At 30.9% G+C, this 72,089-nt stretch overlaps 2 protein-coding genes across 7 annotated transcripts in view; one reads left to right on the plus strand and one right to left on the minus strand.

Annotated features, from left to right (window-relative positions):
• The first annotated feature begins 6,640 nt into the window (after positions 1-6,640).
• Positions 6,641-46,558, plus strand: LOC132745112 (mucin-3B-like). Of its 5 annotated transcripts, none has more exons than XM_060733940.1 (10): positions 6,641-6,758; positions 18,616-18,931; positions 19,423-19,577; positions 20,549-20,905; positions 21,117-21,590; positions 22,243-22,358; positions 23,227-23,388; positions 24,299-24,469; positions 25,168-25,311; positions 26,651-27,128. In XM_060733940.1, the coding sequence occupies exons 2-10, from the start codon at positions 18,654-18,656 to the stop codon at positions 26,834-26,836; spliced, it is 2,043 nt and encodes a 680-aa protein (XP_060589923.1). In that variant the 5' UTR covers positions 6,641-6,758; positions 18,616-18,653; the 3' UTR covers positions 26,837-27,128. The 5 variants fall into 5 exon arrangements, with proteins under 5 accessions (XP_060589923.1, XP_060589919.1, XP_060589921.1 ...); XM_060733938.1 differs by lacking the exon at positions 6,641-6,758 and adding an exon at positions 11,646-11,794; XM_060733939.1 differs by lacking the exon at positions 6,641-6,758 and adding an exon at positions 15,993-16,140 and having other exon boundaries at positions 26,651-27,129.
• Positions 46,559-62,361: 15,803 nt separating this feature from the next.
• LOC132745114 (uncharacterized) overlaps positions 62,362-72,089 on the minus strand; it is a 13,436-nt gene continuing 3,708 nt past the window's right edge. The window contains exons 1-3 of one of the 2 annotated variants that reach the window (XM_060733941.1): positions 71,206-71,474; positions 64,493-64,735; positions 62,362-63,440 (exon numbers count right to left, since the gene is read on the minus strand). In XM_060733941.1, the coding sequence (XP_060589924.1) occupies positions 63,077-63,440; positions 64,493-64,695 (567 nt within the window). In that variant the 5' untranslated portion in view covers positions 64,696-64,735; positions 71,206-71,474 and the 3' untranslated portion in view covers positions 62,362-63,076. Of the gene's footprint in view, positions 63,441-64,492; positions 64,736-71,205; positions 71,475-72,089 lie in introns of those variants that run through there. The other variant, XM_060733942.1, reaches the window with a different exon arrangement.

The raw sequence follows: 72,089 nt of genomic DNA on the forward strand, positions 1-72,089 counted from the left end.
AAAACATTTATTTAAGCTTTCATTACGTTCAAACATATAATTTATGTTTATTTCTTTCTCAAAATTAGCATAGCGCTACAATTTGATATGTGTCCCTGACTAATGCAAATTAAAAGAAATTATATGCAACAATTTTTATCCTACCTAGAAATCTTAAACTATATTTTTTTAAATAATACATTTGATTGTACTGTTTGTATTCTGAATGTTGTCATCTTATCGAAATACGGCTATGTCAAGCTGTATTGTAAATTGAACTTTATATTGTTACCTACTTCCTTCTTCATTTCAATTTGTGTACATACTTTTGCAATTTGAAATAATACGAGGGTTGTTCGGGAAGTTCTGAGAATTGTTTTATAGCATACGTTGTAGTCGGGTTATCGTAAATATAAATATATACGCATTTATTTCAATATATACTGTACAGTATTTGAAAATATCATCATCATACACACAGAAACTAAAACATAATAAAAATAGTAAATAACCATATAACAAACGCCTGGAGCACGCCGACGTCATTTGCAACGTGATGCGACGTTAAAGTCCATCGATCGTCGCACCTTTTCAACGTAGTCACCTGTAATTTCGATGCATTTCCTGTGTCGGCTGATCAAGTTATTGTATGTTTCCATGTACCAGCTATCGGTAAAGGACGAGCATATAGCTTGCGTATGCTTAACAAGATCGTCAGCTGAGTCAAAGCGTTTTCCACGCAGCTGTGATTTGAGCTCCGAGAACACACGGAAGTCCATCGACCATCGTTCGAGTTTCTTCCTTCTTTAAAACGTGCATGCCATTTATACACTGTAGCCGGACTGCATTTCTTGAATTTTCCTTTAGAATTGATCATTTTCATTGTTTCTGTTGAAGACTTTTCCAGCGCAACACAAAATTTCACGATGATTCGCAATTCAACGTCACCTATCGACGTCATGTTGTTTACTCAGTGGCTCTGGGCAACAACTTTAAAACAATGTTGATCCGTTGAGAATTTAAATAACGTTATGATATTTTCAGGAAATGACGTCATGACGTTCCGCTGCTGACCAGCGTTTTCGCGCATTTTTTACGTTATCAATATTACGAAATATTATTAGTGTAGCGCGTTATACCTTTCTTTAGAGTCGGACTGCTCCGGTGCAGCGTTATAGTGTTGCAATGGTTACTGCTATTTCCGGCTAATGTTGTCTGATTCTATTCAATTTTAAGGAATAGTTCCGTGATATGCTAATCTTAGTATGTGCAAAATATAACGTCTTAGAAACAAAAAATATAAGAGATATTTCAAAATTCCCAGAAATTCCCGAACAACCCTCGTACACATGCTCATTTTATGTACAATATGTTAACTTGATCAAATATGAATGTGTTTGTATAATTATTTTGCTGTCTTTGATCTCGAAATGACATTGACATTGACGGTTATTTCAATGTGCAAAAAATGTTATAAAGTTCACTTGTACATAATTTCTACCACTATCATCACATCATCAATATTACCACCATCATCGATAATATCCCTGTGACCCCTGTCAAATTGTTTTTAAAAGGATAAGGTAATAATTCAGAAATGGTTTTGTTGTATACATACAAAAGTTTAAGGATGTGACTGATACAACGAATACTTTTTAGAATTTATTTATCTATTTATCATTTTCTGTCAGTTAAAGAAAATAACAGTTAACATTGTCTAAACAAACAAAAAATTTACATTTAACAACTTACGTTTACCATTAAGAATATCACATTGACACCCCTTATCTTATTTATCACATTGACAATAGTATAACGCTGACTGACATTTGGCGCGTCTTAACGCCATGTTTGTACAACTCAAATGACGTCACGTCAAAATGTATGCATAGTTGATTAGTGCACATGTACCAAACTGTCCAATATGAAAATAATATTTATTTATATTTGGATCCAATGCGGGAATATATTGGACGGTCACGAGGTACAAATGCAGATTGTCGAATGGTTAGATTTATTAGATATATAATAATACGAGTTATATCAATGTTATTTTTACATATATTTATATTAAAAGGAAGGTGAAACAGAATAATTAATACTATTATATAATCTATAAATAGCTTTGAAATGCCTTTCCCTGATTGGCTAACAAGCAACTTTTTGTAAAAAATAACAGGTCAATATCACAGTATATTCACTGTTTTTTACCTAAAAATAGATTTTCAGAGTATAGTCACCGGTTTTTCTTCTAAAAATAGATTTTCTGGAAATCCCTTAAAGACGCGAGACTTTTACGTGACGTCACGCCAAAATTGTTGTTATTATTCTGAAAAAAACTTTGTGTGGGTGTACATAAGAGTCAAATTAGTCTATTTTAGTTACCTTTTTTCATTTATAAGAACAATAGGGATTAGCATGCCAATGGAAAGGGCCAAATTATGGAAACAGTAGACAAGCTGAAAAATAATGATTTCCGTCGTATGCAATGGCAGATGTGATAAGCCATATATAAAAGCTATTTATGAATTATATAATAAAACAGATATCTACTTTTTAGCTGTTGAATATGATGTGATATGTACTGAAAAATTAATATTGACCTCGGCTATCGCCTCGGTCAATATTATTTTTTTCAGTACATATCACAACATATTCAACAGCTAAAAAGTCCATATTTGTATACTATTAATTGTTATATAGCTAGGTAAAGATATTAGATAGAACAATAAATAAATGGTAAGCCGGAAAGTTTTTTTTTATATTTTGTCAGATTCAATGTGCATATATTTAATTCATTGATGTTTGATAAAATGTTGATTGTTATTGCTTGATAGATATGATTGCAATTCTAATAGAAAAAAAAAACATTTCTAGTCTCATTGTTATTTAAATTTCTCATCCTCCAATCGTTGTTTATAATATTCTCATTTGTTGTTTTATTATGCCATTTTGTTAAACATATTAATTTTCTGTTTTATTTTTTATGTTATCTGTCTGATGACCATATGGTCATGGATTTTTTTAATACACTTAAAAAAAGAACTTGAAACTTGATTGTTTAAGTTTGAATATATAGATTATTAGTGGGGAAAAATCTTATTATATTGAAATAGCACTGTTTTCTATATGATCTTACAATGGGTGTATTTTCATGTTGAATTAATTTCTTTCAATAAGAATTATAATATGGATCGACGCGAGTGTATGACTCTTTTATTATATTTTACCAAATAAGCTTTTAAAATATGCCAAAATAAAATTATACACAAACAGTCCATGTAAATGTGTACATATATCAATTGTTTATGCAGTTCAAAATTAAACAGTGCAACTCGCTGAATGTTTATACTTTTATTTTAATTGTGTATGTCTTTTACATTATGTTACATTTACAATACATTTATCGTTTGGTATAAATCTTTTCTCTGAGAAATATATTAAAATTGATATAAAATGTTGTTAATAATGTTTATTACATGCTTTTCGATGCTTTATAGAAATATGTCAGTGAATTAAAATTGATAATTTCACTGTTTTGAATTTAAGCCCCTTACGTTGTTTCAGTGAAATACCAGCGTACACAGAACTGGAAACCAACTTAAAAACGTGACGTCGTAAATGACGTCACGTTGTATAATTATTTGGCGCATTATTCATTAAGTATTAGGTAAAAATGTCCTCTTTAAACTTCATTTGCATATAATGAAAAGAAAATTTATTTAGTTTAGTGTAAGATCGAACACCAAAAGTTCACATTTCACTCGTGGCTGCGCCACTCGTGAAATATACCTTTTGGTGCTCACTCAGTGAAATATTTTCCGATCTTACACTGAACTTAACAAATATACTCTATGAATTTATAAACTATCATGCAGTTGGACAGCAATTAACGTAACGTCACAACTGACGTAATACAAAATGAACACGATAATTCGATGAATATTAACTCTAATGACATTTATTTGATTGATTGAACTGGATTGAAGTTCTACCAGTAGGAAGTACATTGTAATATATATAACAGAATCGTGAAGCCGGTCATTTGTAAAAGGGGTCAATATCGTAAAACGTAAATAATTGTAAATAAAATCTTTATAAAGCCGTTCACTATTGTATTGCAAAAAATATGATAGTTTACTTCCTTTTTTAGTACATTCAAACTTTAATTAGAGTTTCGCTTTTTTCTTATTTTTAACTTTTGTTTAAGTTCGAATATTTCTAAATCTTCTGAAAACCATCTCATATAAGTACAAAGAATTTTACTCGACATTTTAGAACTGATGAGGTACTAAAATTGCAAAATATTGAATTAGCGACATTTGAACTATGCTAATAAAACCTGTTTTTATGTTAATCTATGTCACAGAAAAAACGAGCCAATACCAGTGAATTCACTGCCTTAAATAATTAATATTACATGTATATGATTTGAAAATACAAAATTGAAAAATGAAGAATTCTATTCTTTTATTTATTCACAATTCAAAATAATTACATAAAAGCGATTATTGTTAAAGTAATGAATTTTAATCATTAAGAGATGGTAAATACTTAAATATTTAGTATTTTATGTGGGTTAAGTAACTTTGATATCCATTTTATCATTAAAAGATATAGAGGATATTTGTTTGTTTGTGTGTAAGATGAACTTTTATTTCATCGAGTGGGCTTTAAAAACAGTATTCTCACGAGTGGCGTAGCCACGAGTGAGAATACTGTTTTTAAAGTTCACGAGATGAAATAAAATTACATCTTACACAACAAACAAACAAATTTTCTTTTTATTTTATGCTTAAAAACAAGTTAAAACGAAATTTCCATAATATTAACGTTAACATTAAAATCTGTTTTCCCCATTGTGAGCCCCATTTAGTCGGAATTTCTCATTAAAAACAAGAAGTCTTGAGCTGAAAAATAAGTCCGACACTCGACGTTAAATGACGGTAATATTATTCATTTTATTAAAAAAATATGAATGATCGCTTGTTTTAATAATAAAAACAAACAATTCTTGCAGGAGAAAAAGCTCAACCATCCATCCATATACCTGTTACTTACTGCGAATTTATATTAGACCTGGCTTTGTAAAATGTAAGCGGTAGCCATTTTTTAAAGTTGTGTATTTCACGGAAGGAAAATAATTGTGTTTGATTCAGAGGAATATCATTTGGATTTGTTAGTCATACACCATTTTAAAAGAAAGAAAACTTATTTGAGGATTGCAACAGACAAAAAATAAGTGTTGACAGATGTGAAAACATTCAAAAAAAGCAGCCATGAAAAGGGAAAACTTGGAAGTTGACTCAAGAACGCTGGGTTGTTTTAACTTGTTCTTCGAGTGATGGCTGTCATTGCTTTTCAATTTTTCATAAAGCATACGGCAGTTATTGCTCGTAGGATACTTTAATATGCCCAAATGTCATCAAGAGCAGTTTTGCATGTGGAAGGAATGTATTTTTCAGACTGTAAAAATGAAAACAAAAAAATTTAGAGACGAAATTTGGTGATTGGAATTTGATTAAATATAAGTAAGTTTTCTTCTTTTTATTACTTTTGACATTTAAGTTATTTATCAATTTCAGCTTTGCTTTTTCTTTAAACAGCCTGACATTGTCAGAATTGTCAGCAAAAATAAAATTGAGGTACCACATGGGGAAAATCTTAAAAAAGTAGTTTCGTCATTGAAAAGTGTGAAATTATATTTTGATCATTTTCACTGTGAAATTATCAAATATAATTTTCACGGATAAATCAGTAATCCACTGAAAAGCATAAAATAAATTGTAAGTATTTAATATCTAATGATTCATGTTGGTTAAGTTACCATTTTTCACATTTCAAATTGACAACATTGGTCTGTCTTTAAGTGAATTTGCTTTATATTTGAAAACACAATATTCTATATTATATCAGGTACACTTGAAAATGTCAACCTTTAACATGGTCAATTTTTATAAAACGGACTTGAGTCAAGCACTTTTAAGTGTTGTGAATTGAGTACCGCTTAAGCCGGTGCTAGGGACATGAGAGATGTTGCACTTTTTCATTATCCCTAATGTACAGAGTCAATTAAACCGAGTCTGCAAATTTTATGTAACTTTGTTGTTTTCAATGCTTCTGAGGGATCATTTTTACAGATTCTTATACGTAACAACAGCAGGTGTCAAATACAATGTGGCAGCCGTAAAAAGTTGCCTGTAGTTTACTTCAGTGTTGTTATATTATTCAGGTCCTTTGGGGTCACGGATTCCAGCACTTTTAAGTGTTAAGAGTTGCGTGACGTTGCACGTTTTCAATATCCCTCATGTACAGACCAATCAAACCGAGTCTGCAACTTTTATGCAATCTTGCTGTTTTCAATGCTACCTAGGGATCACTTTTTCCAGATAATTATACAACTGCCACCCATGGAATTGCCTATTATTAATCTGAGATGAAAACAATGTGTCTGCCTTAGTCGAGCCAAGTGCGGCTCTACAATAGTGTCAATGTCAGCTAATTTTTGGAACAGCGGGGTAAGGTTTTATACATTTTCCTTGACACAAAGTTTGTTTCAAGTGTTAATATTTGGAATAAAAAAATGCAAGCAAAAGAATTATTCTTTGACTTCCTGTTTCATAATGTAAAATCACTCAGATCTACTAAAAGTACATTCGCACTCATACTATAGTTATTTACATTCTTTACAATGGATTGTAATGGAAAGTTTTAAAAATGTTTAAGGGTTACCAAATATTTGAAACAATACTTCTAGCTGGATTTTTTCAAAACTTATGGTAAGTTTAATTAGTAGGCATATTTATTCTCGTGAACTTCAAAAACAGCATTCTCAATCGTGGTTATTCCACTCGTGAGAATACTATTTTTAGTACTCACCTCACCTTACATAAAAACAAACAATATTCCTATATTACGTTAATTACCTGTCTTAACAAACGACTGTGCAAAGGATCTGCATGTACTATTTTCAGAATGTCATATAGTTTGACTGTAAAGAAATGCAATTTCTGCTTTTAAACTTGCGAGGAGAAGCATAGATATTTTTATGTAAAATACAAAATGTCCTCAAATACTAGAGTAATGTAAAGGAAGTTGACTTTTTAATTTACAAATTTAATTTCTAAATTCACTATGTTATCTTGACATACTTTGTTCGATGCCAAGTTAAATATCAGCACAAAAAGTGCATGAATAGTCATTTAAAAGTGGAAATTTCCCTCTCGTCAGGTAGTTCAGCGTAACGAAAGATAAGGAGGGATTATTGGATTACAACCTTGTTTATATTGAAGTTAGAAACAAAGGACAATGCATTGACAATTATTTCGGAATGTGTATCGGTAACATTTGTTGAAACCAAAAATTCTAGTTTCTCTTCGGTTAACTGTTGGCTGCCCTAGTTATGTTTTTTTTTTTTTGACTTGATGTTGTTTGGCTGCGTTCCGCAAACATCGCTCCTGCGTTATCCTTTGCAAAATCATGGACGCCCTGTGCTAGTTCTTTTAATGATATATAATTATATTGTCATAAATGTCAGTGACTTGTGTCGAATGAAAATAACAAGTTTCATACGACGAATTACATCCCTGACCGAATACTAATTGATTAACAACCTTTTCACAAGCAGCAACTTTGAAACTGAAAATTTTACTCCCGAAAAATTTAGGCAAGCATTGGAATAAAAGAGTAAAACCTTTTTGAAAGGGAACGGTTTTTAAAAGCTTTTGAAAAATTCATTAAATTTATAATATCTTCGGGTGATAAGTTTTATTTTTTAACATTGAATTGTCCAAATAATAAACCAAACAAAATAATAGGTGTATATTTTGCATCTAATTAAATGTTCATAACAGTCTGAAAATAAACCCTAATTCCCGATAGTCAGTAATTTTGTTGTTCATGATCTCTACTCATTTTCTTCACATGAACCTACCTATTCAAGTAAATATTAAGATTTTAGTATCATGGTAGTACTGATAATTTTTGTCTTTTTTAAACTTGAGTGGGATGTAAATAAGGTAAATATATATAATGATGCAATGTTAATTGACACTACAAAGTTAAACAATATTGTTTCAAACATTTGTTCTTCTAATATTACAATGATGAAGGTATAAACAATTTTGGAAACACACTGTACAACAATGCATATTCAATTTTTGGCGTGAGTAAGTATGTAGGTATTATAAGGGATAACAAAAGTTTAACCCGTGGTAAAGTGTGAATTGTCTGCAGGCAAAGGTGACTAAATTATGCAAAAAATCAATACCGTTTGTCTAAGACACATGAAAATTATTGTGTAGTTATTGGTAGGCGACATACTTATAGAAAACTTTAGCGTAAAGCTTAACAATAGTATGTAAGTAAACAAAACGAGGAGTTGCATTCAGCATCAAAAAGTAATAACAATGGGATATTGTAAAAAATACCTTATCTCCTTTCTTGTGTAAATTATTTAACTGTATATACAACGAGGAAATTTATCCTGAATCTTGGATTAAAGGTTTACTGGTTCCTGTCAATTAAAAGGGGGATACCGATTATGTAGAGATATAATGTTAACTAGTATTTTTTTCTACAATATTTTCTCAATTGCATGATAATCGGGTACCTCATCTTTTTGGGGTATAATGACATACAAAAACTACGAAAACAAAGTACTTTGATTGCATTTTTGGTTTACAGTCTTTAAGTGATACGATTATTCAGCGTGAAAGAAATATAGTGTACTGTACATTTGTTGTTTTTAAAAATGCTTTTGACATTGTTTATTGAAATGGTATCTGGTATAAATTGTTAAGCTATAATATCAACATGTTGAAAAATGTGTACAAGATATGTGTCCGTTCTAATGGTAAATTGGCTGATTATTTTGACGGTTACAATGGAGTTAAGCAGGGTCTTTATATTGTTAATAAATGATATGGAAAAAAATGTTTATGATAGAAAATGCTGATTTAATATACTTAAAGGATTTCCAAGTTTACGTGTTATTTTTGCTGATGACATATTGTTATTTCCTACTCTGTAAAAGGTTTGCAAACTTTAATAAACAAACTACATGCTTATTGTTTAAAAGGGAATATATCTGTGAATAGAAATAAATCATATGTTATGATCTATTAATTAGGTAATATACAATAACATATTGATGAATATTTAGGTAACAAACGTTTAAACATTGTTATCTAAGTGTAACTTGTCTGCTAATGCTAAATTTCTCAGTTCTCGAAAAGCTTTGTGTGAACAAGCTTTAAAATCTTTGTTTACAATAAATTCTTAATTTGAGGTTGTGCCTCTTGGTATTTGTGAAAAACTCAAGTTATTTGACTCAATGATACTTCCAATAAAGAATTATGGTTATGAGATTCGGGGATGTCACATATCGGCAGATATGAAAAAGGTTTATGTTAAGTTTTTGAAACAAATTTTTAATGTGAAGTACCAAACAACAAATGAAACTGTCTGTGGGGAGTTTGATAAAGTGCATCTGTATATCTTAAGAAAAGAAAGAATTCTTAAAGTACTGGTGTAAGATTGTCAGGTCTCCGGATACATTAATTCACAAATGCTTTATGAATGACTTGGTGAAATGTGCGTTATCCCATAGTGTTGAATCACTGTTAGATGAGTTGGATTTCAGTTATTTATGGAATAAAATGTTTTAGGATATACTTGTTACTGGCCTTCAATTAAGTAAAGCAATATAATTCCTAGATGTTTTTGGCACTTTAGACAATTTGCCTTAATTTACTGCTTATAAAGTTATACAAAAAGTTCTGATATTGAAAAATATTTGTTTTGTTTTAAGGTAAATAAGCATAGAAAAGCACTAACTAGACTGTGGTGCTCTGCTCATAAACTTGCAATCGGAGTTGGTCGTTATCGAAACATTGATAGGGCTGATAGGAAATGTATCTTTTGTCACATGAATGCTATAGAGGATGAGTATCATTTCGTATTTGTCTGTCCGTTGTATCGTTTCACAGGAAATGAATGTCTCCCAAAATATTATTGTCATTGGCCATTTGAAGTTATGTAAACTTGCTAAATATATTTTCTTGTCTGATAATAAACGTACTACTGTTAAGGGTCAGTAGTAATGTCATAGATGTATGAAACATTGTTGATGTAGTTACAGCATTTACAGTTTAAGTTATTTTTGCTGCATATACACAATTATTACTGCAATCTTTATAAGATATGCAAATTAGTATAAGGGAGGTTACTCCTACAATATGAAGCATAAATTTAAAAAGAAACCTGAATAGTCACCCCGCGGTTATAGCATTTGTTTTATAATATACATTTCATTGTAACAATTAGGAAATAGTTATCATTTTTGAAACTATACAGTTTTACTTTCTTGAAGTAAAATAGCTTTATTTATATAAACCGGTATTTTAATACACCCTCTTACGAAGGTGGCTGAATTGGATAATTTAAAGTTACAAATTATAACGAATATCCAAATGTATTTATATTTCTTAGGTTAAGTTTTCCTTTTATCGACTTATCGGGAGCCGGTGTGTACAGATAATTGTGGACATACTTTCTTCTACATATTAAATGACAACTGTTTATGTATGTTTTTATACTGACATGCTCTTCTCAAATGCTGTAACCGCCGCCATCATGTTAAAGTCGACGAACATGTAATTGTTCAAACGATGAATAAATAAATTGAACTGAATTGAATTTATATTTATATATATTTTATATTTAACCTGTCTACTTGTTTTCTAGATCTGCTCAAAGAAAGTGAATATTTGAAATGAAAATAAAATGTAGGAACAATAAATGATTTGCGTAAAAGGAATGAACGATACAAATGAAAAACATAATGACCCTAAACATGATTGTTTTGTATCTAAAAAAAATATTTTAATTTCTATAACCTCGTCCGAACCAGTAATCAAGGACATACCGCTTATCTATCTGTTTAGTGGTATCAAATTATGTATTATTATTTTATGTGTATTTATTTATTGTACAAAGTAAAATAATCAGGTAAAGGGTGAACCCTCGGAAGCAATAATCACTATGAAATAACTTGAGAATTGGAGTTTATCACTGAATAGATTTGTTAGTAATTATAGATTATTTTATGATGATATTCAAACTGTGTCCTTACTTGACACCGCATTTATCAATACATAATTTTCTGTAAGATAAGAGCCTGTTGTAGTTTTACTTTAAAGTATGTCTAGTTCCAAAGACTATTTTGTTAATAAACGGCCTGTTTTGTACTGGAATGAAATTATGGATTAGGACCTGCTCAAAAAATATCCACCAACATTAGCAGCCTGGTCGGACTCTATGGGCTGTCTGGGCTCTATACAGTGGTAAAGGCTTATCACTTTCGGTTCCAGCGAATTAAGACCCAACAACTATCAAACTAGAATAAATACATGTTTCATAGTTCGTTGTTAACAGGAATGCAGCAAATGTGTTTATAGAGCTATGTATATGTTAATCTAGCTCTGTAAGACGGAACACTGCGCCCGAACAATTTCTTTTGTTTTCACCCATACAATATTCCAAATTTAAAAATAAATATTTCTGACTTTGAGGAAACGAAATGTTTTTTTCCAAATCAAAAGCCCCTTAACTTTTTCTGTTTTTTAAATAACTTTGCATGGAATGAGTAGGCGGTAAAAACTTTTAAGGCCAGAAGAAAGGAATTTCACTTTTCACTGCCACTTTGGTACTCTGCATGTGCGTATTAAGAAACTTTTACTGTGTAATTTTCCTAACTTCGATATGAAAAAATTCAAAATGACTTGGACGATCATTTTTAGTTTTCTCTTTTTCGGTAAGTGATATCCATTGTTTCTTACAGCCTATCCAACTAAGTGTCAACGTGTGCCTTATTTTATTTTTCTCAAGCATTAGTTTTCAATTTAGCTTTTTTTACAGCACCAGATAAACAATGCACAATTACTTCTTATGCCAAATCTTATGCAAAAAAATGGATACTTATTAAATTCGTAATTATACTAAAATAACCTAATTTCCGAAAGTCAGTAATTTTGTTGTTCATGATCTCTACTCATTTTTTTCACATGTACCTAACTCCTATTTAAGTAAATATTAAGATTTTAGTATTATATTAGTACTGATAATTGTTGTTGTTTTTTTTGTTTTGTTTTGTTTGTTTTGTTTTTGTTTTTTTTAAATTGAGTGGGATGTAAATAAGGTAAATATATGTAACAATGCAATGTAAATTAATACTACAAAGTTAAACGCTATATTTTTTAAAATATTGTTCTTCTAATATTACAATTGATAAAGGTAATAACGATTTAGGTAACAAACGTTCAAACATTGTTAGTAAATTTTGTTATCTAAGTGTAGCATTGTCTGCTAATGCTAAATTTTTCAGTTCTCAAAAAGCTTTGTGTGAACAAGCTTTAAAATCTTTGTTTACATTAAATTCTTTATTGAAGTTGTGCCTCTTGGTATTAGTGAAAAACTCAAGTTATTTGACTATTTCCAATAAAGAATTATGGTTGTGAGATTTGGGGATGTCACAAATCCGCAGATATGAAAAAGGTTTATATTAAGTTTGATCTTACACTGGGTGTCCTTTCATGTTGAATTAATTTCTTTCAATAAGAATTATGATATGGAACGACGCGAATGTATAATTCTTTTATAATTATATTTTGCTGTTTAAGATTTTAAACTATGCCAATATAAATGTGTATATAAAAGTCCATGTAAATGTTAACATATGCAGTTCAAAATTAAACAGGGCAACTCGCTGAATGTTTATACTTTCATTTTAATTGTGTATCTCTTTTTACATCATGTTACATTTACAATACATCTATCGTTTGATGTAAATCGTTTCTCTATGAAATATATTAAATATAAAATGTTGGTAATTCTGCGTATTCATAAAATATCATGCAGCTGGTCAACAATCAACGTAAACTTATGACGTCACGTCACAAGTGACGTAATACAAAATGAACACGATTATTCCATGAATATTAAGTGTAATGGCATTTATTTGATTGATTGAACGGGATTGAAGTTGTACCAGTGAGAATAGCATTGTAAGAGAAAAAGTGAGATAACAGATCAATCACACGCTTATATATATTTTAAAAATCAACTGAATTGTGAAGCCGGTCAATTGTAAAAGGGGTCAATATCGTAAAAATGTAAATAATTGTAAATAAAATCTTTACAATGTATTGAAATAGAAAAAGTGAAAGTTTACTTCCTTTTTTAGTACATTCAAACTTTAATACGCGTTTCGCTTTATTTCTAATTTTAATTTTTGTTTAAGCTCGCGTATTTCTAAATCTGTGCAGACTTAATTCCGAAAACCAAAATCTCTAAGTACTAAAATTACAGAATAGAATGTATTCGATTTTTCTCGTCAATTTAGAACTGATGAGGTACTGAAAAATATTGAATTAGCGACATTTGAACTATGCTAATAAAACCTCCTATTAATTTATAACCCAGTCACAAAAAAATACTAGCCAAATCCTGTGAATTCGCTGCCTGAAATATAAACATTATACGAATTTAAAATACAAAATTGAAAATGAAGCAATTCTATTCTTTTATTTATTCTCAATTCAAAAAGATAACATGGAAGCGATTAAAGTTAAAGTAATAATTTTTAACCATTAAGAGATGGTAAATACTTAATTTAATATTTTATGTTTGTTGAGTAACTTTGTTATCCTTTTTACCATTAAAAGAGATAGTAAGTATTTAAATATATAATAGTGTTGGTTTAGAAACCATTTTTCACATTTCAAATTGACAACATTGGTCTTTCTTTAAGTCAAATTCGCGTACTAACATGGTTGAAAATTTGATAACTCAATATTCTTTATTATATCAGGTACACTTGAAAATGTCAACCTTAAACATAATCTAGTTCTTAAACGGACTTGAGTCAACTACTTTTAAGTGTTCAGAATTGAGAACCTTAACTACGTAACTCAATCAAACCGAGTCTGCAATTTTTATGTAACTTTTCTGTTTTCAATGTTTCCGATGGATCACTTTTCCAGATAATTGTACAACTACCACCTGTGGAATCGCTTATTATCAATCTTAGATATTTTAAGATGAAAACTTTGCAATTTGTCAGAGGTATTCGAGCCCAGCGCGGCTCTAAAATAGTGGTACTGTCAGATAACTGTTGGTTCCAGCGGGATATGGTTCAAGACATTACACTTGATACGAAGCTTGTTTCAAGTGTTGATATCTTAGATAAAAAAAAGAATTATTCTTTGACTTCCTGTTTAATAATGTAAAATCATTCAGATCTAAAAGTACATTCGCACTTATACTAGTCATTTACATTCTTTATAATAGATACAAATGGAAAGTTTTTAAAATGTTTAAGGGTAACTAAATATTGAAAACAAAACAATAAGATAAGTAACTAGAAATTTCGAGTTACTCACCCGAAATTTCGACTTACTAACTCGAAATTTCGACTTATTAACATTACTTGAATGGCCAAATTTATGAGTTACCAAGAGTTTAGAAAATAAGGAGTGCGGTTGAACGATGGATATGGAGAAACGGGTGCCTGGACAAACTATTAAAGTTAAACATAAACTTAGTAGTGGCATGTACACGCCCGACCTAAAAAAACACAAGGCATCTTTTAATGAGTACGTTCAGGCGTTCTTCAGACGTTGTATTCGGCCATATCTTTTCTCTAATCATATTCTTCTCATCCATGTGAATAAAACGATCCTATACTTCACGTGTGGGACTTCTGAGGAAAGTATCGCGGATTGGCCAAAATAGGGGTGCTGGCTTTGTCAAATTTGTTGGACTGACTGACTATATTTCTTGTAAAATCGGATACTTTTATATTATTCCAAACATGTATATATATAACAACAAGTTCCACTTTTATCAACTTTTATCAGCACAATATGAATCAAAGTCTTAGTAAATAATGAATAATGTTACAAAACATTATAAGTATAAAGAAACGTGCAGACTAACTGGCGTATACATTACATTTAAAACTTATCTAACATATGAATGTTGCACAGTTTACAATAGGGTGGGTTTTGGACTTGTTGTATCTCCACATGATGGTTGTATGTGTGCTTTAGAAAAAGAAACATCCGATTAACACGGAAAGTGGAAATGTGGAAAGTGTGATTTTACAACCCCCCCCCCTCCACAAAAAAGCGAAGGATATGTTCAGTATGTGTGGACAGTTTGACCCTATTAAATTGTTCCGTTACATACATAAATGCTCTGTCAATATGCAACAGCTACACATGAAAGAAAGAATTTTGAATTCAATCCTTGCTTTCATCGGTAACCAATGAAAGTCGTGCAATATAAGTTGAAATGTCGAGTAAATAAGTAGAAATTTCGAGTTAGTAAGTCGAAATTTCGAGTTACAAAGTCGAAATCTCGAGTTAATAAGTCGAAATTTCGAGATAACTAACTCGAAATTTAATTTCGAGATAAGTAAGTCGAAATTTCGAGTCAGTAATTTTGTTGTTCATGATCTCTACTCATTTTCTTCACATGTACCTACCTATTCAAGCGAATAATAAGGCTTAAGATAAATAACGACCTGTTTTGTACTGGAATGAAATAATATATTAGGAGCTGCTTAAAAAATATCTACCAACATGAACAGCCTGGTCGGACTCTATGGGCTGTCTGGGCTCTATACAGTGGTAAAGGCTTATCACTTTCGGTTCCAGCGAATTAAGACCCAACAACTATCAAACTAGAATAAATACATGTTTCATAGTTCGTTGTTAACAGGAATGCAGCAAATGTGTTTATAGAGCTATGTATATGTTAATCTAGCTCTGTAAGACGGAACACTGCGCCCGAACAATTTCTTTTGTTTTCACCCATACAATATTTCAAATTTAAAAATAAATATTTCTGACTTTGAGGAAACGAAATGTTTTTTCCAAATCAAAATCCCCTTAACTTTTTCTGTTTCTTAAATAACTTTGCATGGAATGAGTAGGCGGTAAAAACTTTTAAGGCCAGAAGAAAGGAATTTCACTTTTCACTGCCACCTTGATACTCTGCCTGCGCGTATTACGAAACTCTTACTGTGTTATTTTCCTATCTTCAAAGTGAAAAAATTCAAAATGACTCGGACGATCATTTTTAGTTTTCTTATTTTCGGTAAGTGATATCCATTGTTTCTTACAGCATATCCAACTAAGTGTCAACGTATGCCTTATTTTATTTTTCTCAAGCAGTAGTTTTCAATTTAGCATTTTTTTACAGCACCAGGTAAACAATGCACAATTACTTCTTATGCCAAATCTTATGCAAAAAAATGGATGATACCTATTAAATTCGTAATTATTCCAAAATAAGAAGATAATACATATCTGTACTGTAATGTAATTGCAAAAAGTGGCAGGATTCCTATTAAGATTTTTAATTGAGTTGAATAATCTTTAGATTTGTAACTCAAATTTTAAAGCATTAGTTTGTACATTCATAATTACAAATCGTTTAATATATTCAGTAAAAATGATATAATTGCATTTTTAAGTACTTATGAGTTTGTATAAATCATCAAACAACCAATTTGCAAGATTAAACATATGATACCCGATTAAAGAAAGACTTTGTACAAATGACAGAAAATGGTTGAGCAGGTTAAACAGAATAAGCTCTAAAAAGTTTTTGTTCTTTGATAAATTGTGATTTTTTGTTATTGATATTCAAATTATTCAGATAAGACATATAATCACAAAACATTTACGACACTTATTTCATATATAAAATTATGTGATGTACTAGTTGTAAAAAAACCATCAAATTTAAGTTAATACCTTAATTTAATTTTAGTAGTTTCAGTAATTTTTACATAAAAAAAGAATAAGAAATGTTTACCACAGCGACAGTGATCTTATGAATTATTCAACTTCTTGTATCCTAGCATTAGACGATATGAAAATATTGTTAGAAGCATTAATCCTTACTTGACATGCTTGTAGCGACTGACAGCGTATCAGTTTAAAGTGCTTCGATATGACTTGCCTTATAAAGCAACTAAATAGTTACCTGTCACAGTAATGGGAATATATATTGTTATATTTTGAATTAAGAACAAGTAACAAATAGAGCAGTTGTTTTAATTTCCTTGCAGATAATCTACATTATTAAGCCCATATTGTTCATGGTATATTTGTCATTGTATTACTATTAGGCTATATCACAGTTCACTTTACGATTGGACTAGTTCCAAACTGAATCAAAGCACAGAAGGCACTGAATTTGTTCGGGTCTCAGAATGTCAGAAGGGTGAAGTTGTGAGATTATAAACCAATTTGTTTTTGTAAAGTGCCACCAATGCTTTCCAGTGTTTTAACTGTAGTAAATTGGCTATAAGACTAATTGCAACACTGATAGTCAATTCAATGTTTACTTGACTTAAACATTTTTTTTTTTAAATGAGTTGCCTCAAATGGGATTTGAACTCCAGACCTCTCGATTCATGCAGACCCCTCGACCACGGTGAAGTTATATGTTAACGGCCTACAGAAAACCATATAATTCTAAATTAGGGTTTATAATTCTTATTATTTCGACGCTAAACACAGATGTTAATAAACATGAAGATTACTGTAAGCATATATATCTATAAAGAATGAAACAATATTACAAATCTTACATTCGGGAACTACTTTGCTTAAAAATTAATGCGCCTGTCATTTGACAATCTATACGCATTGATCTCCCCTGAATTTTTCGGCGTTAGCGTACATATAAAGGGAAGTAACCGCTTAAAAAAGTGGACTTCTTTAAGCATTTGCAATTAACAGCATTAGGCTCTGAAATTTCCCTACCATTATTTGTTTGGTCTGACGACCCAAACAAATAAAAACGAAAGGTATATTTAATACGAATTTTAATTTGGTACATATCCAAATAATCAAGTACTGTTAATATTTCTTGTCTTTTTTCAATTCCGGACTAGACTTTTTTTTAAATTTAATTCAAAACACCCAATGTGTTAGCAAAACTGTGAAGATATTTGTATTATAATGTTGCTGTTTTCTCTATATACACTAAAACTATTAATCGTTTTTAATTTCAAAACTTGTTAAAAATTAGTGTACATGTTGTATATATAATATGTTCTGCTTTTTATTATAATAATTTGATGAAATCTATCAATCTATCCATCCATCTATCCATTCATTATGTTAATCAAATAGAGTGAAAATAAGTCTAGATAAATTCATTTATTTCATTCCAATATATATTAAATTTACCCCCGGTCTTTGTACAACGTGATCTATTACATAAAATACTATAAAATCAAATATCATATTTTTCTCATTATTTTCATAGTTCAATTCATTTTAACTCGTTTCCAATTTCCGAGACCAAAAATCCATGTAAAATCCATATTGCACTTGTTCTATTGAACCCTATCCCAGTTGCAAAACCTATATTGGATTTAACAGCGTCTCGCCCGATAAAAAACGATCATCTGTGTATTCGAATATTTTAGTACTCTCAATAATATGCAAGTATGATAATCTCATATTATATATGAATAGTATCCGTTTATGTGCCGAAGGCCTTATCATGCATGAAAAATTTCCAAATGACAATCAATGAGCATTATTCTTACAGTCGTGCCAACAGCTGTACAGACACTGGAAGAACCTTTAATGACGTTTGACAACCGAAATTCTGTATGCTATGGTCCTGGGACTCATGGACATTTCCGACCATCTTGCTACGATGAGAATTCCCTTATGGCCATTCGCAATCTTAAAGCTGGAGCTAAACCTTTAGCAAAGGGTTGTCCCGGCAGCGTTACCAAATGGACAGACCATTCTGGAAGTTATCTTGTGGACCATATGGACACATCTAAAATACTCGATGAGTCAGCATGTTGCATACCAGATTACTCTCAAGACTGTATTTTTGATTTTAATTATGCAAAGTAAGCATTTCATTGAATTAGCAAGACATTGTGCATTTTAATTAACTAAAAAGAACAGACGCATGCAGAATTAATAATATAACTCCAAATGGTGCATGCAGAATTAATAATATAACTCCAAATGGTATCTATTTTATAATCACAGTAGCGAGTTACAGGTTTATCATGGTAGATATTTATATCCTCTCATGCACTTACATTTAAAACGATATAGTGTTAAAAGATGATTAATGCTTCAAAAGGGCACATTAGGGATGCTGTATGTATCTATGTTTTTCATGAACAAACTCAAATAAACCCAATCTATAATAATAAATTCTTAACTAAACTGTTCCCGGTGTGCAAATTTTAATAAAACTTTTAATTTGTAATTGTTATTTGACAGCGAACTTTAGGCACATACAGATGAAGATGTTTGGTATAAACTTAAACGCAAATCCGGATTTAATATGAATTATTTTTGTCTATTTGTATATTTCATTGCATTTCAGTTCAGGACTTAGTTACTTCTACCATGTAAGTTGTTCTGGGTATTCAGAATGCAAACCAAATATGGATGTATCATGGCAGTTGACAAGCTGTAATAACTCGTCGATATATCCAAGCGGAACAAATTACATGTTCATGGAATACTCCTGCATAAATCGTAAGAGTTTTCACTTGACATTGAGTTTAGTCATCATGAATATCATCATTATCTCCATCATCGAGATCATAAAAACCCTTATCATCATTATAATTATTATCATTAATATTATTTATCACATATCCGTGCCGATTTGCGTAAAAATGGTATTGCAAGGCCGTGCATATATTTTGACGTGACGTCATTTGTGTTATACAAACATAGTGTAAAGACGCGCTAAATGTAAGCGTTAAACTATGGGCGCTCAATGAAAAATGACTCTTATTTCACTTTAAACGGTCTTCATTTTGGGTATGTGATAAAATGAATATTAAATTCGAGTAAGTTCATTACTGAATTTATTGCACTCGTTGAATAAAATTATATTATGCTCGCCGGAGGCTCGCATAATATAATTTTAGTCAACTCGTGCAATAAATTCAGTATTAAACTTACACTCATTCAGTATCCTCTATGCGTTAATGGAAAAAAATCTTTTGCAATTTAAACAGTCTTTATTTTTGGTATGTGATAAACAGAATATTATATCCGTGTACGTTCATTGCTGAATTTATTGAACTCTTTGAGTTGTTATTATTATTATTATTGTTGTTGTTGTTGTTGTTGTTGTTGTTGTTGTTGTTGTTGTTGTTGTTGTTGCTCAAAGACGATAATAACAGTGCTTTTTTTTAATATTACTTTTAAGAATCGTTATAATATGAAGTTAATGAATAATTATTTTGTTCTATGACCAGCTGCTGCTTCGTCGTATCGGTTGTGATATACTGTGATCCTTTATAAAAATATATAACAAAATAATATTTTCACTGTTGTGCAACAGTTGCAAATAAAGAATGACCTACCGAATCATAACTCTCACTTAAAATGTCAAGTTATCATACTGTAAAACTAAAACTAGTACATAATTTTTAGATGAAATTGAAAGTGCATACGTGTTTATCTGATTACTCATTCCATCTCTCTAAATGAAGGTACGAAAATTGTTAACATGTGCTCAAACAAGTCGCACACTGCTTCAAGCGGTACAGTCTACCTCACCACCCCAAACTATCCAGAAAGTCTGAAGCCGGACATTGATGTCTGCAAATGTCATATTCAAACAAACGGAACAAAGTTATCGTTTTATTCCATCGATGTGCGTCTGTATAAATTTGGAAATGATTGCAAACAATCAATGAACGTGACGGATTCAGATGGAGCAACAGTCTGGGACTGCGAGTCAGCTCCTAAGTTTAATATCACAAACGACACCTTTAATGCGCAGGCGACTGTCACGATTAACAACTACTTAATAGTTGATGGAGGGCAAGCGTGGATTGGATTTTCTGGTATTATATAAATTCAATTTAACAATTTTAGAATTTTATTAAATTCTATATCAATGAATTAAGTGAATAAACTATTATCTATGATTAACATTTATCTTTACACTTCGCACTAATAACATCAGGATATTCTATCGCCACGTTAATAACTTTAATTAGAAGTAATTTTAATATAATATCCAAAACTTCAGTTAAAATTTAATTGATCATTTAGGTGGGGAAGGAAATATATTGACAATTAATTGTCAAAATGAACAGACATCTGATTCTACCACGCCATTCCAACGTACCAGTAGTACCGATAATATAACTACAACAAGTTTTTCAAGAACAGAAACAACAGTATCACCTACAAGTGAACCGACAAGCCTCTCTGGAAGAAGGAGCGAATCACAGTCTCCAATAACAAATCAACAGATGTCTTCTTCTAGTATGACCAATCCGAATGAAAACGGTTTTACTGAATCGACAATAAAAGATCAAAATGGTTGGTCAAATACGACTGTCCAAGGACAAAATGGTTTGAATGACTCAACAATTAAGGATGGCAATGATTTGACTGTCTCAACAAGTAAATATCAAAGTGGTTTGACTGAATCTACAAGAATTGAAAACACATTTTCTGGAGAGCGATTTACGACAACAAAGACGCAAACGAACACTTTCCAACAAACAATTAATGTAGAAAGTAAATATTTTCACGAAATCATTAAATTACAATTACTCCTTAAATTAATTCAATATTAAAGCGATAACTGGAGAATATACTATGCAAAAAGAAGTTGAAAACGCACGTCTGTATCGTAGGGGTTTTTACAATAAATTATATTAATGTATATCATTAACATACTTTCGATTTTTGAATCACTGTTTTTATCATGCGACTATTTCATAATTACTATATATATTCAAAATATTCTTGATGTCTTACTGAAAGCGAAAGCAACAAATGTGACTATACTTTTCTTCGTATTTTTAGAAATTTAAATCTTGAAATCACTAGTACAAAGCCTGCGTTTTCAAAGTTGATGAGCATATATCAGTTTCAAAAATGAGTTTTAGTCATAATAATGTTTTAATCTTATTGCATTCACACAAACAAATCATTCAGAGCGTCCTACACAATAATAGATGACCGACAGACAGTCTTATATAACTTTCATTCATTTTTATATTGTTTTTAACTTAATTTTTATTATTTTATTGCCTTACTTTAGAATAGTAAGTTAACATGCATTCTGAAAATCCATTAAATAAACTTAATGGACCGAATATAAAGGAATTTTATTGTATAGTCAATGTTAGCAGGTTAAACACCTATGTATAAACGTTTGTTACAGTTGCAGATAAGCCCTTGATGTACGCTATAATTGGTATTAGCGCTGGAATATTCCTTCTTTTGCTGATTTTGCTGATTTTCAATAAAATCAAAGCTATTTTTGTTAAACCTAATCAGGTAATATATTAATTGTTTTTATCTAAAATGTTAATCATGTTTCTGATTTAACCTTTTTCACATCTTTTTGACACTTTTTCATATTTCTTTCTTTACTTTTTTCACCTACTCTATTTAAAACTAAAACTAAATAAGACAGACGAGTGCTATAGCAAAAGTTGTGTGCTAACCATTTCATTATTATCTTTTACTGAACAAACATTTTGAGATTTAACCAAGATGTTACAATGATATAAAATAAAAAGTAAGATAAAATGTAAAATAACAAAAATGATAATTTCTTTAGACAATACCTTATGCTTATTCAAGGGTCCTTCGTTACGTTATTTACCTATTTTAGAATCGTACCAATTGAAAGCAATTGAGACATTGACTTGAGCATATGTTTGACATTCATCTGCATAATTTTTGAAAATATTCCATTTCATAAATATTATGATGACCGGCATTTTTGTCAAGCTTTAGCCCTTTTATATACGACAAGGGTTTCTTCTTCTTTAACTACGTTTCTTTTTCTTTATAAACTGTTTTTACTATCTGCAGTATCAAAATGTGTATGTGCACTGGTTATAGTGACCGAAAGGCGATAGTACGATTGTGAAAAGGTAACGGCACGATGGTGAAAGCGCGATTGTACGATGGTGAAAACGCTGTGACACGATTGTGAAAGCGCGATTGCACGATGGTGAAAACGCGGTGACACAAGGGTGAAAATGCGATGGTACGATGGTGAAAACGCGATGGCATTATGGTGAAAATGCGATCGTACGCTAGCGCGATGGAGCGATGGTTCGATGTTTATGTAGTTCAAAACGTAAAGTAATATTCGATTTATATATCATTTGCTAATATGCATGTTTTGTTTTAGATTCATTGTAGTACTGGAAATAATAACAATCAACCCCGAACCTCGCTAATTCAAAATGATCGACCATGGAATCAGGGAGAAGGGTTTTATGAAAGTATTCCGCCAGGGTCATCACCGATTAGAAGTAGTGGATCAGGAGTGTTCAGTGAAATGCAGGAAATGGTACGTAAATAAAGTAAGATAGACCGCTATGATACCAATGTTCTTACTATTTTCAGCAGATTGTACAAAGAAAAAGAATTTACGTTTATTATTACTTCTATATTAAACCGTGTTAAACAGTTGCATTTTCGCTGTAAAACACACATACAATTTTAAGAAAATGTAAATTATTCAAAAAATTTAATCTATATAATTCCACAGTGTTTTGAACAGGAAATCGAAAGGAGAGCACTATGATACCGTTGTACATCATGAGATTTCAATGATGGCGTCCATTTAGGCACATAAATGTATATTGTATATTTTTATTCCAATTTAGATAAAATAAACTGTCCGTCGCATTATTCAATGTATCTACGAAAGCTAAGGACATCTAAAAAATATTGTCCATCCGTCAGCATTTCAAATTGATAGCACTTTTGGACGTCGGTAAAATCATGTTCAAGCGGGAATTGACGTCACAGCAATTTCTGCAATCGACCTTCTTTTGACAAATCATGAAGATATTAGTTTTATAAGTAAATATTGGGTAGAATATTGAAATTTTTCAGCTAACGGTGGTAAAATCATATAAATTGATTGCAATTGAGAAATGATCCTGATCAAAATTTAATTTGCATGACAGAGAAAAAGTCAAATTTAATAACTTTTATAATTGTCTGTACTTTTCAAGCTTCCTTTCCTTAAAAAACTACTCGAGTTCTTTCTCCCTTTACTACGTTTCTTTTCTCTACGTAGCACTATTATTTAATTTTTCAGTAAAAATAATACACAATAAAGACCTTAATTATTTCCATTGCAATGCAAGAATACTTAAATACAATTACATAAGTAAAGACTTTTTCATTTTTGGTTGAAAACTAAAAGATTGATTTAACAATTGCTAATATATAATCCTGTTTTGTTTAAGAATCAAGCCGTGCAAAAACCTTCATATAGTCAATTAGGTAGTCTGAGTGTTAATTCTTATGAAAGTATTCAACCAAGGTCATCACCGAGTGTTAGTGGATCAAATACATCTGTGCCAAGTAGTGTGTGTGCTACGGTAAAGAAAACCCAGTCAAATGAATCGCAAAAACAGGTACATAAATCCAAATAGGAAAGTCCGTTATGATACCGATGTTCTTACAAAATCTTTAAGCAACTTTCTTCCTAAAACACATGTAGTTTAAAAAATAAGTAAATGATTTAAATAAGTAATATCTATGTAAAACGGAAATGTTTTGAACGGGAACTCAAAAGTAAAACACTTATGATATTTTTTTTACTATACAGTACACACGTTTGGAGATTTTGTGCTATATTAAGTGCACTATATACATGTAAAACACCCCTGATTAAGGCATAATACGCCGAAAGTACTAGGGTATTTATACTTATCACTGTTTGAACGTTTATTTTCTCCGAATTTATTGTATTTCTTTCTACTTCATGGGAGCCAGTGTTTTTGAAAGATATTTTGTAAATGTTAACATAAGTGTAGGAACAATATAATATCGAAATGTCATTAATAAAAATATTTATACATTTTCATTTAAGTTATGTTTGCCAATGTATTGCTACTTTATGACGTAATTAATAAACAAACAGTCCGAAAATATAACTTAATTTCATTCTGCTAGTAAATTGTAGATTTAAAATTTATAGTCTATAATTTCAAGCATATATAAAACTTGAATTATGAACAATTTTAATTGCAGATATTGTAGTAAAAATAGTCAAAAAGTGTCTTTTGCTAACATAAGCATTTTAATCATTTTTGCATACTTTAAATATCAGAAGAAGCCGAAGATTGACTCTGTAAGCAGTAGTGATGATTCAGCTTACGGACAATGTGATGCTGTGCCCAAAGATGACGATTTTGTAAAAGGCCATCTTCACAAAGCTGGCGAGCATATGTCGCAATCAACAAACGTTGAACAGGTAAAAAAAGAACGAAAAAACAAGAAGTAAGATTGATCTGAAAAGCAATTAAAAATGTATTAAAAAATTCAACCAGACCTCATTTTTTGTTTTTATTTTTTTGCAATATGTATAAAGCAAAAAATATTGTGTAGCAAATCTGATAAATGTACGAAGATAAGTACCACATAGAATTGAATAGTCCGACTTCCAAAGACGGATTCGACAGAAAAAATTATTCTATAAAATACATTGCTTTTGAGCGTTTACCTTTGTAGGAACTATATCAAATAGAAAGATCATCAATAAAAATATGTTTTAATTTTCATTTCGTAATGTGATGCAATGTTTCACATGTTTATGACGTAATGAATAAACGAACATTCCGGAAATATAATTTCATTTCATTCTGCTAGTAAATTTTGAATAATGTCTTGAAAGTTATGAAAATTGTGTTTTTTGCAAAATCACAAACAATGTATTGATTTTAAATTTATTGTCTTAAAATTTAAGCAAAATTTTCAATTTGAATTAAGAAAAATGTTTTTTACTATTGAGTAAAAAAATCAAAAAATATTTTTGCTAACATAACATTTAAACTTTTTGCATACTTTAATATCAGAAGAAGCCCAAGTTGACTCTGTAACAGTAGTTATTCGCTTCGACAATGGATGCTGTGCCAAAGATGACGTTTTGTAAAGGGCCCTTTCACAAGTGGGGGAGATATGTCCAATAAAGAAGTTAATCAGGTACAAAAAAAGAGAAAAAACAAGAAGTAAGATTGATCTGAAAAGCAATTAAAAATGTATTAAAAAATTCAACCAGACCTCAATTATTTTTATTTTTTTTGCAATATGTATAAAGCAAAAAAAATATTGTGTAGCAAATCTGATAAATATACGAAGTTAAGTACCACATAGACTTGAATAGTCTGACTTCCAAAGACGGATTCGACAAAAAAAATTATCTTAAAAATTCCTTGCTTATGAGCGTTTACCTTAGTCTCAGATATCAAATAGAAACATTACGTAATAAAAATATGTTTTAATTTTTTTTTCGTAATGTGATGCAATGTTCACTTGTTTATGACGTCATGAATAAACGAACATTACGGAAATTTAATTTCATTTCATTCTGCTAGTAAATTTTGAATAATGTCTTGAAAAGTATGAAATTGTGTATTATTGCAATATCACAAAACAATGTATCTAGATTTTAAATTTAGTTGTCTATAATTTTAAGCAAATTTACAACTTGAATTTTGAACAATGTTAATTGCAGCTATTGTAGTAAAAATAGTCAAAAAGTGTCTTTTGCTAACATAAGCATTTTATGCAACTTTTCTTATTTTAAATATCAGAAGAAGCCGAAAATTGACTCTGCAAGCAGTAGTGATGATTCAGCTTACGGACAATGTCATGCTGTGACCAAAGATGACGATACTGTAAAAGGCCATCTTCACAAAGCTGGCGAGCATATGTCGCAATCAAAAGAAGTTAAACTGGTAAAAAAGCAAAAAAAAAACAGCATCGAGGAATGTTTCTGAAACTTAAAATGAATTGAATAACATAAATTTCAACCAGATCTTACTTTATATGTTGCATTAAGTATAATATGATAAAAACTTAAAAAAAATTGTTCTAGAAGTCTGATGAATTTACTAAATTTACTTAATTTAATAGTTTGACTTTAACGGATCGATAAAAATATCCTATAAAGTACTGTGCTTAAGAATTTTACGATTTATATCATATCAAAATATCAATAATTAATAAAAATTCTAAATTTTGTTTTGCAATATGTTTAAAATAACTATGAATAAGTACTAAATTTGATAAAATAACGAAATTGAATATTACACACAATTTAATAATGTGACTTATATAGATTCGAGAAAATATGTCATGAAAGACCTGCTAATAAAATTACCTGCTGTGGGCCAATGTCTTTAGAAAATATTGAAATGAAGAAAATGTTTATATAGTCTTATTTATCAAGGTAGCTAAAAGGAAGGTATTTATGATATTCAAAATTGGAACATTTTAAATTTTGCTGTTTTGGACGTTCTTCATACTATGTTCTTTATTTTTCTCTTGAAGCAAAAAATGCAATATGTAGCAGCTCTGTTTTCAGTAATGGAAAAATTAAATGTACTATTTATGCAATACAAGAACCTTAGAATCACATTTGACGACACTTCGTGTAAGCTGCAATCAGCAAAAGCCTGGAAAGCAAATGCCAAAAGCATAATAAAGGCATGAAAAGATAGAAAATCAAATGTGTGTGATCTTAAATGTATCATATCCTTACTTCAATCAGTTTCAGTTCTAGAAATGATTTCACGTTTTCTAACTCGAAACATTTTATTTTAGGCTTGGCAAGACAAAGATGCGAATGAAAACTGTGATGATGATGATGATGATGATGATGATGATGGCCCGGACATGAGAAAAATGGTAAGATATGGCACTATCAAAAATTAATAGAATAAAGGCAAACATTTTTAACTTTAAAAAGTGCTTTAATTTCATTGGAAGGCCAATCAATCGATTCAGGGTTTCCATAACAAGATCTTGCCGTGTAAGATTTGCAAGAATAAGAACGAATATCAACAAATTTGGGTGGGATCATGAATATAAGCAAAAAGCAAAAAAACAAGTAGATTCAGCATACCCTGAAAATTCGATTATAAGCCTGTCTCGATCATAAGCCACCATTTTCTTACAAAGAAAACGAGCTTGAATATTAGCCTGTCTGAAAAAAAGACTCTTGCCTATACATATCGTAAACAACCTATATATTAAACAAACAAGGTTAAATTTCTGGGGGAGGGGTTCTGATTAATAAAGGATACTTAGGAAATTTTTATTCTAAAAGAAAATCTGGAAAATATCACACTAATCCTTAACAATTATTTTATATTATATTTTATGGTAGTATATAAAAAAATATCACCGAAATAATTACATTAGAGTAACACCAGCGACTTACTGCCTTTTTAAATTGATATTTGTTGAACAACATGTAAAGCATTGTACTGATTTCTGTACTTCAGCGAAAAATAATATGTTAAAAGAATGTGCTTTTTCCTCTTACAAATATTTCTAAGCAGCAGTAGCTTAACCATATTCATGATAATTTCTTTAAATTCCGACTGAAATAATTTTTACAGAATTTTTTCACTAAGAATTTTTCAGCAAAGCTTATATTATACAAACAATTATGAGTCTAATTATTAGCATAATAAATGTTGCTATAGAGATATCAAAATATTTCGAAAATTGTCAAGTATTAATATAGATGTTTTCGAATATTATTTTTTGTTATTCAAACAATGTAGTAAAAACATTGTTTCTGGTTTTTGTTTTAGTAAACAGCCAAAAACAAGTTAGTCTCTGTTTGACACAATGTTATACATATTACCATACAAAAAGATATTCTTATCTCAGCTAAGATAATCCTTATTTCAAATGATATTTTTCTCAACTCTTTAGGGACAAAAATGGATTGCTTTTTTATATTCGTCCTTTATATTATTTTCAGACATGTATTTTCTTAAGGAATAACTTGCAGAACTCTCTTAAATATATCTACATTTATGATATCTTTTTAATTTAGATAAAAGAAAAAAGGTTTCGACGCGTAAAAAGGCACACTGTTATTATGAAATTAAAACAAATGTGTGCTTCGATGTATTGTATATAACAAAAATGATGCAAAATTGATTTATCGTACGTCAATAACAACCTTATTTGATGTATATTCTATAAAATTTATCTTTTATCATTTATTCTTAAATCTTACTTTTACCTTTAAATGACACCGACATAGACTATTTAGGACACTTTATTAACTACTATAACATTTAAGAAGTATATCTTATTACATATCTGTTATTTCATTAAAAGGAAAGTGTATAACGATAATGGTATTTTTGGTTCAGAAGCAATATCATTTACAATTGCTCTTTGCTATGGACATTTCAAAGTGTGAGAATTACAAATTGGGAATATAAGGATATACACATATAATAAATTGTTCTTTTGTTTCTGAAATATAATTGTGTTCAACTTTGACCATTTGACCTTAAATTTGTCAAAATATCAAGAACTAAACAGTTATTGTGGTTTTAACTATTTTATATCAAACAAAATTGGAACATGTTAATTGGAATTGGGTTTGAAAGGTAGAAAAAATATGTAATTGTAAGAGTTTACAAATATTTTGTCAGATTAAAATGTGTAATGATTAATTCATTAATTTTTGGTCAATAATACATGCATGTGTAGAAATGAATTGACATTTATTGATTTTAATAACAATTTTTTTTACTGCAACAATTCTAAATTTTATTAATACTGAATGTTACATAAACTCATTTATATAAAGGCTTTTAACAAGAATTTCATCAAATGTTAGAACAAATATTTTGTTTTTCTATTTCTATTCTCAACATACCTACTTAACCAGTGATGTTTTTATCTAAATGTTAATAATGCTGTTGGCACTCAAGAATTGGTATTAGTAATCCCCATGCACACTCAAGTGTCCGCCTGCGAAGGAGTTCTTCACTGCTAAACGCGAATTTATTCAGAAATATAAGAAAAAAAGTTCAGTAAAGACCGTTCACTGAAGAAATATTTATCTTAATGTGTAGGGCTTAAATGAAGAACATGTTTTCTGGTATGTTTCTTGTGGCAAAACCAATTTTTTTAAAAAAAACAATGCGATTCCTCACTTCGATTTCCCATAAATTTTCTTTTTTGTCGACTTCAAGCAACGATTTTCAAGTTTAAATTATAATATTTGCAAAACTTCTTGACTCATTTAAGTACCTTAAAATTGAAGGCATATTTGATGAAGAAACGTTTGTTAAGAAAATAATGACACTAAGATTGCCACGGTTGCTTACATAATCATAATTACCGGTCTTTCGGTTACATGCGAGGTCACTGTTTGGTTGCTTGAAATATCGTTTGCATTCTCTTGAATTGATGAAGAAGTGTCTCCTATTGAAGATATTTTTCAAGCACACGTGAAGATCCTTTGAAATAGTTATAATTTTGTAAAATGGGCCAATTATTCAAAATGCACACGACAAATTTTACTCGGAATTTAATCGGAAAAGATGTTGAATTATTATGCCTCTGAATAAGTGCAAAACAGTTGAAGCAACATTTATCAACTATATAATTAAATAAAGATATTACAACCCTAAAGAACACCAGCAAAAAAAATTTGACAAAGTTACTGTACGAATATTGAGTTATGGTCACTTTTCTCGGAATTAGGACCCTTTCATTATCTTCAATATAATCCTAATGAAATATGTTTTCACATAAATTTTTGTTTAGAAACAAATAACATCATTTACAGCCAACAATCCAAACAAGTAAAATGATTGTTTCTACTCAAAATGTATATGTATAAAATATGAATAAACGTAATAACCTACCCTACCCTTTTTACACGTGTTTGACATTTTCCTACTTAAAGAGCCTTATGAAAAATTCCCTAAAATTTATCAAAATGATGGGTTGTTTTCAGAGTTTCCTTAAATTTTCTCGAAGGTATATTGATTGATCTTATAAAATATTGTATATACTTTAACCGAGTGCTTTTGATTTTATTAGACTTTGAAATTATCAGGTACCAGATTTGCTATAAAATTTGCATTATTTAGCCAATAAAAACCTAAATTAATTTTAAAATTAAATACTTTTTTATTTCCAAAAAGGGATATGAGGGATACATTAATAATGTTAAAAGAAACAAATAGAAATGATTGAACCAACGCCCTAAAGTTTCAACACTGTTGTCCAATTTGAATACTCAAAGAGGAGGTAATAAATAAGGATGGTCATACCATTAATATGCATAAAAAGTAATGTGTACTAACGGGACTATGTCAAGGAGAAGTTTGATTTTCTTGAGTTGACATTGTCATAAACTATCGGAGTATTATTTCAATATTCAGATTTTCTTACTCTATTTGTCTAAAATGCTTAAATTAATATATTTTTAATCAATTTTACTACATATTTATTCTTATTTGATACTCATTGCTATAAGATATTTGGGCCTTCTGTGTGATATCAAATTTCAATGTTGAAGAAGGTACGTCATATTCTAATGTTTGCATGTACATAGAAAGTGTGTATGTAGTCTTATGTTATATGTAACCTAAGTCATCTTTGTGGATTCAATCAATGAATTGATAGATTGATTAATCAATCAATAAGAATTTATTGTGCTTCATTCCTATTAAATGATAATTAGATACATTAATTCACGAACGATTGAAAAAATGAACGAAAGAATGAACAAACGAATAATATTTTAATTTGGGGGTAGGGGGTTGTCCTCTCTGTAATTAGATATGAAGTTTATTTTGTTGTTGTTGGTTTTTTTGGTTTTGTTTGGGTTTTTTTCAACTAAAAATTTGCCAGGAGGTGTGGATGGTGAGTCCGTCTCACAACAAGGTTACATATTTTGTTTTTATATTAGAGAAATATTTTTTGTAATGATTTATTTCTTTATAACAGAAAGATATTCATAGACATAGGGGTCAGAAATCAAGTTCTGGTGAAAGTAGCGCACATCAGAGCCGATCTGGCGAAAGGCCTCGGTCGCATAGTAGAAAAGGGAAGAAAAAAGGCAAAAAAAGGAGTTCTGGGAAAAAAAAGTGTGGCAGTTTTTCGATGTAAAAAATGGAAACACATTTGCAAGAACAAAAACAGATGTAAAGTTTTCAATATTCATTGAATGCATTTTTTGTTCTATGTCTAAATTTCCAAACATAATGATAAAACTGCTGCTGTTAATTGTGTGTACATGCATAAGGAATTAATTTTATCGATTATTTGTAATAGATCTAATTAAATGGAGATTACAAAAGCTTTATTCAGCCATCTTGCACCTGTATATTTTGTCTAAAATACCTAAATTCAACAATTTATTATATAGTAGTCATTCTACTATGTATATTACTTGAGCCGATACTAAAGATCGGAAATTTCCGTATATAAGCTATGAGACCATAAACATATTCAACGCAGACTTTAATTTTCTTACTTTTCTATAATCATAACTTCGACAGCCATAACTCTACAGAAAAGACGGAAAACTCCTTTGCAAATCGTTAGCCGTTGAAAACTCTCTTGAACGAGTGTATATTTGAAATCTATGTATTCATACTTTTTGTGTCGCTCCAATAGGGATTACTTTTGTCGGCGGTATCGGCGTCACTTTAAGCTTTCCCGGAGCATAATCAGTCACAATTAGTCGGATTGACTTTAAACTTGGTATACATTCTTCTTATCATGACCCGAAGTGCAGTGCACAAGAACCGGTACTCTGCATTTATTATTTTAATGTTATTGCCCTTTGTTAATTTTCATTCTTATTTTTTGTCCAGGCCATTTCTCCTAAAGTATAAAAGCTATGGACATGAAACTTCATAGGATAATAGATCTCATTAAGAAAAATACAGTGCACAAGAATCAATACTCTGTGTTTCTTATTTTTTGAGTTATTATCCTTTGTTTATTTTCATACTTTATTTTTGTCCAGGCCATTTCTCTTAAAGTATAAAAGCTATGGACTTTAAACTTCATAGGATGATAGATCCCATTAAGAAAAAGTGCAGTGTACAAGAACCGGTACTCTGCTCTTCTAATTTTTGAGTTATTAGCCTTTTATAATTTTCATACTTTATTTTTGTCCAGGCAATTTCTCATGAATTATTAAACCTATGGACTTGAAATTTCAAAGGATGATAAATATTATTGATAAGAAGTGCAATGCATAGAAACTTCTGCTCTGCATTTCTTATTTTTTGAGTTATTGCCCTTTGTTAATTTTCATATTTCTTTTTTGTCCTGGCCATTTCTCCTATTCTATATTGTTCACAAGGCGACACATCTGACTCGCGGAGTTCTAGTTGTATTCTTATATTTTATCCGTTTCATGAGCGTAAGGTTTTTATTTTGTTTCAAAGACCACTCATTAAATTTTTCTCAGATATATTCCTAATACTCGATATACCCATCATATTTAAATGTTGTACAAATCATCCTAGACCTTAATGCCGCTATAAGTAGATTAACACTAGGTTTGATTCGCTGAATCTGTACATATGTATAAGTTATATTCAAAATAGTCTATTGAAATTCAATGTTACAACATTAAAGTATCCTAATGATTTCACTGCATGCACGCTTTAATAACATTATGTATATAATTATTGAAGACACATTGTAAATGTTTTTCTTCTGATAAATTCTCATTGAAAATGATCTTCGTGATTCACACAAACAGCGAATATTTTCAGAGTAATCACAAGAAGTGCGTATCACCTAGGGATATTGTTTGTATGTTGTATTGTTCATTCTATAGTCTTGAAATCAATAGGTATAACCCGTGTATGTATACAAAAGACCATGTAAATGTTAACATATGCAGTTACAAATAAAACAGTGCAACTGGCTGAATGTTTATAATTTTTTATTTTAATTTTTTTTTTACATCACGTTACATTTACAATACATCTATCGAATAATTTAAATCGTTCTTTATAAAATATATTAAACGTAAAATGTTGGTAATTATGCGTATTTATAATCTATAAAAAGCAATTTTTTAATCATTAAAAATATACTGGTTTATTAACCTTTGTTATCCATTTTTACCATTAAAAGAGTTGGTAAACACTTAAATAGCTAATTTTTCATGTTGGTTTAGAAGACTTTGTACAAAGCTGACAACATTTATCTTTCTTTAAGTCAACTCCGAGTAAAGACTTGCTTGAATAAGTATCTGTACTGAATGAGTATCATATCCTGTTCACTTTTAAACATGTTCTATTTCAAAAACGGACTTGAACAACTTCCACCTTTAGAATTATTTATTATCAATCATCGGGTTTATGAGATGAAAACATTGCAATCCTTCAGCCGATTAGATACTACACTTCATACGAAGCTTGTTTAAATTCTTGATATTTTAGATAAAAATACAAGCACCACATGAGTTAACCCATTACTTCATATAGACTTATTTTCACGCCTTTTCATTCCCCCTTTTAATGCCTCAAATAGTGAAAAAAAATGCCCTATTTAGACCCCAAACACATGTTTTCGTTTGAAAAATGGCGTTAAAAAAGTGGACACTTTTTCGGCGTCATCCCCTATCAAACAGTTACATCAAGAAAATTCTGGACTCACGCGAGGCTTAAATAGCTTCAGGTCGACCTTAAGGTAACGTGTAACCAACCCTGAAAAGCCTTTGACGGTATTTCAATTCATTGAGAAGCTGCAACACTTAAAATTTCAGTTTTGATTGAAAAATCAACGCAAAGTAGTAATTTTCGGTAATTTTGAGATGTCTCCACGTTGTCATGGTAACAGGAAATTTAGGATTGGGTATGCAGTTACAAAGGCTATAGTCCATTGAACATTTGTGCAAAGTTTGAACAGTACTGAAGCTTTTTTTATAGTTTCATAGCAATTTGAACTTGTAACAAGAGGCTTTTTAATGAAAACAGACATTTCTAACAAAATGCTCATGAATAATGGGTCAAAATATCAAAAGAATAAGTTGACAAGCAAAAGAATGTGACTGTTACTTTAATTTCCGCAATCAATGTTTTTTCTTTCCTCATTTACGGTATTCTCAAAGAAGGTTCACAAAAAGAAACGCTTATTAATGCATTTCTTAAAATAACTCCTGTGGTGAATTTTTCAACACAGTTTTATCACGTTTTATTTTGTTTTTCAAATGACCTTCACGTTCATGTCAATGTTACTTAAAATAGGAAGGTTGCCCAAATTTTATTTTGCCCAGCTACGCTATACTTCCACAATACAACGTAGACAAAACTATGGTGGCTGGTTTGTGTCATTTATATTTTCGTCCCCGCCAAGTGAAAAGTCGTGAATTTACAAGTCAATTTGGCGGGGCCGCGGAGCAAAAACAGGCTTATAAGCGGGGACGCGGGTGAAGTTAAATAAGTTCGCCGCCCGAACGCGCAGAGCATGATTAAAGAAAAAGAACGGCTTGGGCGCAGTGCACGCTATTTGGCGGGGCGCGGGCTAAGTTTAATAAATAAGCAAATTAGCGTGTTTTCATCCCGTGACCCCGCCAAGCGAAAAGCCGAGAATTAACAAGTTAAATGGCGGGAAGTTGAGCGACAAAACGCTAATTAGCGAGGGCGCGGGGCGAAGTTTGATAAACAAAACGTCGCACAGCGACCCCCTAATAAGCGTGTTTTCATCCGCTACTTCGCCGAGCGAAAAGTCGAGAATTAACATGTTAAAATGGTTGGGGCGCGAAGCGAAAATATTAGCGAGCGTTTATAAGCGTGTTTTGCTCCGCGACCCTGCCTTTTTATTTTTTAAATCTTGCTCCACAACCCCGCGGGGCGGAGTTTTTTAACTTCGCCCCACGCCTGCGTTAATTAGCGTCTTTTTGCTCCCCGTCTCCGCCATTTAACTTAGTTAATCATCTGTTTTCTTGGCAGGGTCGCGGGGCTAAGACACGAATGGCACAAATGACTATTATCTATTTTCTATCTCTTGTTTTCGGAATCAATTTTAAGATTTAGAAAACAACATGCGTGAATGTGTAACTCATACCTTTTTTCTGATCGTATAAACAAGTTTTTATCACTATTTCACATATATAATGATAATGGTGCAATATACCATGAATGTTTATCTCATGTTCTTCTTGTTATATGGTATCATATGATATGTAAATGGTATTTCATATATGACATTTTAATTGGCCCGAGTTGTGTGTATATGAAAATAGAATTATGTGGTATGTTAGGCACTTACATGCTATTTTAGCACATACACAGCAGTAATGGCTTTGTGTAACATGTAAACCATTATCATGGTATTGCGTAGCATGTGGTATGATAATGGTTTTTAATTGCAATTTTAACATGCTGATGTATAACATAGGTGCCTTGCAAATATAATTCAGTAACATAAACATGGCCTGATGATGGATTTGTGTATATTGAATGGCTTGTAAATGTTACTGCGAAATATGTATAACATGATGATGGTAGTGTACATAGTGTCAACATTGTTGATGGTACTGTGAACGTTATTTTTGTTTTTGTTTGTTTGTTTCATTTTACGCCTTTTCCCAACAGTATTTTAGTCATATAGGCGGGTAGTTTCTTAACTCATATAGGCGGGTAGTTTCTTAACTATCGTTCCTGGAGAGTTACACCAGTACTAGACTACCTTCCTCCATGCTAAACTACCAAAGCATCTCCCGGGATCGAACCAACGCCAGAGAGGTAACTGGATAAGAAGTCATCGACTCTTACCCCTCGACCACGGAGGCGGTTCTGTATATTAATGGAATGTTTATAATTTTGTGTATGTATGATATGATATTGATATTTTACAAAACTTCTATTTGCCGATGGTTTTATGTTATATCACGTGATGACCGATATAAGAAAATGTAGACATGACCATGTTTTAAATGTTGATATACTTATATTTATATGTCGTTCATGACAATATATTATATGCAAGAATCCTTTACTGTCAAACATTTTCTAATATCATTTTAATTTACCTTGTTTTTCTTTGTTCAACATCCTTAACAAAATGATCTTTAGTTCATCAGATCACGACCTACTTATAGAATTATTATCCACGCTTTTTTATATTAATGTAATTATGAACTAGTTTGAGAGACTATTAATTAATATCTGTCTCATTTCTTGGAATCAATTTTAAGATTAAAAAATTTTGATGTGTAACTCATACTTTTTCTGATCGTATAAGCAAACCGTTTTAACTTAAAATAATCAAAACGTTTATCATTTTATTAAAATTTAGTACAACAGACAAACTATCGTCCCAACCAATAAATATGTTTTCAATTCATATCCTTTATTTTTCAGATTTTTGTTACACGCTCATAAGCTTTCATAGCTTTCTGCCCAATCCCAAATGTATTGTGTAAATATTGTTCATCATAATGAAAATATATCGAATAAAATATGTTTAAACCAAATCAGCCACCATACAAAAACGAAACCAGACTAGGGACTACGTAGGTACTTGACAGCTGATTGAGTTATACAAAAAAGCAAGGTACTCTTTATATTGCATAGATAAGCTGAATACAATCGTCGTTAAAAGGATTGTAACTTAAAGAATGTATTTAAGTTGGTTTGACAAGTTGCCAAGAACGTATCCCTTGCCAAGTTTATATAAACAGAACATTTAAGATTTGGTGTTTTCCGGTGCTAACGTTTTGCCATGTCAGACTTTGTGATTTTTTGGGTCACGCGCAAGTTTTAGTAATTTTATATCACTTTTTTTCTTTTCGGATAAACATTTATCATTGTGGAAAAGAGGATTGTGAAAGGGCAATTAAACGTGAATTATTGACAGACTTTGCTACGGTGGCATAGAATTGACATGCACATTTTTTAAATGACAATTTTCTTTTGTTATCTCGTTCCAAAGTGTGAACGAGATTTAAAAAACAAAAAGAAGTGAAGTTTATATAGTATAACGTTTGAAAAAAGAGTAACGTAATATACAAAACAACCATGTCATAGAAACGAACAGTGCATGTTAGTTCTGCCGAGTAAAAAACTTTATTTCTCCTTGGAACGAGTTAACTTTGTCGTGGGAACGACACGACATAGATTATTTCGTTCTGATGAATTATAGAGCCAACTAATTTTAAGACCGAAAAAGTCGTTAATTATAAATTATGTACCTCAGTCTTGCTGTATTAGTTCAATCAGTAATTTCAATGACATGGTGGTTAAATTCTGTATCGTAAACTGTTTGACATAGAATATTTCAAACATTACCTTTACGGTTTATAAAGACGATATTTACAAGTACTATTGCATGTATTTAGATAATTATATGCTACGTTGAATGTTAAAGGGACTCCACTGAGGTTTAAAATTTGAATTTCTTACATAATTGAGCTGGTCCCCTTTAAACAGAAATATATGCAAAGATAGTTAAGAAATATACTTTGAAATAAATTGTAAATCGTATTTTTATGCCTTTTTAGCCCGTTTTCGGTGAAAAGCGTCTAAACGCTTTTCATTTTGGGTCGTTTCTTTACAATTTGAATAATTATTCTGAAAAAAAAACAAGTGCGCGAATGATCTTAAATTTTGCACAAAGATTAGTGGTCTATGCTTACATTGAACGAAACATTTATATGGAAAAAATTGTTAAGTCCCACCATGTCAAAAAACCTCAGTGGAGTCCCTTTAGATAGACTATAGCTAGCTTGGCTCTCGCTACTTCGATATTTCTTTATGTTCATCAGAAATTAACAAGTGACAAAATACTCCATGTTTCTGAAATCATTGACATATTCAAAATCTTAGTAAAAATATTTTTAATGAGAGTAACACGCCAGTTGATTGGCTGACATAGCTACATGTAACATGCATCGTTCAGTTTTTTTTACATATTTGAAAACTCTTTTCTTTTTAATTGCATTATCTTATTCCCACGAGTTATTCGTTCCCACAAGATACTATGTCGTAAGCTATAGTAAGTATCTAGAGGGAACGAGATAAAAAATCAATTAAAAAATAATTTGCATGTCACCTCTGTGCCACCGTTCATTGCTAATTCTAACCCTTGAAAAATTATAAATCATAAATAATTACCACGGTGGTTGTTAAAATTTATTTTGTAAATGTTTTTAAGCAGTGGTTTATGACAATGATGCATTGGTAGAAGAAACGTATTTAGGGCAATTTGAACTGTGAAACAGAAAATTCCTAATATTTATTTAGCTTTCGCATTCGCATGGTAAATTTTATTTACCTAATTAAAGAATAAATAAATATAGGTAAAGTCATTTCGCGAACTTTTATTTATCACACAAAGATACCCTCAAAATATGGTTTTAATCATAATGTCATCAAAAGCTACACTTTTTGCTATCTGTATGTATAGAATTATCATTTGCTTACGTATCTACTGTTCTGGAAGGAGTTGTGTTGAACTGAAAACCAATGCCTGATCAAGATAGCTTTAAAGTATGTATTTAAATTTGTGACACATTAAGATTCCATGCCTCATTGTAAAATAATATGCGAGGCAAGAGCTGTTTTGCTTGCAAGTTAATTTATGTTAATGTAAGCTTTTATTTGCCCTTTTTATTCTTTTTAATTCATTGTTGTATATAAACCGGAGTGAAGAGATGAATTGGATGTTTTAAAATTCATTCCGTTGGATGAAAAGGCGAAACTTTAGCATTTATACATTCAAAGGCCTTGTCCAGTATGTGGTGTGTGGTGCTCCATTCACTCTTTAATATACTAGCGTTCTAATACTTTGTTTTGTTTGTACATTTAAAACGTCATGGCTTTTTAAATCATTATAAATGATAGAACAAACTCAAGCTCTAAAAACTGCAGTGTCTCAAAATAACCGAAAAATGAACATAAACAAGTCAAAACTAATTACGTTACGTCAATTTCTTTAAAATAGATTGAAAGGCCTTGGTTATATATATCGCTGCCAAAAAAGGAAAAGTGCATCGAGCTGTGTATGGCAGGGCATGCATGAAAAAGTTTCAATTGTCTTTATATGCTTATATACATGTATAATAAAATGGAAAGTCCCTATATTTTCCATGTTGTAATGATTTATTGTCTCAATAAAGAATGACGTAAAACGTGTACATGTCAGCTGAAAGAACAAAAGGAAAAATACTATTAATTGAGAAAGTCAAGACATTCTTTTATAATCTTAATCTTAAACGCTAGAAAAAAAGTGGTTTTTAATCTTAATAGATTAAATGCAAGGTCTACAACGATGGCAATGAAACATGCAGTTCGCTTCTATTTCGGAATCGTTGTAATCAATGGTAAGTTTATGTTTTTTGCTGTTGACTTTTTAAAGTCATTCAACCTCATACTTCTAACGATCGCAACTTTTCAAATCTAAAATAATGTAAACCTTAACCATAAGAGCAAAAGAGAGATTATATCTCTTTTTTGGAATTGCTCAAATAGTGACCTAAGATTTCCTTTTTCGTATTGTGACTGTAATTTTATATTACTATTTTGATTTTGAATTTATATCATGTATATGGAAATGCTGCTTTTCTGATTCATTGCCATAAGACGATACACATTGCCTACGAAACAAATTTCAAAATAGATTAATTAGATTTAAAAATAATAATAATGATATTGCTGAGTGACTGAATGTTAAGAAACTCAAGACAGATCCATTGAAACTTATATTTTTAAACATGGTTCGTACGCATACAGTTACAATGTACTTTAAAACATTTTGAAAAGTATTCTGTGGTTTTCAATTCAACGAATGTTGAACGTGTGTTTCAAATTTCTGCCTCATATTTATTGTTCTATGCTTACAAAAACCGATGCGAGTGGAATTAGTGATGGGCACTTTTAAACAGATGGAAATTCGATCCTACATTATCGAAATTTTAATATACACATTGTAATTTTTTGCGTGACATGCTGCAGACGCATTAAGATAGCCAGTTTATTACTGTTATGTAGGGAGGAGAACGTTTGTTATAACGCATATTTATCATGACTGTTATAAAAACAATGAATCATCGTATGCGAAGGGGCGTCCATAACTGTGGGGGTTCGATACCCGCTAGGGACTACGGCTTTTTTAATGTGAGGAAGCTATCTAGTTCGCTTACGGAACGTGATTACCAATGCGTGCCTGAAATTATGCAAGGAGGGCGCCTTAGGTCTTCTTCTACCTATAAAACTGGCCTCTTGCCGTGGTGTTGCGACATAAAACATTAACAAAAAATTGCGATTGATGCTGTGTTTTTTATTTCGATATCAACAGTTTTAAATTTATAAGCGAAAACCCCGTCAAGAAACCTCTAGGACTAAGTTGTTTCAGTCAGACATTGACTCGGAATCAATTAACTCGGATTGCAGTGGATTTTAGTCCTAACAAAGACTATGAGAAAACTATTCAGCTAAAAGCCTATCTTACGGAGGGCCACTAATTTGTAGTTTATTCAGGCGCCAGGACATTCCCACAATATTGAAGGGCACCTGAGATTCTATAATCATATGACCATAACAATGTGTTTGCGAATTTTAACCCCACTTAATGATGGCTACGATTATGATGATCATGATGATTCAAGCATGATTAATAATAATTTGTGTTTTGGATTTACGTTACGTTAACACTGTATAGTTCATATGGCGACTTGACAGCTTTATTGGTGGAGGAAGACCGCAGGTGTCCCTTCTTGCATTATTTCAGGTACGAACGGGAATAGTAATAATAGTAAACAAAAATGTAAAACAAGCATAAATGTGAGTTTAAGATTGTTCGGGTTATCAATAAGAAAATAAAGAAAAAAATATTTTAAGATAACGTGAAAGTGAACTTCTTTGTCCGTTTCTTTTTAAATGAAGTATTAATCTTTTGGCAAATAATATGATTTAAAGAAGGAATTTCTTGTATTGTTTACTATTGGCCTTTTGTTTCAGAGTGATTGACAATAGTATAAATAAATTTAACCATTACAATAAATGTTATATTGGCACTCACTTCCGGGAGCGTTTAAAGTTACACAAGAATAAAGAAGACTATTTGTTCGCAAAACTGCTTTATTTAAACCTTAAAACCATAAGACTGAATAAGTGTTATGTTTTTTTCTTCTGTTATGAATATGGTTATGTATAGTGAGAGGGGTCTTGTGTAAGTTGAAAGTCATTAGATAGATCAATTGCTTATAGATTTTATGCGTTGTACTGAAGTAACGCTTTCAACAGTATTTTGATCTAAATGGCATTAATGCAAATTGAGCTATGATCTGGCATAAATCTGGTTATGATCTTCATTTTGTGTGTAGTGTACAAGGTATTTGATATGAATTTTATTGATGATTTTCGTGTTTACAGTCGTTCGAACGACCGGGAATAAACTACCAGAGCCTTTGATACGCTATGACAACCACAACTCGGTATGTTATGGTCCTGGAACACACGGACAATTACGGCCTTCCTGTCCAAATACCGATTCTGTGATCGCAATACAAGGCCTAAAAGTTGGCGCAAAACCATTATCAAAAAACTGTCCGAGCAGTGTTACCGAATGGACGAATCATACCGGAAGTTACCTTGTTGATCATTCAAACATATCTGTAATTCTCGATGAGACTGCCTGTTGTCTACCAGACGAGATTGAGGATTGTTTATTTGATTATAATTACACAAAGTGAGTTATTAAAGTATTTCTAATAATGATTGGTAATTACTACTTGTACTGTGTAGTTGATTTGTATTGTGAAATTTCCTTGTTCCGATATATCAAACTCAAGTGCGTAACGTTTATATATAGTAAATTGGTACTTAATAGTATGACTTGTCACAGAATGATAATTTCATGAATTTTCATCTCTTATCTTTTTTTAATCTCATTGATAAATTTTACGAATATGCTATTTTAAGCTCTGGTCTAGATCACTATTATCATAAAGGCTCCTCTGGCTATACAAAGAGCAGGCCAAATATGGAAGTATCATGGCAGTCAACAAATTGCAAAAACGCTTCTTTGTATCCAGCTGGTACTAATTATATGGTTATGGATTACTCGTGTATTGAGCGTTAGTATCTTATCCAATAAAAACATATGAATAGATATGCGTCGAATTTCAAACTATTGTATTTGTACTTAAAAAATGTGTCGTTTACTTTATTTAAGTAGCATTCAATTGATAAATTGTTGAAAAAAACTAAACTGATTAAGACTAATATTAAATATACGAGACAGAGATTTTACTGTTTATATTTGTACTTTAAAAAATTATTTGTTTTTAAAACAAGAATGAACTTTAGAAAAACAAATGCTCCTTTGTAATTAAAATTTGCATAGGCTTAACAACAGCTTTTTAAACATCTGAATTTAGGTAACAGAATTGGTGACATGTGCTCAAACAAAACTTACAATGTAACGAGCGGTGCATTCTATTTGACCAATACTGACTATCCGAAAAGTGTTGTTTCAACTATTGCTTCCTGCGAGTGCCAAATCCAAACTAACGGCACAAACATTCAATTTTATTCTGTTGACATTCGACCAGGGATGCATGGGGACATATGTAAACAAGGTGTAAACATTACTGATTCTAATGGAGTAACCACGTGGAATTGCAAAGAAACTCCGCTGTTTAATATCACAGAACTTACGAAGGGTCATTTAATAACAGTGAATCTAACAAATGATCTAGAAGAAGATGGGGGACACATTTTTATGGGATTTTCCGGTTGGTAATTATGCGTTTCTAAAATATTTGTCCAAATATAACCTAGTTACAATGATTTGAATTAATCTTTTAAGATTATTTACCATGTATAGATCGACCAAAACTTATGTGCAGAAAAAATATCATTTGCTTTCTCCGCTTTTCAAAAAAAAATATTTTTAAATTTAACAATGTTTAAAAAAATATCTTAAATGAAAATCAATTAAACGCTTTTAATTCAAATCAATATATTTCTATTTTTCTGATTTCAATATCTCTTATATGTAAAAAGTAATACATATATTGATTCTGTAGGTGTGGGCAGTGAAATGCTCACAGTTTCGTGCTCTTATGAAATGAAACATGAATCGCCAAAGCCAACAAGTACAGCGACATTAAATACATTGCAACCCACCGAAAGTGTTTCCATTAAGCATACATCTATGTCGATATTACAACCAAGCGAAACAACAACCAGACATACACCGACTTTCCAAACAAGTGAAAGTTTGTCAATAGCCCAATCATCAATTGTTTATACTGTCAATAGTATTTCAACGTTGACTTTACAAACTAGCGAAGGGACATCGGCGTTTCATTCGTCAATTTCGCAATATAGCGAAAGTAACCCAATATTACATACAAGTTTGCAGTCAAGCAGACGTTCGTCGGCATCAAGTACAACAACTTTGAAGTTTAGCGAAAGGAAATCAGAAGTATTGCCGACAAAGGTATCAACTATCGACGAGACAATGACAAGATATACGCCGGACGTTCCAAATGACGAGAGTGTATCGACACTAAATTCATTTGCATTACAAAGTAGTGAAATAACTTCAACAATGCAGCAACTTACATCACAAATTAGCAAAGGCACAATAGATCAAGCCACATTTGAAACTTGGGAAACTACATTTAAAGTGCAACAATCAACAAAAGAAACAATTTTACCAACAAGTGCAAATTTTAAACATTCTACACTACAATCAAACACAGTTATGAAAACACACAGTCAAATACATTTACAAGATAGTTTAATCACACAAACAGAAAGAGAACGTTCCTTATCATCTATAATGACTTCAACTGCAATACAAACAGCACATGTAGTATCTCATAAAAGAACAACCTTGAATTCTATCCAAAAATCATCTTTTGTGCAAAATACACTTTTCCCGACCAGTTCAGTCATAGTAATAACAGATAAATATACACCATCCCTGGGATTAAGCTCATTCATTAGTAGTTCTTCAGGTGTGTCTACTTCAAGTACAGATACTAGTGCAACTTCAACGTCATCATCATCAGGCTTAAGTATCAACCAGTCAGTCGTTAATAAAGAACGTAAGCATTTCATTTTGATTAAGAAACAAACGAGCCGAGTCTACGACAAAACCAACATAATGGGTTTACGACCAGCATGGATCCAGACCAGCCTGCGCTTCCGCGCAGTCTGATCAGGATCCATGCTGTTCGCTATCAGTTCCTCTACTTGCTATAGGATTTGTAAGCGAACAGCATGGATCCTGATCAAACTGCACGGATGCGCAGGCTGGTCTGGATCCATGCTGGTCGCAAAAGCACTATGTTGGTTTTGTCATGACGCGGCTCAAATCATCGTTTGATTCCTAATTTGACTGTATAATGGCACAATTACATAGATATATAAAAATATATTTCGTTGAAGCCTCTGTTTAAAAGTATTGTCTGTTACAATGAATAATTGATTAAATAACTATTATATAATAAGGAGAATGTTGTCAGTTGTGTTTCTAGCTCTCGTACGATTTACAAATAATAATAATATATTTCCGAAATTTGTTATCAAATAGTGTTCTCTTATTATAAATATTATATATTAATTTGTTGTTTTTTTATATATTTTACAGCAAAGTATGTCATCATTGTACTTATCGTCTGCATGGTAATTCTGCTGAGTGTTGTTATATTAGTTATGATAACAATAATCATGCATTTTAGAATGTCTAGAAGACAAAGGGTGAGTACTAGTAATTTCTCTTTTCCTAAATATAAAACATTCATTTTCTTAGATGTTTCGTTAGCTGTAAATATATCTTATCTCAAAGATGATAAATCAAAATATGTTATGGTCAATTATAATAGAGATGAATTTGTAGACAATGACAGACATAAAAGAAATAATTAAGCTGCATGATATAATAGCTTAAAAGATATAATTCTTAAATTTGATAATTTGAGGGTTTTCAAAACATAGTTTCGTATATAAATATATTTCGCTCATACAACACACTGATTTATCAGTTCATCAATGTCTGATGAATTTAAATGAATAATGTCTTTTATATACATGTAATAATAAAATATCTTAATCTTAATTTCAGGCCGTAGGTATAGAAGAGGGTGCTGAGTTACAGAACATAAATGTAGTACATCGTGGAAATAGACAAGCCATTAATGTTCAGAGAGTTAGCAGAATGCACTTTTTTGAAAATGTAAATGAAAATGAAGTGAATAATGATGACAGTGGCACGATGAGTGACGAAAGTACAAGTGGTGCTGACAGCAATACTAACATCAACAGCGACCATCACGAGGACACAGACAACACAGACACCAATGCTAGCAGCATACACATTCATCACGAGGACACAGACAACACACACACCAATGCTAGCAGCATAGGCGATCACAACGAGGACATAAACAACACAGACATCCATTCTAACAGCATTGGCGAATATCTCGAGGAATCAAACAACACAGACACAGATTCTGACAGCACTGGCAATTTTAACGAGGAAACAAACAGCACAGACACTGATCTGGAACCTAATGATGACAATTATCATGCAAAAACAAACAATGAACTTCATTTAAACCATTTTTCTTCAAATTTCGATAGTAAATTAAAATGTATTCAAAAAAAGAGTGCAAACAATTCTCATGTAGAACCTGGTTATAACATAAGTCAGGAGGCAAGTAATTAAATTATATTATTCTAGTGCCGTGATAGTTTCAATGAATTAACACTTCGCTGAAGATTAAGTCATGTTTAAATTTCGGATCAGCTTTAGATTTGTCGATTTTTAATTTGTAGATATTATAGTAAGTGGCATCCTGAAATACGGACAGAAATTGTGATCTAGAACATAAAGAAATATTAATCTATGTAGAATTATTTCGTGAAAAAAGTAGAATATATTGTAAATAAAAGAATTAGACTGCGATATGCAACCGATGCTAATAATAAGATTTCGAAATTAGCTCAAATAGTCATGTACATCACACACATGGCGGCTGAAGAAAAGGCGACTGTATTCGGACAAATTTTGCGACAACTATGAAAAATGCCTCGTTTTATTTATCTCAGTATTGTTATGTTTACCCTTGTTTCTAGCGCATTAGGTTTTAAAATTGGTCATACTAAGACGGTGTTAGGGTAATGAGGGATGTTGCGCCTTATCTCATCTCTCATGAACAGACACAGTCATGGAGAGTCTGAAATTTCGCCCTTTTGTTTAAGTTTTAGATGCTCTCGATGGGTTTCACCTTACATATTTTTGTTCTTCTTCTACTAAGATAATATATAAAACAGAGGTTTTTATTAATGTCTCCGATTTTCAATCGAAATTATTGTGTCAAAAGCAAGTTAGTGTTCATTTTAACAACGAAAGTAAAATTTCATTAAATGAAGTTAAATAATAACAAGCTAATGATTTTTATTGAAATACTCGTAGAATTTTTTTTAATAGCACAAATGATTATTCTTGATATTCATTTAATTTCATAGTGAATTTAATTGTATGCAACCTTTTTAATATTTCTAATATAGGAGGAAGGGTTGTAATCCTTCCTGTACTTGGATAGGAAGATTCATCTCTGACTAGAAAATTTATCAGGAAAGCGTTTGTATCCGTAAAGCCTTGACGATTTGTTCGATATGGATGATAACAAAAATGACACATATCTTGTACTGATATTATATAGCATCTGTCTTTAATGCCTTATTTATTTCTTCATTTCAGAACGATATTCATTTTCACGAAAATGAAGTACATCAAATAATGAACAGATATATTTCCTGTAAAAGTGGTGCGAAGCCGTGCAGATCTCGCAAAAGGCCAGGTATTCACAGGAAAACTAGTAAGAAAAAGACATTACCGTTGAAGAGACAACGATCTGTAGAGAAAAAAGACAAAATAGCAAAACCTAAAACTAGACGTAGGAGTTCTAAAAAAGTATTGAAAAGGCTTTACAGATCTTAGATCCTCAAAGTATGCATACAAAATTTGAAAGAATATAATAGATGTAATTTTAACAATACCCAGCACATCTAATTTATTTCTTGATTCTATATTTGAATTTCTTACTTTTGTTTTAAAAAATGGAACTGTTTGATTCTATACACTTTTCGCTGCATATTTCTTTGTGCGAATGTTTTCTTTGATTACTGGCATAAAATGATGTCGTAGTTGCTGGTGATGATTGTGTGTACATGTATAAGACTTTAAGTTAATCGATTAATTCAGTAAATCGAATTAAATTGAGTTACAAAAAGCTTTATTCAGTCTTCTTCCACCTGCATATTTCGTCTTATTCATAATCGTTGCAAACGTACTACTATTTACGTATATAATCTTCCTTCAATAGAAACATCAATGTGGAGCATATTTGAAATATATACTTATACATAAATTTTGCATTTTGATATTGCATCCTTTCGTATAGGTTATATGTTATATACCGAATTTTAAGACATAAAATTTCGAGCGAACAATCTGGCACCGTTATACATAAGTGAAATTTTTAATTACTCTCACAATAAATTACATAATTTACGCTGAATCGCTAATAGAACCTTGTTCTGAAAAGTATACCTCAACCTCATTATTTAAAGGATTTTTTTCTTATTTCAGTTTTGACGTTTGGAATAAATTACCCTTTACTATCAAACAATGTTCGACTTAACATTTTTTTCAAAAACAGCTGTAAAATTTATTTTTTAAGTTGACAGTAACTGTTGTAAATTTTGATATCATTTTTCTTTCTTTTCTTTAAATATTACGAGTTTATCTATAAATACTATAATTAATATGAGTATCAGTCGGATGAATGAATGAAAATATTTAACTTTACATTAAAGAATATATTTTTTTGTTTATACAAAAAGATTTTAAATTTTGTATGGATTTACACTTTTTTCTTTATTATTGTTAACTCAGAAGGCCAAACTGAAAATAAGTATACTTCTTACTGTGTAAACTTTGTATGTTACCTTCTATAAATAAAGCTTTTATTATTATTATTATTTATTATTTTTATTTTTATGATATAAGTTATAAAATAGCCTAAAGCCGATTACAATTAGGCCCGTCAATTCAAATCGAGTGCATTATGTCAATAGGCAGAGTCCATTAAATCGGCTCATATAACGTATAAATTTAATACATGCACTGTATGATAACTATTTGACAAAATTTAAACAAAATAGTGCGATTTCATCGGAACAAAAAATTTGGCGAACTGTATATGAATGGAAGGTCGTTATATATTTTATCATATTCAACCACTAAGTTTTTTTCTGATTTTAAGATATATATAATTAAGCAAACTTTCTACCTGAACCATCGTGATCGCGTTTAAGTTTTCATGACATACAACTTAAAACGGACAAAAGGTACGTTCAAACTAAAAAAAAATCACGTGAAAAAAGACACAGAACTTTAGGCACAATTGACAAATGTTTTCATTTTGTATGTCTTACTTGAAAATCTCACTGCAGGAAACGGAAACTGAAGTATCACATTATTATGTATTTTATGATTAAGTGCCAGAAATGTATGTAATTTCAAAAATCATAACCCATACCAATTCTTTTCATTGTTCAAAGAATGACAATATGCTTTATACAATTATTTTAGCATCACGATTTGAGATAACCCTGAAAGATATCGGTTACATGTATGATCCTTCAAAATGTGCTCTTATTATTTGCATTTGACATGTTTAGATATAAATATGTTTGTATAAATAAAACGAAACACAATACTATTGCCCTTTTAGTATAATATGCTGATACTTAAATGCTCAAAACGAAAATTGACAAGATGTTGCTTGTTTATTTTTGAATCAGCTTCTGTGTTCCTTTTGCTTGATTAAGATATCATAAACTTAAGAGTATTTTGATTTTTGCCTTCAGTGTGCTCGTCATTTTTGTTTAAGACTTAATAAAATGTAAGCAATGTGATCTCTTATTATGAATCACTATTGCATCAAGTTTTATCAATTCAGTCTTATTATCATTTTCCGATTCCCAAAAATTCATATCCAATCCTTATTATTCTAGAAGTAACAAAGTTATGTCAAAATGTCAGAACAAAATTTTTGTACAAAAAAAGATTACCATACATTGTTGAATACAATACTAATTTATTGGACTCGTACACAGCTGTGAAACCTAATTAAGACTTTGATAGCACCTTTTTCTTTAACAGCTGAGCACTCGTCTTATACAAAATAGTATTGTACTCAACAAAGTATGATAATAACTTCATGTTATCATATATAACTAAGTAAAGGAACAAACTTTTATCAGGTCACTAACTGGGTGTAACATCTGAGACACTTAAAATAATTTCAATAATAATGAGCCAAAACGAATAAAAAACCAACCAATTTATATTATAATCAGTACAGTATAATTCTAGCACTCGATATACCCAGCAATGTACCCATTAACCTAGGCAGGTGCCTTGTTGCCACTGTAAGATTTAATTGTATTATTATTTATTAATATTATTTTTTATTATTATTATCAAATTTTTATTATTATTATTATTATTATTATTATTATTATTATTATTATTACGTGTATTATATTATTATTATTATTATTATTATTATTATTATTATTATTATTTTTATTATTATTATTATTATTATTATTATTATTATTATTGTTATTATTATGATTAGAATTTATAAAAAGGTAATGTTAGTTTATTCGTACTTACATGTACTTATCAGACATGATATTTGCGCATACATTATCAAAAATATTTATGGAAAATTTTATTGATTAGAATTTTTCAACCAAAAATTAAATATAAATGAGATGATAAATAAACAGTAATGATACCCTATTATTTCATATTGTATGTGCTTTCAATCAGGTTTAATTTTGTGCATATGGGATTACTTTGTAAATTAATATATGAACGTTTGCCTCAGTCATATATAACATGCATCCGTGTTTGTGGGGGTAATAAGCTGCTAGGTGGGAAAGCATCGCCCATTGTTTTACAAAAACACACAAGCATACTCAGCATAATTTTGATAAATATAAACCATTATCAAACCTTTTAGGCGTATCTCGACATTTCGTTATCTCGACTTTATAACGATGGTCCCAACAACTTCGAGATAACACGAGTCGACTCTAGTTCAGTATGTTGCGGATGTAGACATTTTATTTGAAAGTAAATTTCACCTTATAATCAATAGACTTAGTCACAGCGCAGACTTAGTCGTCATATCAATGTGTGTCTCAATAATTGTCATAGTTTTTTCCCCTGCCAACATATATAATGCCACTTTTACATAACATTAATCAGATGTTTGCGTAAGTTAATATCGATGAATTCCGTCTGACACTATCTTATGTTTTGTATCATGCTTACTTATATAAAGAACTGAAGATCTACTAGTATAGTTATCATTTTGGAAAATATTTCAATTTGCTTAACATAAACACTTCCCGACACATTATTGTTCTGTCATAGTTTCTAGTAAGTTTTGGTCTCGTGTGTATTTACGTAAGCGTGCGTGTGTGTGCACATGTGTGTGTGTACATGTGCGTGCGATTTAGTTTTCTTTAATCGGAATCTATTGTATCAATATATCAAAGTTTAACGTTGAAATCATCAATATATTAAAGTTAAACGTTGAAATCACAAAAAAAATATATATAATTAAAGAAATTGACTGTTATTAAAATTCCTTTGGAAGACAATCAAATGCAAATTCTTTAGATAAGATTTATTTTTGATAATTATTTGTCCGATGCAAATTGTACAGATAGAATTTCAAGACGTTTTTTGCTCTAGCTAATATACTACCATGACTAATATGTTAATCTTGTTTATGGCAATGATACAATTTCGATAAAGATGAAATGTACAAACATGTTATTAATATATAAAAAGGTATGTAAAAAAACCATAAACAGTAACAATAAATGTAGTGTGTCACAATTTGACACACATTTTACTTTACTTGACTGTTTCCAGAGTTAGAATAACAAAGGCTTGTGAAAAATTTAAATTCGTATGCAGAAATTTCTTACATGGACCCGTCAAGCTGTTATTAATGGAATTGTCTTATATCTATTTTGGAGATAGTAAGATGAAATCTTAAAGTCGGCTACAGACCCTGCTTACACTGCTGGAGTCTCCAGGCAGGCTGGCTGTAAGGTTAAATGAAATTTTTAAGTAAACCTTTATTAATTCATTATGTATTGTCGGATAATTTTAGCCTAGTCGAGATCTTGACTTTTCATCTATTAACCGGAATCATTTCTAAATGGGACAGTGAACAGTGTGAAATTTTACCAGTTATTTCAGATTTTGACCCAAACAAATAAGTACTTTAATTTATACTTGTATATACCTTTTCTTCATTTTTAGCCCAGAATGCATTTCAAATTCCTTTTGATAAGAATTATAGTTATATTCTTATTGACTATATGCTTATTGACACAATATTGAATCCATTCCTGGAACTAACCAGTACTAAGCAATGAGAGTAAAGTTTCATGCCCAAGGAAACAGCGGTTTTTCCCCTGATGGGATTTGAACCCTCGCGATCAATAATCTTGAGATTACTACTCCGGTGCGTTAACCTATCGGCCCGTTTGACCTTATTGCAAAGATGTTATCAAATGCACATACTTGTAATAAGAACTGGATACAACTAAGTGCAAGTTGACATCTAAACAGACTGGTAATGTTCTATTTTAGATGATAGTAACCAAATTTAGATAATAGTAACATATTTAGACGACGACAGTAAACAGCCTGTCTCACATTTAGATAGGATGATCGACGATCCTGGTAAAATTTATTTCAATATTTAAACAAAGCAATTTTTACAAGTCCCTGAAACAGCCGAAAATGATAACTTAAATCGGGCTCTGCCGGGATGTAAGTGAGACTGTAGCTTAAGATAAAACTAATCTTAGGAAATGTATCATCCTTATAATGTATTTCTACTTGACTAAGAGGAAAATTATTGGCAGTAGACTTTTATAATGAAGGCAATATTGTGTTAAAATAACAACTGTATGTCAACTGACCTTAACATCTACGTACAAATGTAAATCGAAGTCTCTGTATGAAATTGTTAAAAGCACGTAACGTGATCGTTTATTCAAAGATATAAATTACTTAATTTTTTATCTATTTATTTATATTTTTTGAAAATATAGTATCTTTAATCGTTTCCTTGTTTCTTAAATATGATGTAAATACAGTCAACTATCGTTATCTCGACATCGCTTTTCTCGATATTTCGTTATCTCGATGAAATTTTAAAAGTCCCGATTTTTTTCCTTCTTTATCTATATTGGAAATATTTGTTTATCTCGATATTTCTATTTCGATATTTTCAGTATCTCGATGAAAAATTTCAGCCCCAACAGTTATTTTCACACTATTATCCTTTGTTTATCTCGACTAATAATTTTCTTTCGTCTGTTCCCTTCAGACGTGTGAAAAACACAATCTAGACGATAATTGCTCAATTACAGCGCGTGTCATAATGACAATTATGTTTGTAACAAGTTTAGCTGTTTTTACAAAAGTTAATCTATTTAGCGTGTTGATTGACTTATGTCCAAAATGAGTGAATTTTAAATTCTTTTTACATTCTTTTTAAATATTCGAACACTGTATCAATTCATTTTGACTTTAAATGTAAATGAAATAGTGAAAGTATAGAAACACTATCGTTGCAATATTGTTTCACAACATCACCACCAAATCATTCAGCGGTCGAACAATCTCGAGAAAGACCCGATAAATAACCCGGGAGGATATCCGAATCAACCATATCCGATATCAGATTCACTATATTGGTGTATTACTGAGTAAATCTCACTATGTGATTTTATCACAGACACCCGTATTTCCGCTGGTTAACATCCGCCAATGTTACTTTGTCAAATATTGACTAGGCCTATGAAAACAAGATATAGGGATATTATAGTTTATTTGACATAAGGTATGCACATGTCTTTTGTAAAAATCAGTTTCGCTTTGTTCTAACCCTAATATGTTTATCTCGACATTTCGTTATCTCGATATTTTTTGGACGGTCCCAATGACTTCGAGATAACGAGAGTCGACTGTATGCTTTCCTCTAGATATACTCCTTTCATAGCAATATTTCTTTGAATTTAAAAAGATCTTTCGTTTCGTTTGAAACATTTGCCCAAACATTGCTGTTCCACTTCTGAAATGAAACCGTTTAGCTGAATCAAATTAATCAAGGTTTTGGAAAAAAACAACCTAAATTCCCGGATATGACTTCCGACCTGGTAATCTACGGAAATTAAAGTATGGAATAGAGTACAACAGGGACATAGATTGTACAGAACTTGCTCTTTCAAATTTCCATTTCGCTGCGGTTAATTACATAAGTTTAGATTTTATTTGAAAATAACGAAAAATTAAAAAACAAAACAAAAGTTGTTCTCTTAATAGGGATTTTGGCGGGGAAAATGGTGTTTAAATAATAATCAGTAAACGCCGTTAGATTCTGTCCTTGTTGGAATAATAGAATCCTGTCATTTGCAGAATAAAAGTTATCTTATCATATTTTGTTTTAAAGCTGACAGTTGCAAATTAATTTAGTTTAAATATAAGTAAAAAACAACAGATTTTAGAGTTTCATGTTTTTTGTTAAGGTTTATTTAATATATCAAAGTTATTACATATAATATAAAATATACAAGAGTAAGGAGCGAGGCAAGTATTGCATCTACAAATGAAAGTGGCGAGAGTTTTTTATCTTTGCGCGATGGTTATACCAATGGCATCAACGAAAAAAAGACTAATGACATTGTATTAAAACGCAGATTACCAAAGAATTCCAAAAGAAAAATTAAAAATCACAAAAAGGCAAATGATAAAATACATAAACAACCAGAGCCTAGCATAAGACGAACCCCAGCAAAGATTGTAAAAAAGAAAAAAGTAGCTAACAATAAAACGAAAAAGAAATTACGAACTACCCTTAAGCGACTTCAAAGTCATATAAAATTTCATAGAAACAAAATTGGTAATGTTATAATCAACAAATAAACTTTTCTTGCGTGTAGAAGCAAATATAACGAAATATTGAATTTAACAATAGGTATGTTGCGACTTCTATTTGCTATGATTAAGGGGATATTTTTTCGTTTTTTCGTGAAATATGGAATATATTTTCAAGAAACATGATAAAATACCACATATTTTCACTAGCCGGGACGGCGAGTGAAAATATGTTGTATTTTATGATGTTGAGTGAAAATATATAACATAATTCGCGAAAATCGAAAAAATAACCTTTTTATTTAATTTCATTATCAAAGAAAAATAGTTACGAATCCTCTTGCTTGCTACGCAACTTCAATTGTACAACGCGCAGTAATATGATGTGTCTTGTTTTGCACGCGATGTTTGGCGCTACAGTATGTTCCTCAGATGTATGTCTATGTTGTTTCATACTGTTTGGGTGACACGTTTGTCCCTTGTTGTTTTCTCGTCTACGGTAAGTATCTTCCCCTTTGCCCCTAGTTTTTATTTATTTTATTTATCCCCTCCCTTCCTCGGGTCTCCTGTCCCCTTCCCCTGTGCCCTTTGACTTTATGGCCCTATTATTCGATCATTTATTTGTTTTCTTTAAGTTCCATATCAGTTACTAATTATTTATGATTTTAGTGGTTAGCCTGCCCATGTTCTGTCTTGTGCCCTGTTCTGTTTTTGTTTAGGGTCCTCCTGGGCTCCTTGCCACTGGCTATTGTTGCTGGGTGGGGTGGGGGTTGCGTTCATTGAACGCCGCCTTTCCTTGTTGCTCATGTTTATCATATTCTTTAATCGTCTGTACAGCGTTAATGACTGAATTAAAGATATTGGTGTTCGGTTTTATTTTCTTTATTTTCTTTAATTTTCTATCATTCTAGAAAGTTTTCAAAACAAATTTCAACAAAAGCTGTTTATATTTACCAGATTTTTCAAACAAAATGCCGAAAAAAGTCCCTTGAAATAAATAAAAGTTTTTGACTCCGCCCACTTTCATATTTATTTTAAAAAAAAATATGAAATATATTTGACTGATAAAGCTCCATATTGCATGGGTAAAATTAAATAATATTATTTATTTTATCGCGTCTGATTCTCAAGCCAGCGATCGTTATTTCGACCCCTACGGGTCAGGACAGTGTTTTCATATTTTTAATTCATACTATCATTATCTTTGTTTCAATGTTCTTGCTGTTTTTTATGTTTTTGTTGTCGTTGTTGTTGTTCTTGTTGTTCTTGTTGTTTTATTAACAAGACCATGTTTTAAGTGTCTTTAAAATTAAGCGCTGTCTTCTGAAAAGAGACCAAAGAGCTTGGTATGATTTAAACTTAACAAATGCTTATATTTGGTTTTGTCTTACTATTTAAAACGTATGGAAATTATTTTCAAAGCGATTAAAATTATGATATTATTATAATAGTAAAATTTTTAAATGACACACTGCGTACTGTGCATTTCTTTTACTGTAAAGGTACTGAAATGGTATACACATTGTGTAAAGGTTGTATTGTGGTAATATTATGTAAATTTTCATTAATAACATAGTTATAGACATTTACAGAAAAAACATGAAAAATTCAATAATTTGACCAGCAAGATCAAGGTTATTTATGATTTAAGGTCATGTTTGTTTTGGTAAACTTGAAAAGGTTTATCCTAAAAGATTATTATGTTCAAGTTTGAAGACAATCCTTTCAAAAATAACAATGTCATAGCCACAAATAGCAAAAATCAGCAAAACAAAAAAAGGCAAAATTTAGACATTTGGCCTTGAAGGTCATAATCATTTTATTACTGAAGGTCAAAGTTAGTCTTGTCTACTTGGAGGTTTTGTCTCAGGGGTTGTTGAATGGCCAAGTATAGAGCAATACACCAAGAATTTTAAAAGTTATTATCAAGGTTACAGTTTGCGGATGGCAACGTCGACACCGACATGACTGTAACAATACCTCTACTGGTTTTTTAGTTCGAAAGGTAAAAGAAAAAGATTAAAAAAAAAAAACATATGTTCTATGCAGTGTGACAGCTTTTGCAAGGATGCGTTTTATCCAAAGAAAAGAGTGTCCTTTTAGATTACACGTGATTTAATCATAGCCTATTACCTATTATTAGATATCGGTAAACTACCCTCATCACATGAAATCAGACGACAGTTCTACAGTCCATTATTCGTATATTGAGATAAGAAAACATTGTCTTTCCATTTAAAAAAAATTATAAACATAAAAAGTTTTGCAACAAAGCATGAAATTTTAAATTTTATGTACTTGTATTTTTATTAACGACATGCAAAATAAATCGTGTCATTACACAGTAGAACATATAAAACTCGGCTGCCCTACAGGCGAATAACTGTTTCTTCTGTAAGATTCTCATTGAAAATTATCTTAGTGAGTCACACAGACAGTGCACATTTTTAATATTATCACAAGAAGCACGTGTCACCTGGGGATATTATCTGTATATTGTAAGGTTAAAATCAATAGGTAAAACCGTGCAATACAATGCAATTATGTCGGCGAAACACCCTTGGGGTCGGAAGGATTTATTTCTTCTAATCTTGTTAAATTGTACAAAAAGCAAAGTCAGTTACTATTGATTTATAAAAAGAGTAATGTTAGTTTTTTCGTACATACATGTACTTATCGAGGGTTCTTCAAAAAGTAATAGGACTGCAGCTCTACTGCTCACATTTTTTTAATTTACGTACACAATTATCGGAACATATTTTCTATATAGTGAAAAAATTAATACTAAATATTTACAAAAAATAACAATTCTGTGAAATTCTCAAATGACAATGGGTAAGAAACCCGGCGCACGCTAACAATACAATAAATGACGTTCTTGACATCGTAAAATAAATAAAAAATGTAACAAGCGTCATTCTTTCTGAAAGTATTGTCCCTAGTGCTCTTGGTGTCTGAATCATGTAACTATGACCAAGCTTCATATATGGAAACGAAGCGAGGAAGAACACGATCACAATTTCGTTCCACTCTCAAAAAATAATATAAAAACATGCCCAATAGCCGGCCATTCTCCGGGTTTTTTCATATATTTTGAGTAATCTTGAAACTCAACAGGCATGGACTTAAATGTTAATGTAAAGGCGATTTATATTATTCATTACACATGTTATAGTACGTTTTAAAACAATATGATCATAGACAGAAAAATAACAATATGTATTAATTGAAAAGTATCTTTTTCTACTTAGCACAGTCTATCAGTTATTTAAACAAAATTGATGAAAATAGTAATGATTATTACCGTTAATCGTTATTATATTAATTTATTGATAACAAATACGATAAGATAGTGTTTTTGTCAGAACTATATAAGTAGACTCGAAGCAGACATAAAAATGCCGGACAGTTCGCGACTCGTTTACCGTAGATCCTTTTGTAGACAAACAGAGAATAAATCATAAATAAATTCGAAGTACAACTTAATGAAATATGAATACGCAAGACACCTAATCCTATTACTTTTTGAACAACCCTTGTATTTGCGCATACATTTTTGAAAAAAATAGTTTGAGGTAGATTTTGAAAATTATTAAAATTATAATTTCTCAACAACTAAAATGGTTAAGGTAAATTTTAATGGATCAACAAACAATAGTAAAGGTAGATTTTCATGATTGCGAAATTATCATGAAATGTGAATGTGATTGTTAAATAAACAGTAATGATAGCCTATTATTTCATATTGCATGTGCTTTCAATCAGGTTTAATTTTGTGCATATGGGATTACTTTGTAAATTAATATATGAACGTTTGCCTCAGTCATATATAACATGCATCGGTGTTTGTGGGGGTAATAAGCAAATAATAAAGTATATGAGTTGTATTATTCTAAAAATTACATATTATACATTCATTTTTCTACCTATGCATATCCTGTTGTTGTTGTTGTTGTTGTTGTTGTTGTTTTCTATTTCAGAAGGCCACATTGGAAATAAGATATATATGATTGTTATTGTATGTTCTTAATGTGTAACCTTCTTTAAATAAAGATATTATTATTATTATTATTATTATTATTATTATTATTATTATTATTATTATAAGCTGCTACGTGGGAAAGCATCGCCCAATGTTTTACAAAAACACACAAGCATACTTAGCATAATTTTGATTAATATAAACCCTTATCAAACCTTTTAACGTTTATCTCGACTTTTTTACGATGGTCCCAACGACTTCGAGATAACACGAGTCGACTCTAGTTCAGTCAGTTGCGGATGTAGACATTTTACTTGAAAGTAAATTTCACCTGTATGATAATCAATAGACTTAGTCACAGCGCAGACTTAGTCGTCATATCATTGTTTGTCACAATAATTGTCATAATTTTTCCCCTGCCAACGTATATAATGCCACCTTTACCATTGATCAGATGTTTGCGTAAGTTAATATCGATGAATTCCGTCTGACACTATCTTATCTTTTGTACCAAATTTACTTATATAAAGAACTGAAGATCTACAAGTATAGTTATCATTTTGGAAAATATTCCAATTTGCATAACATTAATACTGCCGACATAATAATGTTCTGTCATAGTTTCTAATAAGTTTTGCTGTAATAATGGAGTTATATGTATGTGCGTAAGCATGCATGTGTGCGCGCATACGTGTGTTCACATGTGCATGCGATTTAGTTTTCTTTGATCGGAATCTAGTGGTGTATCAAGATAAAGTTACACGCTGTATAAATCACAAAAATATATATAATTAAAGAAATTGACTGTTATTAAAATTCCTTTGTCAGACAATCAAATTCAAATTATCTTAGTTAAGATTTGTTTTTGATAATTATTTGTCCGATGCAATTTGTTCAGATAGAATTTCAAGACGTTTTCTGCTTTAGCTAATATACTACCATGACTAATATGTTAATCATATTTATGGCAATGATATAATATCAATAAAGAAGAAATGTACAAACATGTTATCCATAGATAAAGAGGTATAAAAAACAATAAACAGTAACAATAAGAGTAGTGTGTCACGATTTGAGACACATTTTACTTTACTTTACTGTTTCCAGAGTTAGAATAACAAAGGCTTGTGAAAAATTTAAATTCCTATGCAGAAATTTCTTACACGGACCCGTCAAGCTGTTATTAATGGAATTGTCCAAAATCAATTTTGGAGACATTAAGATGAAAACTTAAAGTCGGCTACAGACCCTGCTTACACTGCTGGAGTCTCCAGGCAGGCTGGCTGTAAGGTTAAATGAAATTTTTAAGTAAACCTTTATCCATTCATTATGTAAATGTCGGATAATTTTAGTCGAGATCTTTACTTTTCATCTATATACCGGAATCATTTCTAAATGGGACAGTGTACAGTTTGAAATTTTACCAGTTATTTTAGATTTTGACCCAAACAAATAAGTACTTTAATTTATACTTGTCTATACCTTTTCTTCATTTTTAGCCCAGAATGCATTTCAAATTCCTTTTTATAAGAATGAAAGTTATATGCTTTTTGACACAATATTGAATCCATTCCTGGAACTAACCAGTACTAAGCAATGAGAGTAAAGTTTCATGCCCAAGGAAACAGCGGCTTCTCCCTTGATGTGATTTGAACCCTCGCGATCAATAATCTTTAGATTATTACTACTCCGGCTCGTAAACCTATCGGCCCGTTTGACCTTATTGCAGAGATGTTATCAAATGCACATAATAAGAACTGGATACAGCTAAGTGCAAGTTGACATCTTAACAGACTGGTAATATCCTATTTTAGAGATAGTAACCAAATTTAGATAATAGTAACATATTTAGACGACAGTAACACATTTAGATAAACAATTTATATTTAAATAAAGCCATTTTTACCTACACCTTAAATGCTTAGATAAAACTAATCTTAGGAAATGTATCATCCTTATAATGCATTTCTACTTGATTAAGAGGAAAATTATTGGCAGTAGACTTTTATAATGAAGGCAATTTTGTGTTAAAATAACAACTGTATGTCAACTGACCTTAACATCTACGTACACATGTAAATCTAAGTCTCTGTATGAAATTGTTAAAAGCACTTACGTGATCGTTTATTCAAAGATATAAAACATGAAAAACAAGATCATCAAGGAAAGGCGGCGTTCAATGAACGCAGCCCCCACCCGACCCAGTAACAAGAGCTAGTGGCAAAGAGCCCAAGAGGACCCCAAACAAAAACAGGAAAGGGCACAAGGCAGAGCACGGGCAGGCAAGCCACTACCTAGGAATAAATAATTAGAAACCGACAAGGAACCAAAAGAAAAGAAATAAATGATTCATTATTAGACACATAAAGTCTAAAGACACAGGGGAAGGGGACATGGCACCCGGAGAGAGAGGGGGGATAAATAAAAACTAGGGGCAAAGGGGAAGATACTTACCGTAGACGAGAAAACAACAAGAGACACAAAAGTGTCACCGAAACAGTATAAAACAACATAGACAAACATCTGAGGAACACAGACGGGCGCCGCCTTGGAACGGTCAGCAGAATAAATACTGCTGGTGAGTTTAGAACGGTTAATGATGCACCAAACCTCACTCTTAGCCCCCCCCCATGTTCCTATAAACGAGACAGTGTAAATAAATTGAATCCCCGCCAAGTGAAATTCTAACAGTTGTCATGGTTACAAAAGGTTAAATAAGTAAAACATTGAAATGCTCATGTAGAAACATACAAAAGAAAACCCAATGACCATAACAAAAGTACTCAATGTCTTAAAGGAAGACAAAGCAACAAGAAGATCACCTACAAGGGCCCGACGAAGCAAAATAAAATTACTTAACTTTTTATCTGTTTATTTATATTTTTTGAAAATATAGTATCTTTGATCGTTTCATTGTTTCTTAAATATGCTGTAAATATTCCCTCCTCTAGATATACTCTTTTCAAAGCAATATTTCTTTGAATTTAAAAGGATCTTTCGTTTCGTTTGAAACATTTGCTAAAACATTGCTGTTCCACTTTTTAAATGAAACCGTTTAGCTGAATCAAATTAATCAAGGTTTTGGAAAGGAAAACCTAAATTCCCGGATATGACTTCCGACCTGGTTATCTACGGAAATTAAAGTATGGAATAGAGTACAACAGGGACATAGATTTACAGAACTTGCTCTTTCAAATTTTCCATTTCGCTGCGAGCAATTACATGAGTATAGATTTTATTTGAAAATAACGAAAAATCAAAAAGGGATAACAACGGGTTTATTACGATTCATGGCATCGATTGCTATCTTAATAGGCATGGGGACGGGGGAAGGTGGGTTAAAATAACAATCAGTAAACGCCGTTAGATGCTGTCCTAGTTATAAAGCGTCTTGAATAATAGAATTCTGTCATTTGCAGAATAAAAGTTATCTTATCATATATTTTGTTTTAAAGCTGACAGTTGCAAATTAATTTTGTTTTTTATAATAGAAAAAACAACAGATTTTAGAGTTTCATGTTTTTTGTTTAGGTTTATTTAATATATCAAAGTTATTACATATAATATAAAAAATACACGAGTAAATTCTGAAAAAGATAATAAAACAATACTCAGTAGGCACAATGTTCGCCGTAAAGATGGCTTTCCCCGTGTCCTTATACCTAAGAACTATTTCACCCTCTTATATTACTGTACAGGTACACAAGTTTAATTCGATTAAGATATGTCTTAAGTTAATAAAAATGTGATAAAGCAATTTCTGTGTGAAAAAATTTGATTATCATAACATATAACTTCAACAAAAAGATGAAAATAAAAAACAAAACATAATAAAAATATAAATTAAAATGAACGACACCATAAAAGTATTTCCCATTCGACAAGCGGTGTTTCATTACTTTCGTTGGATCTCCCTTTTTTGCAGAATAAAAACACATTGAGAACCGAATGATTGCAGAGTACAATAGAATAATGCACTTTTACCTTCTTTAATATCAGCATATTGGCTGACCATAATCGAGTCGCGCCCTTATGTTTAGAACGCCCCTTGTAGTTCTTATAAATAAAATCCGGGATCATTAGCAATGTATCCTCATTATGTATCAGCCAGTAGCTAACAAAAACAGTTTTAAAGAAAATGTTCAACAGTTGTTTTGAATTTTAATAATACAAGTACCTCTTGCCATTTTAATACGTATAACATTTTAAGCATTTTCAAAATTCTTCATACTGCTGCTTCATTGTCACTCTCAGTGTTTGCAGTTTCTTGTTGGTAAAGAGCGTATCCTTCCCTCATAAACCGTGTTATAAAAACACACAAAGCCTCCCAGCTTTCTTTCACCTCGATTATGAATTCCTCTCCAATTACCGATTCCCAAGTATCTATCATACAACTAGAGTACACTGAAAAATAGTCCTCTTTAAACCCTTCTATCATTCCATGTTTTGCACCGAGAAGTAATAAAGTCTGTTCCGATTCATCCCTATTAGTGTCTAATGTGTCTACAACATGTCCTAACGTTTGCATAAACTTCTCAATGTGCTCTTTGAAAATTGGATCATTTAGAATATCATCATCCTGTATATTTCTGCAAATATAAGATAAAATTTATTAAAGGAAAGCTCAGGAAAGAAGAGTACGCGACGACACGGAACCATCGGTAAGGCACCCAGAGAGTTAATAATGATAATACTTATTAATGTAGCCTCTGGGATTCAGGTGTTGGTATTTTTCCTTATGAATATCATACGCGCTATTTCGTACTCATTCGTGAGCACGTCACAGTTTCTGATAAAATCATTGTGTCAATCACATAAAAAATGACAGACGGGATGAATAACACTTTGTTATGAACAATAGTAAAGTGAGTGATATAATGCTTACTATACTATAGTTATATATTAATGCTTACTAACAAATTAAACGTTTTCATGTTAATTGCTTTTCTTTTAGTTGTCCTATAACTGCGTGTCTATGAAAAAGCTTTTTTGATGCATCTACTGCATTAACATATTTTCTGTCGTAAGAAAAACATTACAAACAATAGTTTAAAGTCTCAGTTATGGATAAATGTATGATACGAGGATTGAAACTAATAAATGAATGATTTTGATTGCTTTAAGAATTTAAACCTATTTCAGAGCGTTTCTGCCATCATCAGCAGCCAAACTGCAACAGTTTCACGTCGACCGGGCTATTTTGGACACCTATAACATTCTCAAGAAAAGACTCACTGGCTTGATATTTTGCAAGCGTGAAAGAATGTGATGAGTGCTAATGTGTATAATATGAAATGTTTTAAGACTTGAGAGACTTCGAAAAAAACCCATTGTTTTCATAACTTTTTCCGAAGCTTCCATTTTAACCCACTCACAAAAATTTATGATATTGGTGATCGAGTACAAAATTTCGTATAGTATCACCAGTCAATGACATAAAGTGCATGTATAGAGCAGTAAAATGGACGTAACTTGCGTTACCAAGTTTATTAATCAGTAAATTTTAGATTGTACCAATACAAAAACACGACTGTTTAGTAACCAGTATAGAACCGTAACCTGTCTAAATCTTTTAATTATCTATTAGGTAAAAAGTGGCTAATATCTGAATAACTTTTAAGAAATAATAGATCTTATTTACTTTCGTTCCATGAAAAGAGATTTAATCTGTGGCTCGGTCAAAAATATCAGACGAAATAATTCTAATCCAGTGGTGAGTGTGTTGCGAGACAGCAATGGCCACGTGCTCTTTATTGAGTCTATTTGATTGTCAGAGAAGTCCTCGCCATTTTCTTGGAATTCAACATCGTCTTTACTTTCAGTTTTACTTGTATCACATCCCATTTCAGTTTCATTAGAACGAGCAATGCATGCAAGACAAAATCTGAAAAATACCAAATACGAAAACAGATAAACATTGGAGAGCTACGTTCACAGAAGGCAGCCGCTCATAGCGGACCACCCAACAGAACAGAATCGGGGTAACAGGCGAATGGACATGTAAAAGTACTTTTTTATTTTTGTTTAATAGGTGCAGAGTTACATAGTTGTCTGACAAATAGTTCTTTTATGTAATAGTGGTAATAATTTTGGTAATTATGGTCTCTGGCTTTTGATTTATATTTTTATCTATTGAATACACACATTTTTGTTTACTTTTGTCATTTAAAACTTCTTTTTCTTTGCAAATTTTATTTTAAAACAAATCCGGAAAATATAAGATTCATTGACAGCAATAAAAAAAAGTTTAAAGGTGAAAATTGCTATTTCTGTCCCACCTTTTTTTCGTGTGAGATAAGTGCAACATACTGCATGCCCTATCACACCCTCTAGCATTGGCTTTCTCTTTTGGACCATATTTTAAAAAATAAAAAAATATCTTAACGTTATCTATAGTTTACAAAACTTTTGGATATCAACAATACAGTTGAAACTTTTGGATGTATTAATCTAATACTGACAGATTATACTATATTTATAACAAGTTTTGGATATATCAATCCATTCTGACAGATTATACTATATTTATAACAATATATTTATTTCATTTGGGAGTAGACGAAACTACTACATGTCTTGACAAGTAGTTTTTTTATTAAAACAAAGTGCCTTTATCTATTTTGTACACCTGGCAACATTTTTACTTATTGTACCAATTAAAATTTTCAACTAACAAAAAAATATCAAAATGATAAAAACAAACTACAGAACTGTGCCTTAGCTAGTTTACCTTTAACGAGTAAATTAGATGTGCCACATGAACTATCACTCAATCAGGGAGTTTACAGCTCAAGCAAGTTTTTTTCTACAATCAATTTATTGACAAGACACTTGATTGAACTCTGCTTGTCATATTATCTACTAGCAGTTTTCAACAAGATACATTTACTTCTTCAATAATCAATACCTGTACATGTATTTAATAACAGGATACATTGCACAAAATATTTCACGAATAAAATCGGCCTCGGTATTTCTCCATTTATTCCCATTTTCAATGACATATTATGGCTGTCGGGGTGATAGAGGATGTTGTCAACCCAAAAACTGGTATATTACCTCGAGGGGCAGCCGAGGGGTAAAATGCCAGTTCAAGTGTTGGCAATAACGTCATCACCCAGGCAGCCATGTATTATTTATTTTATTATACCGAAAGACCTTAACCACAATATTTGCTGAATATGGATGTATGCACGAGTTATGTGCCCCAGGGTGATATAAGAAATATTCCCCAGGAAACATATCCTAGGAGCAGAACACACAAAAGGCCTATCGGAGTTTCCCATTGAATGATATATCGAGGCATAACAAACATGTATATATGAATGCCTGTAATGTTGCTGTGCCTTAGAAGGGTAGTGTCACTGGAACAGTGATGATTCACTATTTCATCACTGTCAAAACATTGAGCGTACATGACTCTTAACGCTCCTGCTACATCGAGATCGCTGCTTTCACATATCCAATTTTGTTAATGAGATTATTGTCTGCCTCAAAAAAATAAAAGCCCCCCGTTTAATCCCCTATGATAATTTCTCTCAGGCGTCGAGAGTCTCGTATTTGTTTATGGTTTGTTTGTCATTTTATTCATTTTATATTGAGAACGTATTGTATTAAATAAGTCAGGTCATTTAACAATGTAATAAAACATCGCATGCATCACATCAACAAATAAGTTTCATGACTTCCTTTTCCGTAGATTTATGTCCCTCATAACACGACACATCGTAAAACTAAACTCAATTGGATTTCTGTTAAATCATTTTAATTTTCTGTACAAGGAGTAACATAGTGAAGGATCTCAATCTTTATATTATTCTTTTGGCTATTAATCTATTTCAAAGTGTAATATTTTACGTTTAGAAAATGATTGAGTCAATCACTTTGATAATTAAGCAAATTGAGTTGTCTTATTCTAGAAATTACACAAAAAATTATTATACACGTTTTAGTCATTATATTTTGTCCCTTTATGCATGTGTTGTTTTTTATTACTGTTTCAAAAGGCCACGTTGAAAAAAAAGATATATATGAGTGCAGTTATTATTATTATTATTATAATTATTATTATTATTATTATTATTATTATTATTATTATTATTATTATTATTATTATTTTATCGTTATTCCTGATATTATTCAATGAAAGGCAAAGATCTCGCACAAAATATTGTAAGAAAAGATTCGATTTAATAAAGTGTATTCTAGGTTGATGTTTTCAGTATCCTATGAAGTTTCCTACAACATTCCCCTGATAAAACCGTTCGCCGTTTCCTTAATACATCATTTTCTATTCAATCGACACATCTCACACATATAAATCAATGTTTGTTTTTTTCTAGTTGTGATTTTCTGCGGTTTTTATCCAGATTTATATATTTTCTCATGAAACAATTCTTTAAACAATGCTTAAACAACATCGAAGCTTTAAAAGACGCACAGTCTGGTGGCAAATATCTCCCATCAGTTTTAAATCAGCAGAAATACTAATTGCTGCTTTGAAATCACGAGGAAGAAATGCGTGTCACAAGGGAGTTTACCATATTCTGCCTCTGTCTTAAAATCAATAGATGTAATCTGCATGCAGACACAATAATAATGTCATCGTGGCATTCATAATGCTTCAAATCCATGTAAATTCAAACAAAATAGTTTTTAGGAGAGGAAATGACGAACTGTCTTTTTTGTTGTCAATACATGCATATAGTAATACGATAAAAACAATTTTCACGAGCTTTTAAAAGCAAACGTGTAAGTTACATTATTTGTTTTCCATAACAATGTTGTTCGCACCAGCTTATACGAAATGACGACCTAGTTAATATGGAAAATGTATTTATTTATAAGGATTACACTGCATGAATATAAATTCATTCTATTCATTGAAATGTAAACCTGGCTATAAACTAACTAGGACAGTTAAAGATATCAAACAAAAACAAAGATCTCTAAACAATTATTAACAGATTAATTCCTAAACAACATACATGTATTGGATGACCTTGCACACACATTATTCTTGTTTCTGATAGCCGTGTCTCTAAGCAAGGATAATAAACAATCATACATAATCTACATTCAAAAATCCGGGCGTTATAAGTACAATGTATATTTTTCTTTTAAGAATAAATAAGTTATTATCATAAAAATAACAGTCAACTTCTTGAAAAAGACATATTTAACTTTTGTATACGTCGGAGATTAATAAAATTTGTGCAATTTATAAATATCTTTCATTTGCAACTGTTCACAATTGTCAATGTTCTATGATTCCTTCTGAATGTTATTCATTTAACAGAAACATAAAAGACATTCTTATAAATTATAAAAGACATTAACATAAAAGTCACTCTTTTATAAAATATTAAACTAAAAATTAAAAATACGGTAATTGCACTGGCTACTATTGTTAGAGAATATAATCGTATAAACATATAATTACAAAGAGGGAGAAGTCTTTATTAAAGACTCTATCACAATTTTTGTAAGAAATAAAGAGCAATGTATGTACATGTAATAGAAAGAGCATCGAAACACGGTATTTTTGATGTTCTTTCTCTTTTGTATCATAGGCAAAAATAAAAAGACGTTCCCTGTCGTTACAATATTAAACCCACGACAAAAGTAACCAATGTACGAGCATCTAAATATGACTTTTGTCTTTATCTCTTTCCCTGTCGATACAATAAGTAAACCCCAGAAAAATGAGCCAATCATCGAGCATGCCCTAAACAGCCAATGAGTGCGGGTAACTTATACATGCACTTCAGTTAACGCACTGTGCATGTATTTGTATACGATTTAACGCTGACACATTTTCAAAAGTACACTATGATAAACAATATCAACAAGAAAAGGCGGCGTTCAAAAAAGCAACCCCCACACGACCCAGTAACAAGAGCCAGTGGCAACCAGCCTAGGAGGATCCCAAACAAAAACAGGACAGTGCAAAAGGCAGAGCACGGACAGGCTTATCATTTATTTCTCCAAACTATGATATAAATGATATTAAAGGTTCATAATGTTTCATTTTTAGTTTAATTTTGTTTTTTGTTTATTTTTTCTTTAAGATTATCTTGTTAAATCAGATCAGCTTACACGAAATTTCATTATGAACTAAACTGGAGACATAATTTAATATGTAATGTTTAATTCATAGTAAATTATTTGTACTAATAAATTAAATCAAGTTTCTATTTTCTACAGTTTTCATTTAAAATTGATGATCCAATTCACATAAACAAGACATGTTCATGTTTCAACTACATGTAATCATTCTTGCAATATATAGGTATAGTAGGTTATATTGCACAAATTTGTTACATTTTCAAACGTTATAACATTAAATATATCACAAGAATAACGATTTCATGAGACATTAAATTTAAATATAAACCCTATGCCTGCTAGCGGCAAGTGATTCTACCCATGTGACCATTGCCGTTTAGCCATGGTCTGCTCTGTTTGCTATTCAGCCAGTAAATATTTTGAAAATTTCCTTTAAAAAATGAATGGATTTGTCCATCTGAAAAGACGGACAAGTCCATTTATGACATTAAGCGTGGTAAGTGTTAACTTATATCAATCTTAATTTAACAGAATCATTGATTTGCTATTTGGAAATCATCTTAATGGAATTAAGCATAATAATACTTATTATTTTTATGGATTGATGAACAACGCGCGTAAGTCATTAGAGCGGCCATGATGTGTCAAGACATTTAAATATCGTAGAGCAATGTGGTACTGATATTATGACTTTGATTCAACTAAGTACAAACATAACACGTGATTTATTGGACGTCGTAGTTTGTTTTCAGTTTGAAAATGGTCACAAGTGTACCTTATTCTAACTACGTGTAAATTGCGTTTATGAATAACAAGCTCATAATATATTTTGGGTTTAAGTGCAAGTTATTTAATGATATTTTTAAACAATAAAAACGTTTGGACAACATGTAACACTTTACTAGTGCAATGCATGACCTTTACACGTGTACTAATCTATATACAGGTGACATCTAAGTTAAGAATGCACTGCACAAATTTGCAATTGTATCTGATTTGCCAGACTGAGTTAACCTCTTGTCATGCTTAATAACTTAATTAAATGGACGTATCCATTCATCATTCTATAGAGAACTTTTCAAAATAAATACAGATTTAACAGCAAACATTGCAGATCATGATCAGACGGTAATGGCATAAGTATGTATATTCAGTTGCCGTCAGTAAGAAGGACGCTATGCTGTAAGCAAAAGGAATACAAACTCGCCAATCTACACCCCAGCCGATCTATATTATCTCAATATGTAAAGGTTATTTGGAGAAATGTTAGTAGAGCTTTGAGACATGTATTGTGTAAAAATAATGTATTTCATGTTCATGTATGGTGTTTAGAAGACATTTCAAGTTTCCATTGAATGCATTGCCTATATGAACATTTCAACAAATTCTACGCATAGAAGGTTGATCAAAATTATAAAAACGTTATCTATAAAAAAAAATATCAAATTTCTTTTCTTGCTACTACACGTGAAAGTTCCAGTCCGATTCTAAATTGTTATTATTTATAATAGTGTATTCTACTGGGTCAGTTATTCAAAACAAATTCACAGCAAAAGTTCTTAATATTACAACACGTTTTCAACAGATTTACTCAATATTAAGAAAATAAAGTTCAAAGAAATATTTTCGCTGAACGTTCGAAAACGTTATGATACTTAATGACAATTTTGAAAACCTTTTTGTTTGTAGATAACTTGAGGTTCTATTTCAAAAACCAATTATTTTCATTGGATTTCAGAGGCATTTAATACTTCAGGTAAGCATTATGTCGTTTCATTTTCATGTGTATAATACTATTAATATAGAGGATCTAGAAAGGGAAATGGAAATAATTAATTTTCTATACTGAATTCTTTGTACGACTTCAGTAAAATTATATGTACATAATACGAGCTTCAACGAGTTCAATAATTATGAAGCCATAGGAATATAATAATATATTTATTTTATGCCCAAAAAACAAACGTTTACAGTAATAAAAATATCATGTTTTATTTTACGCTTTATACAGGTAATACATTTAATATGACCACGTTATATTTGTATAACACACATGACGCCAGGTCAAAGTATATGCCTGGCCGTACCATAATGTGTTTACGAAGTCATGGTCAAAGCGGCAAAAAAAAGTCCATGTGATAAAAATACTTAAACTTTTATATATCATTTAATCTTCATCAAGAAGTAACGTTGTAAACATAATGACTGTCTAATTTATAATCAATGTCTGATTTTTCAAAAAGCGTAATGTGAATCAAATCATGTATAAATAAAATAAAGAAATACCTTTATGTCTTTTGGTAAACGTTTCTTAAATGGTATATCCAATCTCCAAATTAAACACAGTTTACAACACCTTATTTAATTCATGAATCAATCAGGTCGCCTTTACGTGTTTGCCACTATGTGAACCGATAGACATTTATGACAGTATCTTCAATATGAAAAAAAATGTACGACAATGTCGTCTGAATGTATGATTTCTAATAATTGAACAAAAAACAAGACTGATGATTTATACGTTGTAAGCTTCAGCAATGCAAGCTGTATTGGAAAGCTATGGATACGCTCAGACAGTAGGCGTATTCCCTGACATTGAAAACGTTCTCGAATTTCATTTTCCGGATAAAATAATAGACGATGCAAATTATCTCTAAATTGGTCGATCATTCTATATAACTCTGATGAATAGAATCCGATGGAACGAAAAGTTTTTGAATAGATATTAATTCCTTCTCTTATGTGCTAAAATTCTAAATCAATTACTTAACTGTAGTTTTCTAAAAAAAAATGCGAGTAATGAACGACTAAAAATCGATTGCAAGGTGATTTATTTGTGGCACAACACATGGTACTTCATTTGCATTTATAGCAATTCTTAACATAAAATTAATAGTGAACACTTTTAAATTGATATAGAAATAAAAATAAATGATAAAGATATATGTCTTGCTTATACAAACTTACTTTCCAGATGTGATCATTTAAACCCCTCATTATTCTGTGTATCAAAATTGAAAACAAAGTGAGATAATATACGGTATCTTTACTATAAGTAACTGTCTTCGTTATCATCGCAGGTTTTACAGAAATGAAATAGAAGATAAATTATCTATAGATTATACATTTCAAGTCTGTAGAAATATTTCCGGTAACCCGGCTACAAGAAT

The sequence above is a fragment of the Ruditapes philippinarum genome, unplaced genomic scaffold (genome assembly GCF_026571515.1).
Source record: "Ruditapes philippinarum isolate M1 unplaced genomic scaffold, ASM2657151v2 ctg436_1_1_1_1, whole genome shotgun sequence".
In the NCBI taxonomy this organism is placed as follows: domain Eukaryota; kingdom Metazoa; phylum Mollusca; class Bivalvia; order Venerida; family Veneridae; genus Ruditapes; species Ruditapes philippinarum.

Coding starts and splice junctions, on each gene's coding strand:
- LOC132745112 (XM_060733936.1), top strand. CDS start 11,743: ATGAAAAAATTCAAAATGACTTGGACGATCATTTTTAGTTTTCTCTTT. Junction 11,795..42,232: donor TTTTAGTTTTCTCTTTTTCG/GTAAGTGATATC, acceptor TCGTGTTTACAG/TCGTTCGAACGACCGGGAAT. Junction 42,937..43,239: donor GGATTACTCGTGTATTGAGC/GTTAGTATCTTA, acceptor ATCTGAATTTAG/GTAACAGAATTGGTGACATG.